Source organism: Chenopodium album, chromosome 6 (assembly GCF_948465745.1).
Source record: "Chenopodium album chromosome 6, dcCheAlbu1.1, whole genome shotgun sequence".
Classification (NCBI taxonomy): Eukaryota; Viridiplantae; Streptophyta; class Magnoliopsida; order Caryophyllales; family Amaranthaceae; genus Chenopodium; species Chenopodium album.
The window spans coordinates 59,973,230-60,045,318 of record NC_137839.1 but is presented as its reverse complement, the minus strand read 5'-3'; the positions used below and the strand labels follow the sequence as shown (position 1 = coordinate 60,045,318).

Sequence of the window (72,089 nt, the reverse complement as noted above, 5' to 3'; positions counted from 1 at the left end):
CAAGATGGCCAACCACTTCCAAAGGATGGCCAATGCGGCCGAGGCGGGTAGGTCTAGGGTACCCATTTATTTTGGTGGCGTAGTAACTCACATAGCGGTCAAACACCTTAACTTTGTCCCTAACAACGACGGTAAGGTAGCCGGCCCAACTATTATGGACCTACCCTATTTAGGTGGCCTTAATTGGATTAATGTCATGGGAGGTGAGACTTGGTGGGTGATTCAACGGGAATCGGGTAGAAGGGATAATGCTTTCACTTTGCCTAACCCCACCTTGACCAAATTTGAGAAGGGGGAGCCTTCTTATACTTTCGAGATTAACGGTCAAGGTGAGGTTCAACCACCTCACCCTTCACCTCAACCCCACCAATATCCCATAGACCATTCACCTCATCACCATTCACCACACTACCCACCACCTCCACCCTTTACATATGATATTCCCACTTCCTCAACCAACTACAACATTGACCCTAACGCCCTTTATGACTTCTCGGCTTTTAGGAGCCAATTAAATAGGATTGAGATGGGGCAAGGGAGAGTTGAGGGTATGGTTAGGGACTTGGACACTAGAGTAGGGTCTCTAGATAGACGGGTGGGGTATGTAGAGAGGAACCTCGGGAGGGGTTTATACCCCATGTATGATGATTATGCCCGTCGGGGGGCTATTCCCCTCGATTCACTTGTTCCCGATTGGTTCCAATATCCGCAAGGTGGATATACGAACCCAAGTGCCTATGGTACCTATGTAGACTACTCATCGGTCCATGGTTATGGGACCGATGTACCTTTTGGTGGGCTTGGGGGGAGTGTGGACCCTAACTACTTTGCAGGTGGTTAGGGTTATGGAGGTGGTGGCTCTAGCCATGGAGGAGCCGGTTCTAGCCACGGAGGGGGCTATTCGAGGATGGATGAGGATGAAGCGTAGGCTACACTCCCAAGTCAATGAGGGCATTGCTTGATTTGTCTTGGGGGGTGATCTTTCGCTTGGTAATTCTCTTCCTTTTCTCTTTTTATTTGCTTTCTAGTATAGTTTTTATTGCTTTCCTAGTGTAGTTTTTATTGCTTTCTTATATATGAAAAATACAAAAAAATTGAAAAATAAAAAAATACAAAAATACATTCCAATGAATTGTAATTCATGCTTCCCTGTGCCCCTTACTTGAGAAAATTTGTTTTGATTCTTGGTTATTGATAATGAGCATTGTGGATTTTTTGGTCATGATTTGAAGTTTAATTGCTTGGATTCCTAAACATGCGTCAATTTTGCCAACTATTTGTGAATATAGTGCTTGACTAGTTGATTTGGTTAGGAAATGTGTGATAGTTCCATAATTCCTGGTATGGCAATGAATTTGAGTATTGGTTTGCAACTATGAGTAGTGTTTCATGACTTATTATTATGCACATGAGGAGGACGAAGGCGTTCATTCTTTTAGGTAGCCTTCAGAGTATTTAGATACATTTGTTCCCTTCTTGCTACCCATGTTGTTGCTTGTGCCCTTTTATTGTTTATTTAGCCACATTACAAGCCTATATGAGCCCCATTGGTTACTAGTCCCAAGCTTGGCTTGGGGGAGCTATTAGTTGGTGAGGTGAGGGAGTTGTAGTGTGCACATTATTTGCACAATGTGGGAATAAAAGAAGAGTTGTTGTTCTTTGATTTTTGATTGGAAAATATTGATGTTGTGTTTCAAAGTTGAAATTTCCAATATGAGTTAAAAAGAAAAAAAGAGCAAAAGAAAAAAATTTAATGCTCAAATGTTCTATCTGAAGGTTGTTCAAGAAAAAAAAAAGAAAAAAAAATCAAGTTTGAAAAGAAAAAAAAAAGAATGAGTTCAAAGTTTGTTTTTCACTCAAGTTCTACATTATCATATTTTTATGAGTGAATTTTGTAAGTGTTGGGATTGTTTATGATGATTGGAGTTGTATTTGGTGGTTTTTGTTGGAGTTAGTTATGTTGATGGAGATGTATGATCATCATTAATTTTGATCATGGGTTTATTAGGATTTGGCTCCCTTAATGCATAGCTTTTCTCTCACATACTCCCAAATTTATCCTACCCTTTACCCTAGCCTTATATTACAAGCTTTAAAGACCTTCCGACCTTGTGCATAGAAATTATGTAAATGTGAAAGTGTTGTTTATCAATGCAAGTTATGACTTGACATATTTCGAGTCGACTAGTAGGTTGAGCGTTCATTGTTCTTATACACACGAGAGTGTGAGTTGGGAGGGCATTGTTCACATTAAAGGGGTTGGTTGGAGAGCGATCGAGTACATCTTTTACTCGCCACATAAACAAGAGTTGAGTGTGTGAGCACTAGTCTTGAATTCTATATGCTCTTGTGGTTTGCTCTATTTGACAATTGTTGGGGAGGAAGGGTGATTAGATGAATAAGATTGATTGATGTTGAAGCATGTTCATTAGATTTGCCTTGAATCGTTTATGCTTGATTTGATTATTGGGGTGAAGCATGTTTTATATGTTCATTGATGAGCTCTTTGCTTAGGGACAAGCAAAGGTTTGGCTTGGGGGAGTTTGATATGTCTATTTTATATAGTAATTTACCCCCGTCCCTTGGTCATAATTAGTAGTGTTTTTGGCTCTCTCGAGCCACTTTTATTACTAATTTGTGTTTTCTAGTGTTTTCGTAGTCTTTATTGAGTTTTGTAGGAAATTGCGCCTTTGGAGCATTTTCTCGGGTTTTTCATGGAGCGACTACGGGAATTAGAAGAGCACGACCATCTTTGAAGCCCAAGGCCGGTTAGAGTCATCGAGCCGGTGATTAAGGGCTCGGTAATTGAGATTCCGAGGTATTTGGACCGAGTATTCAAGACCCGAAGAGGAAATCCGGATTGGGCCGAGAAATCAAGCCCAATTGAAGTCCGAGCCTCAAAGTGAAGCAAGGGCCCGATCGAGCAAGGATTAGCACGATCGGGCGCGACATGCTTGGTGCTGGTGCGTGGCCTATAGCGCCCGATCGTGCGAGCCTCTAGCACGATCGGGCAACGCTGTTGAGAAGGAGCGCAAGGAAAAAGGCGGGCCCGATCGGGCGGCCCTTTGCCCGATCGGGCGCGTGTTTTCTCAAGACCTGATTAGTTAGTTTTAATTTTTGTTTTAGGGAACGTTTAAGTACGAGATTTGTACGTAATTTTTTATTACCTTCTTTCTTAAACTTTCTCTCTCTACTTAAAATATTTTCTCTCTCTTAAATTCTCTCTCAACTTTTGTTCTTAATTACTTCCATTAATCCAGTTTTCTTTTGGTAACAATTTCTTCTCTTTTAATTTCAGCTATTTTAATTACTTACTTCTTTGATTATGCTTTGTTTTATTTATTTGATTAGTTTAGCTATGATTATGTGTGAGTAGTTTCATTCTAGGGTTTATGGGGATCCATAATTAATATGAAGGGATAATTTGTTATTATTGATTATTGATATTGCATGATAATTTCTTATTGAATTGTTTTAATTCTTTGCAATTAGATTATGAATCGAGCAGATGTAATTTGATTGTGAATGTTTAGCAATATTTAATTGATGAATCGAGCAGATGTTAATTTAATATTAAAGGCTATTTTCAATAGGAACTTAGATCTAGTAAATTGCGAGAGCCTGTTAGATCTATGTTGATTAATAAATTGCGAGAGCCTGTTAATCATGTTATTTGTGCATTGTTAATTATTAATTACTTTGTTTTATCCCGGAATATTAATTATTGGTGAACCTGTGACCCTAGGCTTCCTTATTATTGTGTCTTTTCTCCATAAACTTATTCTTCGTAGTATAGAATTTATTCCCAAAAATATTGGTTACTTAGATAATTTAGATTATAATAAATAATTAGGAGTAAAAAGACTTGTTTCCCTGTGGAGTTCGACCCTACTTCCCTATCTACATTAGTTAGAGGATTTAGGTATTACTTTTGATTAGGGGATACGACTTTACCCTGTCAACGATAATAATTTATTATTTTGAATACTTATAATAATTATTAATATTAAAAATAATTTTAATATTTATTAATATTAATAATAACTAATATTTATTAATCATAATAATAATTAATAATAATAATATTTAATAATTCAAACTATTAAGAATTTATATTTAATAATATTGTTAATTAATAATTTCTAATAATTATAACAATTATTTCAAAAAAAAATAAAAATAATAACAATTAATAACAATTTCTTTTATAAACATTTGATATTAGAATCACAATCTGTAGAAACATTTTATGTGGGTATTGATTGTTAGTTCATTGAGTTGAATTATTTTTCAAATCTTTCCATACAATTTAAGAATTTAAAAAAAAAAAAAAGGAGGTTGTTTTCAAGTAGTACTTTGTATATCATTATTATTTTTAGGGTTAAAAATATATGATTAAGACAAATTTATAAGTAAAATCATTATTACTCATTAAATCATTTTATTTTAAAATTTTTGTGAAATAAATATAAGTAAACCGTTGTCTTTCATCTTTCTACTATTAACATATGTTAAATATGGTAAACATATATTTATGTTTTCACTCACCTAAATCAATGGTATATGCACTTAATAGTAATAGTAATAGTAATAGTAATAGTAATAGTAATAGTAATAGTAATAGTAATAATAATAGTAATAATAATAATAATAATAATAATAATAATAATAATAATAATAATAATAATAATAATAATAATAATAATAATAATAATAATAATAATAATAATAATAATAATAATAATAATAATAATGTTCGGGATATCGGCACAATGTTGTTCATGATACATTTGTTAATATACACATATATTTATTATCATCGGCACAATGTTGTTCGGGATACATTTGTTGATATTTGCTACAGATCTGGGATTTCAGCAAGAAAGGAGGTTGACATAGGATTGTTTGGATGGAATGACGGGGCCCTCAGACCTGCCGATGTGTTACTTTATTCATGGGATCGTGGTCGTGATGTATGTGTCGACTTCACAGGGTCTTCTCCTTTGACACAGACAGGGCTATCTGACTTTGTTCCGGGACGGGTTGTGGCTGATGCGGCTCATCGGAAGCGGGTTAAGTATGAAGCTCGTTGTCTGGCGATTGGATATGGTTTCATTCCCTTCTCCTTTTCTTCGCTTGGGGATTTAGAGAAGGAGGTTGTTGCGTTGCTGAAGCGGATTCAAAAGTTCTCGACGACGCAAGACATTTGGGCTCATGCTGCAGCTCATATATTCAATAGGGTAGGCTTTGCTATAACTAGAGGAGTCGGGGCCCAGATTGTATCTCGGCTTCCCACTAATTTATTGCAGGTTGTATGATTTTTTGTTTTTGAGATATAATAATAATAATAATAATAATAATAATAATAATAATAATAATAATAATAATAATAATAATAATAATAATAATAATAATAATAATAATAATAATAATAATAATAATAATAATAATAATAATAATAATAATAATAATGTTGAAATATGTTCTGCTCGGCTTTACTCTGCTCTGCCCAGAAGCTCAAAAGAACAAGGTCTTAGGCCTTGCAACTAGGGATGGCAATAGAACTGTATCCGACCCGGATCTGTGGATCCATATCCGTTTTCACGGATATGGATCTTGTGAAATTGGACCTGACGGATACGGGTCGGATACGGATCCTGTCCTGAAAAACGGATCTGGATATGGGTCTGACCCAAATACCCGTATCCAGATCCGTTTACCCGCGCGTTTTTATTTTTAAGAAAATCTATATCTATCTATACTTAGTATTTAAAAAACACAAACCACTATTTTTTTATATGACACATGGCATCACAAATCACTCAATACCCCATATGACACATGTCACCTCCCTTAATATTTATATTCAAGTAAGAAAATGAAGTGTTCCATTTCCACCATAATAAAATAAAGTTCAATTAATTAGTACTCATTACATAAACATATGAATTATAATAAAATAATCTTTTCATCTCCTAGACTTTAAATATAATTTAACTAATATATCTTTTCATATTTCACCATCTTCATGTATATATATCTATATAAATTCCTTCATCTTCTTTCACAGTTTTACCACCCTCGGTCTTTTTTTTTTCTTTAATTTTTAGAATAAAACAATTATTTTATATAATTAACCCAAGTAACAACCCGTGCATTGAACGGGCCAAAAAGCTAGTTATTTTTAAAATACAACCCAACGCATATCAGATATAATTTTGAGTTCCAAATTAGCCCAAAGAGTGAACCGGGTGGAACAAGAAGATATAATTTTGAGTTTCTGACTAATTCTACAAAACTCTATAATCTCACACTCTCTAACTCTAACGGCACCTTCAATCTGCAACTCGCAACTTCGCAAGTAACTTCATCAGCCTAATCTCTAGGGCGACCGTCAGTCAAACACTCCAGCAGTAGTTTAATTAATTTTCAAATGCTTTACTTTGATTAATTTTTTTCATGTAAATACTTAATAATTTGTTAGTATAAAGAGTGGATTTATATGTTTGCTGTTTATTTTGTCACTAGTTGCATGCTAAATAATTTATATGTTTGTTGTTCATTTAGTATAATGAGTGGATTTATATATTAATTTTCATGTTGTCGTTTTAGCTAATTGTAAGATTTGCAACTAGTTTGCAATTCTTTTGCATTTTAATTTTCATTTTGTCATTTAATTATTGTAAATTGTGGTTTGTTGTGTTGGTATGACTTATGTTGTGTAGGTACATGAACTTGCTTTAAAAAGTTTTGAAATTGATTGTAAATTGTTAATGAAAATTAGTTTAAATTATTATTCTTTTTAATATTTATTTCAGCCTTATGGAAATTGGAAAGTAGATCTTTTGCTAAAAAACAAGGTACGATGTGTTGAATCCGTTTTGGATCTGTTTTAGACCCAGATCTGTAGGATCCAACGGATATGGATATGGATCCTGCTTTTCCATACCCGAAGGATCCGGATCCAGGGTGCAAAAACGGATCTGCATCTGGATATGGATCCATTCGAATTCGGTCCAGATCCGACCCATTGCCATCCCTACTTGCAACACACTCGCCCGATCGGCCCATTAGTCTGCCCGGTCGGGCCCGCCATTCAGCTTCGCCCAACTAACTTCTTTAGAGGATTGAGCTTCTTTGGATCTTCGTTTTTTAACATGTGCTTTTATATGAGTTGGCCCAATTTGCTTTTTCTTGATATCCAAGTGTTGGACTTGTATTAAAATTAGTACTCCACATAAAACCGGACCTTTAATCTCCGAACCAATTTAATTGGCTCGACCTTGAAATTCAAATATCTGGTCATAAAATACGATTTGACTCCAATGTTTTTGTAGTAACTCAATAAGCTCGAGAATTATCATAATTGTGAAAATTCCTACAAAATAATATCAACTCTACAAAAACACTAGAAAACGCATATTAGTAATAAAAATAGCTCCGCAGAGCTCAAATAAGTACAAATATGATCATGGCACGGGGAATATATATATATAAGACTCATCAGTTTTATAAAAATTATTATGAGGGTTTTTAATTAAATAAAATTAGTTTATTATTCAAGAATATGAAATGGAATATTATAAGGTTCATGTTCATATAATTGGGGGTTTTAATTTAGTTGTTGTGATTATTAATGACCTTATATTGATTAAGGTTATATCTAATTGTAGGGTGTTTTTGACAAGAGTTCTTGAGGTTCCTTTTGTGTTTGCTAAGTGAAGATCAAGTTACATTTAGGTGGCTTGATACCTTTTGTTTTGAAAGAAGTCCTAAATATTAATTAAAGCCATGCGACATCTACAATTGCCAATTAACGATAATGAAAACGAATTTAACAAAATAAAACAAGAATTAATCGGGGAAGGGCTAAGAATCCAAATACATAGATATAACAATTCAGCACATTCTCAATTCGTTGTCTCATACAAATTTTTGAGTGGATCCGTCGTCGCTCCGCAATTTTGCGAGCGAGTAAATTCTTGTGCTGATTCTGTAACTCGAATATGAGCCATAATCAATTGTAGCCCCGCATAACTAGAGACCAAATTAAACACAAATAAAACTTTGTCTTTCGAAGGAGTCCGAATAACCTTGTCTTTTAAAGGAGATCGAAAAAATCTTGTTTTTCGAAGGAGATAAACCCTTGATTTCAAGTAAAACATTATTATAACCTAATAAAAAAAATCTTGGGGGGTGTGCACACTTAGGAGAGGAATTGAGTTTTTGAAAAGAGGAATTGATTTTAATAATCATGATTATTGAATTATTGAGTTATTGGAATTATTTTGATAATTTTGAGAATTGATTTTTGAAGTATGACTTTTGAATTATTGATTTAGTTATTGGAATTGGCTTTAAAAGCATTTTTGCTAATAAGTTGAGTTTACTTATCTTGTACTTGGATGTACTTGGCATATTTTGCTAACTCGTATTTGTTTTGGTTTTGGTTCGCTCTGTTTACCTTAATGGTAAGCAATGTTTTGACTATTTTCAAGTGGAGTCAATAAATGAGCATTTGGGAGTCCCAGGATATGCTTCACCTAGTTTTAGGAATATTGATTTTTGTCTTTTTTTTTTTTGTATTCATAATAATGATTACTATGTTCTAAGTATTAGTAGAGGAAGAGTTTGAGTTTTCGCTGCAAAGTTTTAGTTTTGGTTAGTAGTTTTGAGTAGCTTTGCTTAATCACGCGGGGGTAATACTCCTAAATCTATCTACGGTATAATTATACATATTATACTAGTATTTTCATATAGGAAGATTTGAGGGTGTTACAATTACAATGAAGGAGTAGTAAAGCAAGAAGAAAATGGAGTATGAAGAAGTTGGAGGATGAAGAAGATGGAGGAGGGAGAAGATGGAGTACAAAGAAGAAAAGGACGAGAAAAGGTACCAAAAAAATATCAAAATAATCATGAAATTCCTCTTACTTACCGAAATGCCATTTTGAGATACAACTTGTTTGCGTTACTAAACAAGTTTCCCACAATCATAAACTTAAACTCTAACACGATAACCAATAAGCTATTAGCTTATTAGAGCAACTCCAACAGGAAGCTAATTGTCAAATTAGTTTCCCATGCCACATAGGATTGCAAAGCTATTCTTCCTTCTAGCTAATTTATGCCACAATGATTTAGCTAATTAGCATATAGATTTTTCAGCTTTATTTTTTTTAAATAATTAGTATTTTATTAGAGACAAAAGCTAATTAGCTTAGCTAAGCTAATTTGCTTGGCATTAGCTTGGCCAAGCTAGTTATTAAACTATCCTCTTATGGTTTGGCTATTAGCTTGAAAATTATTAAAATTGCAAGCTAGTCCCTAAAAGCAACCATTGGAGTTGCTCTTACTTGACATTCTATCAAAATTACATATTAATCAAGATTTTTATTCTGAAAATAATGCAGTGACTCGGGGCATCACACGGGCTTAAAAACTAGTTTGATTTATAAATCATGTATCACACATGCACCATACTACTATTAAATGAATGGTAAAGTTGTCTTTTAAATTAACAAATTTAGTTGCTAATGGCTACATCCCCCTCTAGGTAAAACTACCTAAACCCCCCCCCCCTCACTAAATTACTATATAGCCCTTACCCTCCCCACTAGTAGACAAACTACAACCCCTCCCCACTAATTGCACAGTACATAAAAATAAAAAATAAAAAACAAAAAAAAAACCATTTCAAATATTTTCTCTCTCTACAACCTTCTTCTTCATCAATTTCTCTAAACTTTCTTTCTCATAAAAACCAAAAAAATTCGAACAATATCACTCTAAATTTACTCCAAAATACTACAAATGTCTAACATTCGTGAAGAAAATTTTCAATTGCAACAATATTTTGAGAAAGAGTGAGTAATTTAATCTAAGTACAAATTTTTGTGTATATATGAACCCTAATTTTTCAATTTTAATTTGCGATTATATGTTCTTAAACATAATCTGCAATGGTTACACTTATTTTTATGCAAAAACGAATAAAATCTACTATATTTTGTGCTATTTTCCATTTTTTTCAATTTTTAGTTTACAAATTTTGCGTTACATATGTAAAAATCATAAGGAATTATGAAATTGTTTGCCATTGAAAAATGAGTATAAAGTATAATTATGTTAATTTTCTGAATTAGTTGAGTTTCGTAGAATTACTAATAAGATTTAAATTATTTCATTTTGAAAATGACTTTTCGGTAAATGTTCATTTTCATTTTGATAGATGTTCATTATGATATTAGTATGTGTTCATTTACATTCTTACCTTAGATCTTCTAAGGCTCATTCTTAATTAAGAAAAAGATTACCAGAGTTTTGTTAATGATCTTTACATATTAATGAATGTTTACTGGTATTTAAACAAATGTTTATTTGAATGTAAATACGTACATGTTCATTATCGTATTGAAAATAAGCACATAGACTATAATAATACATGTTTAACTTCATATTAAATTATATGCTCATGAGCGTCATTTGAATATTATATTACATACATTTTAACTCTAATATTGATAGATGTCTATTCGAACCTTATATATAGATGTTCATTTGGATATATGTATATTCACACATATATTAATGTATGTTCATTCACATGTTAAAATATGTTCAAAAATAAATCACATATTGTTCATTCATCATAAACCTCTGATGATTATATTTTAAAATATAATTTAATCTTATGGTATTTTGTCATATTGAATTATTATTATTAATGGTCATTTACATTTATAGATATTCTTTTGATTTTTTTTTTTTTTATATATATGTTCTTTTTCATATTAATAAATGTTCATTTAAAAGTTAATAATACATGCTCATTTATCATTTAATAATTGTTCATTTATATTTTATACGTTTTCATTTTCATATTGAAATATTTTTATATATTTATAGTTTGTTCATTTCCAATTTGTAATTATTATTAATGCGTAAATGTTGAATTTTGAATCCTTAGATTTAATGTACTTTTGTTTGGAATGTGTTTATATAATATTTTTTTAAAAAAACTTGATCGATCTCTTACTGTATAGGATAATCAATTAAAGAAGTTGAAGGCGACAAATATCTTGTGCTCATATTATGCATTACATGGAAAACACACATATGTATATTAGAGGTGCAACAAGGAGGATATACATATATACACTTTATTATACCAAATGTAACAAAGAATGTTCATTTAACAAGACACATATGTACATTAGGTTCACTTTCATGTTTATGAAACAATTATTACATGTAATAGTATAGTTATTTATAGAAAAGTCTTAAAATTCAATTCAAAAAATATATTAATTTGAACAAAAACTCCTTGTTATAAAAATGAACATCTAATGATATATAAATGAACATTTACTAATACAAAAATGAACATGTTATAAAAATTTGCAGGAAATTCATAAATGAAAAGGAGCGGGGTCGGGACGCGCGTGGAGGGTGCGCGGAGGGTGGGGGGGCTGTAGGTGGTGTTCCCTATCGTGGGGTGTAGGTAAAAATTTGTATAACAAAAAAAGAATGACTTGTATTTAGCCCAAAAAGATCAACCAGGTATCTCCTAAAGGTTACCAAAAAAAACTGTACTAGATGTCAAACGGAAGAAGGTGAAGAACAGAAAATGGTGTTCAGAAACCCCGAGTTCTGGCGATTCTTCATCAAAGAAGCTTCCAATTCATCAATGGCGTTACTCAAGTTCTTCTGCATCGTCCATGTCACTCGTACCTACGTTCTCGATGTTGCCAGGGTACTCTCTCTCTCTCTTTCTTTCTTTCTCAATTACCAATTCAATCAAAACTTCTAATTAATCAACCCCAGTAATTCTATAACCAATATTATTTTTTCCAGATTCCTGGTGCAAGTATGCTTCCAACCTTTAATATTACTGGGAATAACTTAGCTCTAATCGATCGAATTTCGCCTCGATTTAGCAATGTTGCTGTTGGAGATGTTGTCGTTGTTTGTTCGCCTGAAAACCCTAGAAAAGTCATCACTAAACGATTGGTCGGAGTTGAGAATGATCGTGTTACGTATCTTGTTGATCCTAAGCACAATGATGAATCTAACACCGTTGTGGTATGCTTAAATTCTTTAATGGGTAACTAGTTTTTGGTATTTTACTTTCTGGCATTTTGTTTAGTTTTTCTTTGGATTAGTATCTGTGCGGCGAGTTTTATCCCTTTACTCAAATCAATTGTTAAATTAACCCCTTTTGCGTAGCAATTAAGACCCGTAGTTTTCATACATTGTGATATTAAGCTGATTTTCTGGTGAAGCTGTCACTGGATATATTCGATGATGCATCACTTGAGTCTAATTAAAGATTTTCCCGCTAGTTTGCCGTTCTCAGATATTACCAAAGAAGAATGTGGATTGAAAGCATATATACGACATTGTTGGTTTGGAGTAATTGTATTACAAAGCTGAAATTTACAAGAGAAATATTGTTGTAAGGGGGCACTTTAATTATCAAAATACCACTGAAGAGAGAATGACACCTTAAGAGGGTATAAAATCTTAAAAATGCTTCATAAAATGTACATCTTGTTGATGATTTGGTGGCTTAAAGTGATTAGGTGGGATTATGAAAATGCGTGGTGGTGTTTGAGCTCTTTTACCCATCTTACATGTATAGATTTTTTATGATACTTCCCATCAGATTCCGAGAATGTATCAAAAACTAATGTGGTACCGTGTTAATAATTCATTGAATTGTGTTTTGCCTAGAATTCTATGCCGATAAAATGCTATAGTGAATTTGTTGTCCCTTAGTGAAGCCCATAAATAATTTGTTCATATTGTTGCTATGAGTTTTGGGGCTTAGAATGTGTCATATGGATGTCTAGATTGACAGCTTGATGCAATGTTGAAACAATGGAATATTTTCTAACCATGCTAATTTACTTAATTGGGATATTCGTCAAGCTTGATTGATGAAGGTTTATATTTTAGATATATGTCAATGTTATACTATTGCAGACTCCCCTAGGTGGTTATCTGCCAAAAGAAATGTGTGTATCTTCTGTGCATAGTTAGACATCTTCAGAGGCTACAAGCTTCTAGAAGTTTGTGATCAGTTAACTCAATGATTAACATGGGAGAACCAAGGGAGTTTGTTACCCTTTATATCAAGAGAGTCCAATTCTGACCTACATATTGTGACTTCTTGTGCTATAAGCGTATAAGTAATGACAGTAATTACTGATCAATGTCCTACTATTAAATACTAATATATTTATTTATTTATTTTCCCCTGTTTTACATTTTTGCGTATTAGCTGTGGTATATGTCAAAATTTCCCACCTTGTAAAATTATGATTTTCCCATATTATGTAGGTGCCAAAGGGGCATCTATGGGTGCAAGGAGATAACATATATGATTCAAGAGATTCAAGACACTTTGGCCCCGTTCCTTATGGTCTTCTCTATGGAAAAGTATTTTGGAAAGTAAGTCATCAGATTAATATTTTCTTACACTTCTTTCAAGATAAAACTTGCTTTATCAGTTTCTAATAGAAAATTCTTGCTTTCACTGTTAGATAGCTCTTTTCTTGTTTACATATCAGAACTTTATGCTAGCAAATTATATTTTTATATTTCTGATATCAGAACTTTATGCTAGCAAATTATATATTTTATATTTCTGATTAGTGTTAAGTGGAAGGGTTGAAGAATCTTCATATTTGTGGTACATGGATAGCCTGATCATCAGTGTTACATAAATACAACCAGTAAGTTATCTGGACTTGACAAAAATTGTAGTGACTGGTGATGAGGGTTGAATTTGAGCTTATAGGATGACAAATTGCTACATACCCTCTAAAATGGTTCTTGACCATTAGATAGTAGGAGGCTATATTCTTTTAACTGTTAATTTTTAACACGGTTATGTCAATAATTACTCCCAAAATAATGATCATAAACATCGACTATAACTATGAGCTATTTTACTTTTCATTAATCTCTGAAGTCAATGAATTGTGAATCTTTCAACTAAATATAGACTTAGTTAAAGTCCGTTCTTTACTGACTTGGTGACTGGGGCTTTATTAATTCATGATGTGGTTTCGAACATGGATAATTGTAGGCATTTTTCATTATTTGCAGCTTGTATCTAAATTTATTTCTCTATTTTTTTGTTTATTTATATGTTGACTTGATTAGCAGTTCTTTGTGTTATCTGTGTTTATCTGATGTGTTTTAGATAATGCTTCTCACACAGCTTTATCATCTGTGTTTAAAACATGAATAATAATGCTTGAAACTGTTCTCTTTAGCTTATTATTTATCTAGGGTATAGTCATATACTCCCTCCGTTTCTTTTTACTCGCAACAAATACTATAAATAGCCGTTACACATTACTTGCAACAAACTATTTTCTTTCCTTTTATAGTATGTTTTTAAGTTTTTTTGTGTGATTTTACAAAATTACCCTTACTTTTGTTTTTAAACACCCTAATTAAACTACTGATTTTATCTCACCAACTTAAACTCTACATTAATTAACTTAACCATTTTCACCAAAATCATTCCCCTCCCAATTAAATTCATCATCACTTTCAATTGCCAACCACCACCAGTACCATCACTACCACCACCACCACCATACCCAGAATTTCTCTCTCTTTCTTCAACGATTTCCCCTCAATACGACCGCAACACCTCGCCGGAAGTCACGCCGCTGTCCCCTCGCTTGTCGCCGGTTCTGTTTTCTTTTCTTTTCTTCCCTGTCGCCGCCTTCCTCGTTGTGGGATTTGTGGGTTTTGTGGGTCGAAATTGGGGGTGGGTCGAAATCGTTGGTGGGTTTTGTGGGTCGAAATCGGTGGTGGGTTGTGGGCGAAAGGTGGTGGTGGGTCGAAATCTGGGTTGTGGGTGATATCGGGGTTCTGGGTTGTGGGCGAAATAGGTGGTGGTGGTACTTCTAGGTTGTGGGTTGTGGGTTGTGGGCGAAATAGGTTGTGGTGCTTCGAAATCGGGGTTGTGGGTCGAAATCATGGTGCTGGGTCGAAATCAGGGGCGGTGCTTGGTCGAAATCATGGTTCTGGGTCGAAATCGTGGTTGTGGGCGAAATCGGGGGTGGTGCTGGGTCGAAATCGCGCGTGGTTGTGGGCGAAGTATGGGGTGGTGCTGGGTCGAAGTCGTGGTGCTGATAGGTGGTGGTGGTGCTGCTGTTGGTGCTAGGTGGTGGTTTTTTTTTTTTTTTTTTTTTTTTTGGGTTGGATTAATACTGAACACATGCCCTTATTTTTTGTTAATTACACTAACCATCTTTTGCCTAGGAGTCCGCAAACTACTAGTTTGTTGCGAGTAAAAAGAAACGGAGGGAGTAAATGAAATTTTGGTTACATGCAAGAACTCCAACATTACAGAACATAAGCTAGTGGTTAGTGTTTGCAGGTGCTGCAGCAGCTTGGCTATAATGTCACATAGCATAAGTAGACATGGTTTTTTGATCAAACATAGTTTTTGAAGAAAATCAGAAGCCGACTTTTATCTATCAGTTGTTAGAGTGAACCGTATTCTTTTAATTTGTCAATTGTCATGCCATGTTATTGGAGTAATGATTTTAGTTTTCATCTGATTATTGACAAAACCTGAGCTTTTGACATTGAATGCCACTCTCTTTACTCAATGACCAGTATTTGGAAATACTTCTGTTGCTGGATCTTTTTATCTTTTATTTAGTACAACCTTTTCTCTGTTTCAAGTAAGAATATCTTTCTCCTAGCCACATTGCATCTCCAATTAGATAGATTTTCATGTATTCAGTTCCCATGTTGCAAGATCTGATAATGTCGTATTCATGCTAGCTTAAAGCTACTTTGTGGTCAGATTGATGTTATTGAATCTAGGTCTAAAGTAGATGGATGCTTCCCAAGTCTTCAGGGCAAAAGTTTGGGAGTCAAGTTTGAGCTGTTAGTGAGACTTAAGTCTGAGTTCTTAGTCAGAAATTTCAATCAAGCATATAAGTTTGGGAGTCAGGTTTGAGCTGTTAGTGAAACTTAAGTCTGAGCTATTTGTCCAATTTCAATCAAGAGCTGTTAATCAGGAATTCAAATCAAGAGCTGTTAGTCAGGAATTTCAATCAAACATGCAAATTTGAGAGACTGGCTTGTGTGTGTGTGTTAAGTTGTAGTTATATGTTCCTATATTGAGTTCTTTTGTTGGAAAAGCTTTCTTGTCTAAATTTGTTATCTGGACATTTTGTAGATTTGGCCGATGAAAGATTTTGGACCATTGTGATTGGTTCCTACAACCCAAAGAAAGGTATGCATAAGCATAATGCATTTAATATTCACTCTAACAATAGAAATTGTTCAGCCGAGTTTTTTTTAGTTGTTATTTTCCATTTCAATTTCCACTGTTAGATATGACAAACAGACTTGTTTACTTTAAAGATGCCAATGAGTAAAGGATGTTATCATATCTTAATCTGACTAAAAGACCTTTATATGACTGGAGTGATTCCTGTAAAGTAATTCTTGACTGGGTATGTTTGGGTACATGTTGAAGGGAGCTCAAATGAGCTTAGGCTGCCCTCTACAGCTCTACAATCCATTCCATTACATTCTCACATTGAAATATGCTTATTTCAAATGGAATAGTTTTTATTTAAACTAGGTATACTTAAAGAACACTGGACTTCTGTGTTTCTAAAATGCTCCTCTTTTTTCTGTTCCAGTTTCTGCTGAAGAAAATTGTCAACTTTTTGTTTACTGGATCTAACTCATGAGCTCTTTGACAAAACACAAGTATGCCTCATGGTCTGGCGGGGAAACTTGGCTGACAGTGATCGGCAATATGCACAGAATTTAGGACAGGATGTAAATGCATAAGTTGTTGCATTATTTTTTTACACAAAAAAAATTCGCTAATAATTTTTTAGTTGTAGTTGGTACAGTAGCAGGGCACAATTTTGAGATGCAGATATTTGTAAATGCCTTATCTTGTTGGTATTACTCTGTATTATTCTTGCTCAGTTCCCAGTGGTATTCGTTGCATGGGGAAGTTCTTTGTAGCACTAGTGCAATTAGTCATTTTGGTGAATGTGACCAACTTATGGTAGAGTACACCTGTTGGCCAGCTCCCTCCCTTGTCCATTGGTTTGACGATCTTATGGTAGAGTACCGGGTGCATCACTGAGGCTTACATCGCTGCTCATTGATCACATAAATTTCCGGTTGAGCAGTCTTCTACATAGAATGGCTCCTAAAGTTATTGTAAACAGCGGATGTCATTGTGAGAATTTCACACATTTTGACGCTTGATCATATTTCTCGAGATACGTAGTACTTTTTGTGGTAAATTCACATAGATTTAGGCATGTAAAACACAGTTTCAAATACCAAGTTATGTTGTGAATTTGCACTTTCATAAATACATTAATGATAATAGTAGTAAAATCATTACTTTTATTCCTTCATCTTCCAAATTAAGGGCTATATATAAGCATTAAATATATTCTTGGAAATTGTTTAAAATTAGGAATTCATGACAAAACATGCGTAAATCAGTGTTATTAGTGTTTATATTTTGACGATTTCTTAACTTTTTACGATTTTCAAGTGTAAATTTAATGCTTATATGTAGCTCTAAGGGCTATGTATAACATTTTCCTTTTATTTTTTCAAAATTATAATTGATGCTCATGAGCTAAAAGTGGACTCATCAGTGCGTGACTTGTTATACTGGGGTAACTGTCCAGAAGGTAAGTTCACAATTAAGTTGGCTTTAGCAATCATAAGGCGAGAGAATAGTGATCAGGAGGATGTCAGTTGGGGCTTGGTTTGGAGAGTGACGGTGCAGCAGCGGGTTCGTGTTTTTCTCTGGTTGACCATGCATAACAGGGTTATGTGCAATGTTAACAGATACAACATATCTCTGGTTGATGACCTAAGTGTACATTGTGTAATCATGGGGAGGAAACCACACTACATGTCCTAAGGGACAGTAAGGCCGCGAGAGAAGTGTGGAGGAATGAGGGAGGACCAGCAAACGCGAGCATTTTCAGAAGTGGAAATCTACAACAATGGATTGTGCGCAACATAAAGGTACAACAACAGAACTCTTAACCTCCAGAAATTTGGCCAACATATTTCACAACAAGGTGGAGTTGGTTCAGTTTCCGACCTTAGTCTTAAATGGTACTCCCTCCGTTCCACAATGATGTTGTTGTCTTGAATCTTTGACTTTTTTTAAAAAAAAAAGAGAGAATCTTCTAAATTTCTCTTAATACGTAAGAATAAATATAGTCATGTGGGATCTAGTTTGATTCGTCTTGGTGAGTAGATTATTAATATCCAACTTTTATAATTTTTGTTAGTTAAAGATATTTACGGTCAAAGTTGAATAAAAATTTGAATTAATTTACGAAAAGGGAACATTGTTTTTCTTATTTATGTTTGTTTTGGACCCTAGCACCTCATTTGCATTCAAAAAAAAAAAAATTTGATATTAAATTTTTTAAGTTTACTTATATATTTTTTTATTAATTAATAATCAAACTTTGCCAATCATCTATACTATATATTAAAAAAAGCAAGAATTGCACTCGTGTCAATTGGAAAATGAATAAGTCATGCCATCTTTGCTATCTAATAATGTTGTTTATTTATTCTTCTTAAATATACTTAATGTAGAGTGTAAACCTTGAGAGTGTTTTATTTGCAATTTTACAGTTGCTATCAAGTGGTACGGAGTACTCCTAACTATATATTAACTGAACACAAAATGTTTTCTAAGATTAAATCTTATCTACTACCTCCGTTTCTTATTAGTTGCAACTTTGGGGTATTATTTGTGAGATATAAAATATTCCAAAGTTGCAACTAATACGAAACGGAGGTAGTAAACAAAAAACATATACTTAATTATTATGTACATCAAAACATAAAATTAAAAGCGAAATTCATCTACATAAAAATATCAGAAAATACATGTTGATATATTTGATCAACAAAAAAAACATATCAAGGGGTATTTTGGACATGTTTTCTACTTTTAAGGGGGTTATATTGTACTTTTGCCATGACTGACATGGATACAATTCCATGTCATGAAACTCACTTAATGTTTACCTACTAAAAGAGTTAGCAAAATAAACGTTTGTTTTCTCTATTGAAGACTTGAAGTACTTTTTCCTCCTTCATCTTCCTTATAATTCTTTCCCAATTTCCACCATTTTCAGCTGCATATTTGGAAATCAAGCAAAGAAAACTATACTTCAATGGAGAAGATGGTCACCAATACCCTTTTGGGTTGACAATGCCCTTAGTTTAACCCTTTATTCATAGGGTTTTAGTTTAATTTGGCGGCGAAGCCGTCAATGGTGATGTCGTCGGTGGGTTATGGGTGGAATTGAGATGGTCTTCGTGGAGGTTCATGTTTGGTTAGGGTGGTGGTGGTGGACTGGTGGTTCTATGGCCACCATTGATGAATGAAGGAAAATTTGTGACGGAGTTATTTCATTGATGCCTCAGTTAAATGCCACACAATAATAATTGACAGCATATCCATGAGTTGGCAATTAATACTGTTTGACTTATTTACAAAAGAACCATTTGATAAACAAAAAGCGATTATCAAATATATCAAGTGGGGCGGCCTCAATATATATAGCACATGAAAACTATAATACAATAATATTTAAAGTATCGATCTAGGGCATCGCCTGGGCTAAACACTTGTTAGTATAATGAAAAGTATGATTGTAGTCACGAATTATTTATTTATTTTCAATTTCCTGCAGTTCAATTTTGAACTACCACCAATCTACCACATGCATTTTTATGCTACTGTGAAATTTGCTGGGCAAAGAAAAGAACGAAATACTCTAGCGTTTTCATATTGAACTTCTCAAGAATTTTTAGAATCTTGCATTAACTAAAAATTAAAATTGGATATCATAACAAACCTTCACTTAAAAGAAATGAGAAAAAATGGGAAAGTGAACTGTTACAAAGTATATCTTACAAAAATTATAATTATCTTTAATTTCACTATTTAAGGGGTTAGAACAATGTGACAATTCTTTATAGATGCATGTAAACTATGATTATACTCGCCATAGTGACAGATTTCACCGAGCTGAGCTACAAAATTTCCCATTTTTCTATGTCAGGAAAGAGGTTGGCTACCTTCCAGCGTCCTCCAACCATCCCTTTCAGGATTGGAAGAGGGGTGGATCTACTATGTACAGATAATTCAAAGAAAACAATTGAATTACAGGGGTATGACTCTGGTTGTCAAGTAAGCACCACACGATACGATAAACCAGTTTCTTGCAAAACTCAAAATGTCAAATTGCCCAACCTTTTGCATGATAATAGCAATATTCTGACCAAGAAATTTCATCCAGGTATGTTTCAGACCACTACATTAGATGGGACTTGCTTTAGAACCCTGTGACAGTAGGAAGTAAGTTATTTTGGATGTTTTTGCCAGATGAAGAAAAGACAACTTTAATGTTTTGGTGACAGCATAACCATCAAGGAAGGATGCAAGCAACTAAATATCTGACAGCAAACCTGATTTTGCAAGCTTGTTACAGCAGTCCAGCGTTGAGGATTATCTACTCCTGTTGACCCATCACTAATGAAGGTTACTATTGTTGATTCTTCGGCTCTATCGGCTACCCTAGAAGGTGGTAGCTCTCTCATGACCCACAATACAAAGGCTGCGGGTGTTGATGAACCTGCATGCAAGAGCTAACTGAAAATCATAATCTTCATCAAAATTTCTTATATGTCAATACTGGCAAGGACTACAAAAGCATTTGTCAGCAAGTAAACAGGGATATGAAAACAGTCAAACCAAATTACAATCAACATTTCCAATCGGAGTCTTTTAGAAAATGATCAACTACATTGAGATAAACTAACACAGAATGCAATCATTTAGATTTGAGATGGAGGAAATATATTATTAGAGGATAAACATTATTTTAAAAGCACTATAGCCAGAAGTTAGCATTCCTCTACATTACTAACAACTCCAAAACATGCTCTGTGAAAAGATCCTAAAAAGCAATCGAGGTATGAGCTCTTGGCAATCTTTCTATCGCCCCATTACAAAATTTTGTTATTTTCTCAAAATAGTTCAACTCCATAACTCTATTTATCAAGAACCTTCTTTCTACTTCATCATCTCATTTTGCTTTATTTTCTTATTTTACAGATGCTCAGATGCTCTGCACAGACTACTCAATTATCACTTGCCTGCAGGAGATGTGCATTCTATAAAGGCTGAATAGGGATAACATAGATAATGAAACAGAAAAGGAAAGATGTAGCAATGAGAATATTATATGTCAACGAAGAAAGAAGGCATTCCACTACATTGGACATGCTTTACAGCAAAACTTTGCCAGCAAAACTTTGCAAAAAAGTATCCATTTATATCACATGCTAAAAAAATCTCTAATCAATTTTTGTGTCTAAGGTATAATTGTGTACTTTGAACCAGGTGACCAGGTGTTGAAGAAACCAGTCCAGGGAATCTCAATTTAAGTCAGGTACCATAATAGTGGTGCTCACAGCACAACATTTTTACAAGTTTCCCTTAGAGTTCTAAGCCCATTACAGAATAGCTAATAGATGAATAATAACCATGATTGCCACTTCTATGTGTGTAAATGTGGGCTAAAAATTATGCAGAGACAAAGTAATGATTCAATGTTAAAAACAATGAAGTGATGAGAAAATTTTCAAGTACCTATAAAATAATACAACATCAATAAGATACCAGTACAATACACACTAATGTGCTCTTGGCGCCAACGATAAAGAACCTGTTGCAATAGCATTGCAGAACTTTTAGAGGTTAACATGCCACAAAAAATACAACCAGGAAATGGCAATCCATATCCAAGTAGGATATCTTATATGAATGAAAGCAAATATGAAATCCAAGATTCCAAGATAAATTAAAAAAAAAAAAAAAAAAAAAATTCAAGACATACCGGAACATCAGTAAGAAGAGCTATAAGAGCACTTGTTGTGAAACACACAAGAGAAACAACGGCAAGACCGGTGACCTGCACATTAGAAAGTGTAATCAAATGAAGATAAAGATGTGCACATCTATAATACTAACTTCTAAGGGATGCCATTCCAGCAATGCATCTCTGGTGCATAAAACCTATATATCTAGATGCTAGTGTAACATACCATTAATCACCATTGCAGATTTAAATATCAACATACGCACAAAATCAATAACTTTAAAATGTCTAAATGAAAATGTGTACCCCAGAGTATGTACTCCCATAGAAACTTTGAACCTTATGGGTACTTCCCTAAAGGCCTAAAGGTAAAAATTATTCTCTTATTTCTCCCTTAGCCTCAACACCTCTTACCCAAGCTAAAACTATGATAAACCATATATCTTTAACAAAACTAGCATTATTTAACCCTCATATTTTAACTCTTACACCAGAAAAATACAGAACACTTAGAAGGTTTCTGTGCTGTTTGATAAATTCAACAAGTCAGTATTTTAAAACAGCACATGGAAATTATACCCTGAACTTTCTATTCCCACTTTATGTTCCTTTATTCCCATAGAAAAGAGATTAAGACAGCACAAGGAAGACATACCTTCCACATCTCAGATGAAGCGCCTTCAGATCTTACCTTGCTCATTTTCAAATATATAAGAAGTCCTGAGCATGAAATTGAGATACTGAGTACAAGATATGAATAGAGACAATATATAACGAGAAAATTAAGAAAGAGGACATAGAGATGTATCACAAAATCAAAATAGTTCACAGAAATCGGAACATTCGGCAAACGAGTATCTTGAGGACAGCTTTGCGTCATCATAAATACATGGCAAGAGCTATGATCACTAAGACAGCATTTTCAAAAATTAATAACATTACAGATATATATTAAACACCATTTAAAAACATCCATTTCAAATAAAAACTATGCTGCGGTCAGATAAGCAAAAAATTGTTTTGCCAGACATTTGCTCCGTCTACAAACTACAGTGTCGAACAGCTATTAGGTGTCTTTAAGCTGTAGGATACCTTACAGCCTTTGCTTTTAGGGGCCGTTTGGTATGAGTATTGGAAATGAAGTGGAAAGGAAACAAATTAGGAGGAGGAAAGGAATCATATAACTGTTACCTTTTCATTTGTTTGGTTTAACCATGGATCAGACTCACTTAAACCTAACTCCCTTTATTTTTGTTTGAGGAAAGGGTAATTGTTACCTTAGATTTTAAAGAGGTAACAAATGGGTGGAAACCAATACCCTTAGGTAATGACAGATGTTAACCGATCCCTCTAACCAAACACTTGGCAACGGTAATGATTTAATTGAATCTATTTTCAACCCAAAAAATACTCATACCAAACATGCTCTTAGAGTCACAGATTTGACACCAGAAACAATGTAAGGTTTCCTACCTTACATTGAGATTAGAAATTACCTTTACAATGTTTCTTCATAATCCATATAGCAGATTACATACAATATATCCCATCTACAACTAATATAAAATTTTCAACCAACAATCCCTTTAGAATATAAATTAATTAATAAAAACAAAACAATTATCAAATACACAAATCAGAAAGTTTTATTTTTATAATTAAAGCTAGGAATTGAGATTAGAAATTTTGCTGTCCAAAACAACCAACCAAAGCAACCATGGCCAAGAGAAAAAATAGATCATAATGGACTTACTGCATCAATTAATTAGTGAAAAATATGTTGGTTTGTAGTTAATTTAATTATTGGCCTAGTACAAATAACAACATATGTCATCTAAAAAATAGATCACAATTATTTCAAATTGTTTCACGAAGAATACATGAGAACATACTTGGATAATTCTATGTCAATTCAACAGTACCAATTCAATGAAAACACATGGCAACCGCCAACTATTAAGATGAAGATGAGGCCTCAAGGAGAGTGATTCATAACACACTTCAAAGCCACAAGGCAGTTCCAATGACGTCTTGGTCATATTGTTTCATAAGCTATTAAGCTTAACTTCAGAATGAATGCACAAATATGATGACAAAAAGTCCTCCAAAGGCCTATGCAAGGGAAAGAGGATACACACAAAAACATATTACCTGCTTCCTTGTCTTTCAATTTCTAACTTCCAAGATATCCATTGCACTTCTATTTGGATTCAAACAAAATTTTATATAAAGATATTTTACGCTTCTTTCTCCAGCAAAACAACCGTTTTATCTCTCTCCATCACATCAATACACATAATTTTTTTTTATTAGAGCTTTACTTTTTCAAGGCTTTCAACTAAACCCGTGTGTGAAAGAATTGATGGGACAAAGGAAGTAACAACATATATTTAGTAGAAGAAAGTCAAGAGGACAAGTTGTCTTCATTCTTCAAACAACAAACAAAGACTATAAACAAAGAAAGACTTCTCTCCATATGATTATTGTTGATCTCACTTGAATTTTTTCATCTAACAGCTCTATGTAAATGATGTGCATGTGTATTGTGCATGGAGTTGTTTATCTTGCAATGTGGCAATGTCGGGCCAATTGGGAGGAAAGACTTAACATATTAATTTAGGGATATTAAAATTGTGTCTTCTAATAACCATCAAAACTACCAACACTCTTATACTGCTTCCATTTCTAAGATTTCTTAACAGTTTCTGTTTTTGTCCCTTTTTGAAATCTCACTTTATTCCCCTTACCCTTCAATATTTACACCTTCCCACCCACTCTTTAATTTACATTCTTACACTTTATTCCTTAATTATCCGTGTATTTCTTACATCTACTTTTACTTTTGCACACAAATTAATGTAATTGGAGAGTGTAGACCCAAAATTTACATTCTTACCTTCTTACACTTTATTCCTTAATTATCCGTGTATTTCTTACATCCACTTTTACTTTTGCACACAAATTAATGTAATTGGAGAGAGTGTAGACCCAATAAGTGGGTGTAAGAAATAGGCAAATGAGGTAAGAAAGAAGGTAGGTACAGCCGTACAGTAAGAATAAGTTGAAAGGAGTAAATATTGTTGGGTAAGAGGAATAGTATAGTAAAAGGAATATGTCAATATTAACATAAATGATAAAGTTAAAAACTTTATAAATCGGACAAAAATGAAAAATGTAAAGAACTCTCAAATACAAAGGAGGTGCACTTAGAGGAAAAAAAAAAGATAAACCCTAGTTACTCTCTCTCTCTCCCCACCCATCCTCTAGGGTTAAATATTTCCGACCTATTGTCCCATTTTCCTTGTTTTCCTTTAAATTTTCATCATTGATTTCAATAAATCTACACGAGTAGTGTAGATATACAGATCTCCATATGGTGGAGTTGTTGGTCGTAAGTGGAGTAGTTCGTTCCTATTAGGGAACTATTGGGGCTAAGGATTTATCAAATAAACCTATATTTTTCATCTTATAATTGATTCGTTGGTAAAGAATCGTGCAAGATTACAAAGGTTGCCAAGTTTCAAATACGTTCAAATGAATCAGATGAAATTCATCCTCTTGGCTACAAAGAATTGTTAAATCAGCTTCCCAAAAAGACTGTATATTCCAGCGATGTGTACGTGAGATGTACCATAGTGCAAGATCTATTAAACGATTGTGGATTAAACGATGAAAACTTTTGTTTGATTTCCTAGTATCCTTTCTAAGCATGAAATTATTTCAAAAGGTTGTAGAAGAGCATTGAAGGCACAAAGTCATAAACAACACTCAATACCTCTCCTTGACGTGTGTTATAAGCTTAAGCATCTTAAAGGAGCCTTTAAAATGCAATTATACTAAAAACGTGTCGATATTGAGGAGTTTATTCCAGTAGCATCTCTTTTTGAATTTAGAGGATGCCCAATCAATTGAGGAGAAGAGGAAGCCGCTTCTGGAGTATAATTAAAGAGAAATTTTGACAACAAAAATCTAGGGCCTTTTGAATTCACTTGAATGATAGCATATGTGATCTATATTATTTTGCTAAAGACATACAGAGGCAAGAGCAATGGTTCAGTCAAAGGATGATGGAGCCAGAGCTCATTCTCATTATGTAATTAAGGAAACAGCGGTACAAGAATATATGGAGTCAGCAGCTGCTTCAATTCTTTTGGTTATCAGAAGAGTTATTGACAGGGGCCTAACTAATTTAAGTCGGCATCAGGTTGATCTTTGCAGTACATGTCCAGGAAATCAAGGAAGTCTTGTTCAATATGTACTCTCCGAAGGCAGTTCGGTTAGAAGGGCTAAATGATCATTTATTCAAAAGCATCTGGATTATTGTGATATGCTCTAATATCGTCTCTGCAATTCAAGACTTCTTTGTTCATGGTTAGCTTATGACTCAGATTGATTGCCCATGTATTAGCTTGATTTCAAAGATGCCTAATGCTTGTCATGTCAAGGACTGATGTTCAATTGCTAGTATAAATGTTCAGTAAAAAAATATAAAAAATAAAAAAATAAAAAATAAAAAATAAAAACTCCAAAGTTCTCACAAATAAAATGCTGAGGGTATTGACTTCATTTAAAAAGGGAGCAATTATTGACAATATTTTACTCGGTCATGAGAGTCATAGCCCACAAGAGGAAGACCAACTTTACTAGATGTGTGCTTAAAATTGACTTGCAGAAAGCTTTTGATTCAATCATTCAATAGAATGACCATTCATCAAGTATTTGTAGACGCACTTTTCTGATCATGGCTTGCTTATTGAGTCTCTTACACATTCAATGTCTATGGGAATCTTACTGACCTCTTTATAGCAACGAAGACTTGAGGCAAGAGGACCCCATATCCCATTGTTATCAGTAGCACTGTCAAAACGGTTTGACAGTTCGAGGTCGGTTCGGTTTGAAATCGGTTCGGTATTAAATCGGGTCGGTTTGAAATCAGTTTAAGTGTCTCACGGATCGGTTTCAGTTCGGTTTAAATAGTTATCGGTTCGATTCGGTTTCGGTTTATTCTTGACCGGTTTTAATTCGGTTCGGGTTCTAAACGGTTCGGTGCAGCCAGGTTGCGGTTAGTTAACGGTTCGGTGTAAACGGTTTTTTACACCGGTTCAAACTGTTTCGGGTTGGAAACGGTTTCGAGTTAGAAACGGTTCGGTTCTTTTTCGGTTCAATTTTATTTTGATTCGCCTTTTATACGGTTTAACGTTATTCAGATCAGTTTTATTTCACGTTTACTAAATTATGGTTCGGAACGGTTTTTTTAATTAAAAAGTCGATTTTTGATCGGGTCGTTTGGATTCGGGCAGTTGAACGATTTTGGTTTGAAATTTCATAGTACTTGCTAACCTTTTGCTGGTTAACAAGTTTTATATCAAGCCGAGACTTCATCACTTCATATTAGGCATTAGGCATTATATATTATATACAAATTCTCATCGATTTTAAAAATACATATCATGTTATTTTCAAGTTTAGTCATATTGATCTTACTAGTTTATTACGAAGTAACGTAGATTATAAAAGTTTAGTGTATTAATGAATTATTATTGTTTTACTATCACGTTATTAGCTGCTTCTTATTCAATCATCTAATTGATGTGTCATAATCATGATTTGATGAGTTATTGTGACATCGAAATTACAGTTTGATTTATAGACGGTTCGGTTTGTAAGTGGTTCGGTTTATAAACGGTTCGGTGCAAACGGGTTCTAGTCTATTAACGGTTCGGTGTAAACGGTTTTTACCTCGGTTCAAACGGTTTTGGGTTAGAAACGGTTTCGGGTTATCAACGGTTCGGTTCAGTTTGATTTCAGTTCGGTTTAAAACTGGTTCGGTTTGTTAACGGGTTCGGTTCTTATACGGTTTGACATTACTCAGATCGGTTCGATTTCGGGTTTACTTAAATACGGTTCGGGTCGGTTTTCGATTTTACAAAATCGGTTTTTAATCGGTTCGGTTCTCATTTGGGTCGGTTGGTTTCGGGCAGTTAAACGGTTTCGGTTTGAAATTTGACAGCACTAGTTATCAGTCTATCACCATGGATTATTTAAATATACTCCCTCCGTAATTAATTGATTGCACCACTTCTCTGGACACGGAGTTTTAGGAGGAGGAATAGTAGAAAAGCATTAATTTAAGATTGAAGTGAGGTAGGTTAAAGAATAAAACAATCTGAAAATGCAAAGGTGGGTATAAGTGGAAGGAAAGAGAATATGAAAAACATTAAAATATGATATGAGGGGACACTAGTGAGGAGGAAAATAGTTAAATATTGTTAAAAGTTTCCAAAAAAGGAAACGGACCAACTATTAAAATATGGCTGCAAAAGGACAGTGGAGCAATTAATTAAATACGGAGGGAGTAGCTTTTAGTTCTATATCAACTACTTAAAAGTTTAGTTTCACCCTAAGTGCAAGAAGTTGAATCTCAATCATTTTTGTTTTTGCTGATGATTTATCAATGTAATCTAAAAGAGATTTGAAGTCTGTCAGACATTTGTATATAGCTTGTTATGAATTCACAAAGGCTTATGTATAGAAGGCTAATCAGAACAAATATTGCATATACTTTGCTGGAGTTAACTCTAAGTTACAGGATGCCATTCTCAATAATAGTCATTATTCTAAGGATGAACTCCCTTTCAAGTATGTAGGTGTTCATCTCAGCCTCTTGCTAAAATTGTGAACTGGTCAGCCATGTTGTTATCTAGTTATCTTATGAAAGAAGATTCTTGTTAATAAAATTAGTGATCTATATCATTCAGAATTTTTGGTGTCGGGGTTTTTTCATTCCTAAGAAATTTCTCAAGCATAGTCAATCTTCGCACAGAACTTTATCTTAGACATTCTGCTCTAACCTGGGATTTTATGTGTCTGCACTAGTTGGGACCTCACTTGAATCCTGCCCAGGAATCAAGCATCGATTTGTAAATTGTTTTGGAATTTGACTCAATCCAACCGGCTTATAATTTTTAGTAAGGGTGAAAGCCGAAAGGTGGCAGTGAAAGAGCCTTTGATGAAAGATTTGCAACTCAGCATCTCCCAAATGTATTTTAACTAATTATCTCTCTTTTTGGGAAAGCTTGTAACATGTGAGAGGCTGCTGAAATTTAGACTGATAATCAGTGCGGTCTTTGCTTGTAATAGGAAGAACATTAGGGCCATTTACTTTTCTATTGTGAGTAGGCTTGTATTTAATACTATAAAGGCAACTACTTATTGGCATAGGGAATTGCAGGTTTGCAATATGTTGTGACTCATTGCAAAGGTTATTTATCTCATCACTTACTCTACTATATAACTATCGTTGCAATTTACTATCATTAATAGAGGGAAATAAACCAAAGATTAAATATATGTACTTTGATTAGAGCTGGCAATCTTGACCTAGATCCGATGACCCGACCCGAATGACCCAACCCATGACCTAAAATTGACCCGAAATTCACTTGTAACCCGAAGTTGACCCGACCCGACCCATACCCGACCTGAATATCGAGTTGACCAAACACCCGAACTGACCCGACCCGAAATTGACCCAAAGTGTTTGACACAAACAAACCCAAAACCCGAAATTGACCCGAACAGACCTGATATCCAAAATATCCCGAACTAAAATTACTTTATAATTGAACAAAAAAATGTCTAATGCCAAATATAACTCATATCGTTCATCTTCAATCATAGCCAAGCTCATAAACCAAATTAATAGTTCTTATTATAACAATAACAAAATGCTACCTCCGTTTCATATTATCAACAACATTTTCCAAAATTGAATGCTATACTTTATGTGCAACAAACAAAAACTTTCCTCTTATAGTAAAATATTTTGTATAATATTACTATATTACCCTTACTTAAAATTTCCAAATCACAATTACAAGACTAAATGAGACTTGGTTAAATTACAAACACAAATTAATTAACCTCAAAGTAAATCAACCTCCCCTAACTACTACCATTCAACCACCGATTCAACTCATCATCTTCCAGACTTTCCCTTATTCATCTTTCTCTCTCCTCCACCAAACTTTCATCAACCACCACCACCACTGCTCCCTTTGGTCACCGCCACCAAACTTCTCCGACCACCACGAAACTCCTCTCTTTCTCTTCATTCACAATGGAGTGACAATTTCACTACTCGCACACATGACAGTGTATTTTCTTCTTCACCGGATGCTACTTTTCTCTTTTCCTTTTTTTTATATCTTCCATTAAAACTTGAGGATATGATTGTCAAAACCACTAAAGCTTGAGGATTTTATGGTCAAATTTGACTATGAAAACTCATGGTCAAATTTGACCAAATAAAGCCCTAAATGATGATTAGAAGGTAATAATCTACCATTTTTAAGCTTTGGCTTCATATTTTTTTTGGGTTGTTGGGTGGTTATTTCTCGTAAGAGGTGGGTTTTATGGTTGAGTTTTTCAAGGTTATGGGAGATGGTTTTGAGGTGCGTAAGTACAGTGATTTTGGGAGTGTAGACTAAGGTTTTCGGGGTATGTTGTTTCATGGTAGTTTACAAGGTTGAGTTGGGGGTCGCCAAGGGTGAAGGGGTGTTGGGGAAGGAGGCATGTTAGGTTCGGTGTTGGTGGTGGTGGTTTCATTGGGTGGATGTTGGTAGGGGTGGCAAACAAAGGTCGGGTCACTTTAGTGTTCGAGTCACTTCAGTTTTGGGTCAAAAACCTTCAACCTGAACCAAACCCGTTTAGTATTTCGGGTCAGAATGCTTGACCCGAACTTGATCTGTTCGGGTTCGGGTCAGTTTCGGGTCAACCTGATTTGGCCTGATTTTTCGACCAATTTCATTATTTATTAAAAAAAAATTATAAAAGGATGGTTTTGGTTTTATATAAATAGATTTACATTTACAAACTCATTACGAAGAATCTAAAATCGCAAATTAAACGGAATTCATAAGGTAGGATTAGAAATAAGAAGCAAGTATGTTTTTATTTTTCAACTACAGGTTCCATCCAAAGTCCAAACTCCCTGACTCTTGAGCACAAGAAGCATAAGAAATAACCCGAATCTTGTGCATGCACCATCCAATTAAATCACAAAGTTAAACGAAGTATATACATACATTCAGCATAAGGTGGGTAAAATTCCAATAATCTAAACTATTTTTAACCCCCAAACACAATTTTAGTGAAATTATTTCTGTAACAAAGAAATAAACCACACTCAAACAAAATTCCAACAAAATTAAATAAATAAATCAAAGTTACGAAATGAAATGGTGTTAGATCAATGATAAATTGAAGTTAGACCGACAATGTGGAAGTGGAGTAGATCGACAAGCTTCAATGGAGTTTAGAGTAGCTTCAAAGAGAAAAACAACAATGGAGAGGATTTTCAGGATTGAACAGAGAGAAAATTTAAGAAAGAGAGAAGGGCAGACAAAACGGCTGGGAGAAAGTGAGAAAAAAGATGTGATTATAAGGTTTTTGAGTTTATAAGGAGGCTCTTTTCAAATTTGGGCTGGCTGAAGGTTTCGTTTTTGGGTTGAAATTTTCAACCTTAACCTAACCCATTTAAGTTTTGTGTCGAGTTCGTGTCGACCTTATTTATGTTTTCTGGTCGAAAACTTCAACCCTAACCCGCTATTTTCGAGTCAGGTTCGGGTCGGGTTTTCTGATCAGTTTTTGCCAGCCTTAGATGTTGGTGGTGTTAGGTTGGTGTCGAAAAGAGTGTTGGTGGTGGTGGGGTGGGTGCTAGTGAGTTTACTTTTTCTCTCATCGAATTATCACATGCCCCTTTCTTTACTAATCTTTGCTAAAAAAAAAAATTGTCTTGGGAATTGTTGCAAGTCACTTTGTTGCACATAATGCGAAACGAAGGTAGTATAAAATCATTGATTTGAGCTTGATCCACATATGGAACCCAAACATGACCTTACGTGATTTTGACCTGACCCGAATATGACCCAAAATACTTACTCAAAATTGACCACACCCGAAATGATCATACCTGAACTCGACCCGATACTTGACCTGAATCATACCCAAAACCTGAAATGACCCGACCCGAATGTTAATCGACCTGAAATGACCCGACCCGAACGTCCCATTTGTCGGGTCTAACTTTGATGCTAGTTGTCTAGTAAGGTAGACTCCGGAAATTCGTGTAAAAAAGCTATGTTAAAAGCTATTTGTAATTTATAATCCCCCCCCAAAATACTACCTCCGTTAACAGTTATTTGCAACATATACTATAAATGGATGCTAACTATTATGTGCAACAAATGTTTTTTTTTTCCTTTTTAGGTAATCATTTCTCTCTATCTCTCTCCTCTCACATGCACCCAACTTTTTCTCTCTCCATTTTACTCTTACAAACAAATTTTGCCTAGTAGTCCGCAAACACCCCCTTTGTTGCAAATAATAGTTAACGGAGGAAGTAAAAGGAAAAAAAAACCAAAAAATATACATTCATTATGGACTCACTTCCTATGTTACGTTGACATGGGTACGGGTTTTTGATATTGGTACGGATTTAATTGTCCGACACGTCATTTTCAAAAAAAATTAGGACACGGGGACACCGTCTTAACTTTGGACTCGGGTACGAATACGAAAATATCTTTAATGGAAAAAAAAAATCAACAAGAAAAACGTTTTTATTTATTTTATATTTGGCAAATATCAAAAAAAATTTGAGTCAATATAAATTTTGATACTACCTCCGTTTCATATTATGTGCAATGATTTGACATAAAGTAGAGGAAAAATGTCTAATCGTTGCAAATAATATGAAACGGAGGTAGTACAAACTTTTAAATAACTAAGATAAATAATATAATATTTTAAACATTTTAAAATCGTATGAAAGCTTGTTTAGAAGCCAAACCAGATTTGTTATTAAAAAAAAATGAATACCACAACTTTTCTGTACCAATTTCTTGGGAAACCCCAAAGCCTTTTTTTTAAAAAAAAAAGAGGTATTGTACATCTCTTTCTTAGGAAATCAAAAGGCCTTTTTAAATAAAGTTATTCCTAAAAAAGTAAAAATAAAGGTAAAGAAATAATTAAAACCCTTCATCTTTCTTTAATGGCTGCTTACTTCGTTCTTCTCTCTAGAAGCTTCGTTTCTTCAATGGCTACTGTGACTCCATCTTCCTCCCTGCTTCAAGACAACATAGCCGTACTCGAGAGCTACACGACGAGTCCGGAACGGATTTCATACCCGAGTCCGTGTCGTAGGGTATGACGGCAAAAATGCCGTGTCCGAGTAACATAACTCAATTCACAATGTTCAATTTTGTCAAACCTATCATCATTTACTCAAAACAGCATTTTTCACTTTGCAAATCATTGGTACTTTCTATATATCTCTAAGTCAATACTCTAAACTAGCATCACAAAGCTTATCAATCAACATCATCATAACATGACATTAGAGAATCAAGAAAGGGTAACACGGTATTGAGCATGAATTTTCTATCATAATTTCTTGAAAAGGACATCTTATCCTCCTACATATATGCTCTTTTTTTTCCTTTTCTTATCATATCTCAAATATGAAAGTGAGAGCAATAGCAGAAGTACATAACCTATGCATAAGGTATTCTGAGCAAGCAATCAGAGAGCACTTACCGTAACATGCCAATGCCCCTCCCAACAAAAATATGCCGACTGCAAAAATATCCACATAGACCTGCACAGTGTTTCTGAAGTCATTCTCTACCACAGCGTCATCAACAAGGTTGCATTTACACAAACAAGAGATTATCATGAAATTAGAGAACACCAGCAAAATAGACTTCCATTTTCACTCATTACATAAAAAAGAAATCCATCAAAATCTTTTTACTAATTTCCGGAAATATATAAGATTTGCAATAACTAGTTGAAATTTATCAATATCTTTGTTCCTACATAGAATTTTCTGTAATTGCTCATTCTTCAAATCAACAACTTGGAAAAAGGACTGAACAGGTTAAAATCAATTCAGACAAAAAAATTGATTGGAAGGAATCTAAAACCAGATTAGACATCAACAATATCTGTCAATTCAATCATATTTAAATTGACTCGATTACCCAACAGAATTTTGCACATCCCACCAAGGACCCATACCAAAATCATATAATGCACAGAAGAGCCATAACTGAAGGCAACCTGAAATAAGTTATGAAAAATGAAATTCGAAATGAAAGGTTTGCAATTGGCACAGAAGAAAGAATATAATTCTAGAACAGAAGGAGAAGCTAAGAAAAGGAAAATTGCTGGGAATTGAAAGGCATATCCAAATGTCTGAGTTTGGTAAACAATCAACCTGAAAAGATACTAACCCAACTCCACATGGACCTAACCTACACCTTTAACCAACTTCAATACTCCCTTTGCGCTTTTTGTTACACCCTGACCGGCACATAGTTTTAAGCAATTTAATTGTTATAAATAAAATAAGAGGTAATTGGGGTAGTTGGAGTATTAAAAAATTGTAAGAGAAAGATAGTGTGATAAATAATTTATTAAAAAGTAATGAATGTGAGATGAAAGAAAGAATTAATAGTAATGGATTTGGGTGGGGACCGTGAGAGAAGAGAGATATAATATTAAAATGTATCTTTCCGCATTTGACAAGTGTCACACTTAAAAAAACACGGAGGGAGTACACGAATACTATCTGAAAGTAATATGAACCTATTCAAATTTCTCATGGCCCTATATAGAGTAGACAGGCCTCGAATACCAACGGTTGGCTAAGTCTTGAACCTTCCCGCCAACCGTTCACTTTCTCAGTAGCAAAAGCACTTCTCTTTGCGGGTTTGTAATGGAAAGGGAGCCATACCTACAGCAAATTTATGTCCACAAAGCTACAGCTTTTTTTATCAGCTGAATACTGAATTCATATCTGTTAATATGTTTAACAGAGAGAATTCTGAGGAAACATTTACCAGATGGACACATTAAGTTCATTTGACCATGTCAATGACACATAATTCTGGTAGCTACTCCTTCCATCCCAAAAAGGTTTACATACTTTGCTGGGAACATAGTTTAAGGAGAATAATTATTGTGAGGTAGTGGGAAATCAATTATCAAGGATTAAGAGAGAAAATCAAACAATTTATGGCTATGTTCAGTCAAGCTTATTTAAGCAAATATTAGCTTATTTCATAAATGATCAAATATTTTGTTTGAGATTACTTATCAATATATATCTTAAACTCTGTTATTAAAAAAATTATGGAAATTTTATATTTGGAAACTACACATTCATACGAATTTGATGACATCGCATTTGATATTTTATTTTACGATTACTTTACAAATAAAGCCAAAGTTTTGTCAAATCAGGAAATCAGATCAGAATGATTCAGATCAGATTAGATCATGCACATCATAGTAGGTAAAGTTATTATTTAGGTGTGTGAGAAAATATAGGTGTGGATAGGCGATAATGAGTACGGAATAACCTTTTTAATAATGTTGTCTTACTCCTTAATACATGTAAAGTAACAAAGTGTGTAAAGACTGTAAACTAATTGTTACAATCCAAAAGAAAAAGTGTGTTTTGTGGAACATAAGATGAAGTCCATGTAGAATTTAGTAGATAGTAGATACAGTTAGCATGTTAATCCAGATATGCTAATTTTTGAAGTGCCCACCAAATTAATTTTTTTATATTAGTATGTTGGAAATTCCGGAATAATGTAAAAGCATTGTATTTCCAGGTTGATCATTACTTCAAAGACCAAAGACAGCAAGCAAGTTCAATCGTTGCAGATTTCATATCAAAATTCCAATCATTTAGTGAAAAATGAAACTGAATGAAGGAGATCAATTACTAAAAAGAAATACACAAATGGCCCTATATGTCATTTTACCAAATTCAAAAGCTAGTCACTACTGATGAGGCCTAAATATTAAACTTGTATTGGCTTCATACATCAAGATTTTTTTAACAAGGGAAAAGATGCGCTATCGTAAATATTTTGATGCACAAATTTTTTTTAAAATAGCCGGTTTACAACATATTAGTGAATGGTGGCAAAATTGGAAAGTTAGGTCTGCTGCTATACATTCACACGTGCCAACTCCTTTGATTTTTTGATTTCGAAACCTTTTTTTCTAGATCATTTTTTTTTTTGTATCTCTGTACTTTCCTTTTTCCTCTATCTAGTACCAATTTACCACCTTCTTTCACTTTCATCACAACTTTCTCTTCCTTTTTAAATTATTTCACACAATTTTCTTTCTAAATATTGATCTTTTAAATCATAGATTATGCTCCGTTTGTGTTAATTTCAATAATTTTTGTTCATAATTATCTAAGATGGTAGCAGCAAAAGATTCGAAGAAGAAGAAATCTACATTGGTTTACGTTGTTCATCATCCAGTTGAAGATCTTACTTAGCAAATTTTGGCATTTGATCCACTCATTTATGTAAATAACTGCTTCTCTTCCTAGATTTTTTTTTCTTCATTTGGTTTCTTTTAGTCTCTCTCCCCTCGGGGTAACTTTTGTTTATTTAAGGGTAACGTTTACGTGTTTAAGGTAAGTTTTTGGAATCTAAGGGTAATTTTTATAATTTTAAAGGTAACTTTTGTGCGTTTAAGGGTAACTTTTAGGAATCTAAGGGTAACTTTGTATATTTAAGGGTAACTTTTGTGTGTTTAAGGGTAACTTTTTGGAATCTAAGGGTAACTTTCTGTATATTTAAAAGTAACTTTTCTAAGTAAAAAAGTACTTTCTTTTTGTTTTAATTCCATTTTTTTAAAAAAAAAAAAGAAAAAATAAACTAAAATTAATGTCAGAAATCAAACTAGATTTTATTGATTTCAAGTTCATTTTGATTTTTATTTTTTAATAATTGGAGCTCGAACATGTCATTGGCCTCATTGCTACTATAGAATACCTTGTATCAAATTCTTACAATTCGAATTCAAAAATTGAATGCATGCGTTGGTGTTTGAGGATTTGAGCTTTTGTTTGCCATTGTTGTTTGAGGGTTTTTTTTTCCTCCTCCATTGTTTGCTGGGCTTTTAAGATTTTTGAGATTTTGTTCATGTACTATTCACAAGAAACACTAATGTGCACTGGGTGCATGTAAAAGGATTGATTTTGATGTTAACGTGATAGATTCAGATGAAAAAAGGATAGATAGGAAGGTTATAATATCTTTATTTATGAGAGAGTGAGGGACAGCTCAAGTATTTAGAGCTTTCCTCCCGGTTCCATGAGATTTTGGGATCGATTCTCACCATCGCCCTTGTGGCTCTCTAAACACCCAAAAAAAAAAAAATATATATATATATATATATATATATATATAGGGGAGGGATCCGGTGAGAATAGGTTCATATGTGAGAATTCATACTTATATGAGAACTGATTTTAAATTTAGAACATGTGAGTAAAAGTTTAGAACATACGAGTAAAAATTTAGAACATGCGTCTGAAATTAAAATTTAGAACATCTGAGTAATAATTTAGAACATCTAAGTGAGTAATATGTTTAGAACATTTGATTTAAGAATTAGAACAAGTGATTAAAAATTTATAAAATCTGCTTTATGAAATTTTAAACATATGAGTAAAATTTAGAACATTTGATTTAAGATTATGAACATGTGAATAAAAATTTAGAACAAACAAATATAGAATATAGAAAGTGTGAGTAAAAAATTTAGAACATATGAGTAAAAATATAGAACATACGCTTTAAAATCTGGAACATATAATTAAAAATCTTAGAACACACATTTTAAAATTTAGAACATATAAGTTAAAATTTTGTAACAAGTTATTTAAAGTTTATGATATTAAACTTAACTAATTTATGGTTTAGAACATGTGAATACTAAATTAGAACATTTGATTTAATTTAGAACACCTAAGGAAAAGTTTAGAACATCATATTTAAAATTTAGAACATACAAGTAAAAATTTAGAACATAAAGAGTGTTCTCACATAAAAAAAAATTCTCACATAAGAAAAATTCTCACGAGAGCCTCCCCCTATATATATATATATATATATATATATATATATATATATATATATATATATATATATATATATATATATATCTTTATTTGTACTACAACAACAACACAGCCTTAGTCCTAAAATGATTTGGGGTCGGCTAACATGAATCGTCATAAGAAATGATACGATATAAAGAAAAAGACATAACAAAATAATCATTTGGACCATATTATTTGTAAAGCAACATAATATAGTTTAAAGCGTTCAAATATAGCTTAACTTCACACAGGAAAGACTGTCAATATACCCATTACATTTTCTACAAGTTGCACAAGATAGACATGGGTTTCACCCAAATTTCCTCTAACTAGGCTACTCAACCTCCACATACACAATTACAAGATTGCACACATAAAACACCAATCAAAAGAAAAGGTACTCAAAAACTCATACCCGAGCAACAGTTGATGAATCAATCGGATTCCTTCCCATCCCAATCCAAATTAGCACGGCAAAGGCAGTCATTAGAACAAGAACTACAACCATAGTCTGGAATAGAAATAAAAATTGTAAAAGAAAGCTCAATAAACATATGGCCTGTAAGCTTGCTTAAATAATTATTCATAATATGCTTTAGGTTAACGCAATGTAAAATATATAAACAACCTTATTGTAATATTATCAATGACATACCAAAATAACAAATCTTTGGCGGCTTCCAACATGAAGTGATGGAACAGGTAGACAATTTTTGTTACCATCAATGTTTGATAAAGGTGGCTTACTGTTGGTCTTATCCAACAAAGCTTCACAAGAACTACTGTCTCCATCATCCTCTTCATCATCAGCCTGGTGGCAAAGATCCACCCTAAAATAAAGCCAGCAAGAGAGCACACAATAATTTATTAACAGCACATTAGTGTAGAACTTAAAAAACAAAGAAGGCAACAATCATGTCAACCTATTCTAACATGATGTATTAAATGAAAAAAATTTCCACAAAGTACAGTAAAGTAATGCCAGTATTAGCAACAACAATAGCAATAATTGACATACCAGTATGACAGAAGCAGAAGAAATGCTGCAAATAAAAGGATCTTAGGGAAGGCTGCATAAGAAAACAAAATATAGTTAGAAAAAATTAACAAAGTCAGATGCTATATCAGAGTCAATTCATAACAAGCTTGATATCTACCCATGAACACAAAGCCGCAGGAGCTTGACCAGCAAGACCATCCTTTGCAAGTAGCGATGAGAGTTAATACAAAGAAAACAACATACCCTGCAACAAAAGATAGATCCTTTTTTTTGTAAATCTGGTTCTCATAAAAGATACAGTTTTGAACAAAGCGGATTTTTTAAATACATACGAAACCTTACATATAAGCACTAAATATATGACAAAATTGAACTCAATAATCAATACTAGCAGTTGACATTTCATGAAACAAACAAAAAAAAAAAAACACTGTTGAGAACCTTATATTGATACATAAATCTTCTCAATCTAACTTTATACCACTAATTAAAAAATGGAATCTAAAATAAGATAAGAAATCCTTAACACCAGCGCATACAGACATATAGTCGATTAGGGGCCTACTGGTTTTCAGGTTGACTGGTCTTAGGGCTTAAGTTGATCAAACCTCATGAATTATTTTAAAATTACAAAAGAACAGGTCACACCATCCCATTCATCAAAAACAATAAGGAAATCAGGGAATTATCTATGGATATTGTAAGAACCAATCCAATGAACACCAAGCTATATTATTTATTTTTTCCTTTTTTTTTTTTTTTTGTTATATATGTAGTATCAATGTTCTTTTCCAAAATATGAAGTGTGCAAGAAAGGGAAGGCAAACTATGGTCAGATCCATCTTAAAAGTAAATAGCCACCCTACAAGCCAAGATTTTTGACATCTTTTTAAATCCCAATGTACACTTCCCACTATATCAAGCTATAAGTTTATAAGACTTTGGCAAAGCTATTTTAATAGTTTAGTTGGTGTGCAGACTAGGAACCTACTAGACACATTGGAATCCTTGCAAAAGTTACAATCTTGGTAAAAAAGAGTTAACATCACACGATGTAATAGATGTTGAACCATGAAACAAAAAACAAGATTTAGCACTAACATGAGACTTGGCTAAGAAAAGGTCAATATTATTTACAAAATGCCTGTAAAAGTTCAGAAGAAACTTGTGCATGGTGATTGGGAACTTCATATGTGCCAGCATTACCAGAATAATCATATATTCACAATTAAGGAAAAAAAGAAACAAGACAACAGAAACAACAGAAGATAACAAAAGGCATAGTCCCTAATAGATAGCAGCATGAAGTCAAACTATTTTTTCAAGCATCAGCAAGGAATAAAAAAGATACTCATCTCAAAAAAACAATCTTTCTCATATATCACTAAAAGCAGCAAATAAGCAAGTTCCATAAAGGACATCAACTATCTTACCCAAATTGCAAAGACCAATCATGAGATGAAAGACCTGCAATACAAAGAAACTTGATTCAGTTTAAGTCAGCCAGAAGAACAAGCACAAAGAAAAGATACATTCTAATGGATATTTGGTTAGTGCTCATTTTTTGTAATCAGAAGTATTAAAACTATATCCCTTCAAAAAAAAAAAAAGTAATAAAACTATATCTAGTTCTCCCTATATGAATTCGAGTTACAACAAATCTATAGAACAGACAAAATGAGGCGATAAGTCAACACAACTATACAACTAGCCAACTAAGAATTCTCGGATGTACTAGCAGTGGAATTGCTTCAAGAGCTTGTTGAATTATTTTATAGATTTGGCCATTTCACCGATTCGTATTAAATAACGAGATAATGATGATCAATTACTCTTTGTGCTTTCAAGAACGTTTTTTAAAACTCTTTGACCCCCGGCAGTCAAAGGCAAATCCATAAAAGATAAAATCAGTAAATGGAAATTTACCATATAAGACCAAAAGCTAAAAACTTGCCATTACGACCACTTTAGCCGTTGAAGCCTCATGATTATTTCAATAAATAAATGTATTTGGCTTAGTTGTTAAGGCCAAGAGATGGATAGCACCACATCAATTGGAAGCAATAGTAGCTAATGAGATAAGCCAGGAGCCTTTGATATCAGAAAGTTCAGTAATAGTGACTAGCATAATTTAATACCCAACCCTAGTAGCCTAATCATCACAATAGTAAGGCCAAAGCACTAGAACTCTAGACGCATAGAAAATAAACAAACCAAAGCTACAAATAAGCCAAGTTCAAAGCAACGTTAAGAATGTGGAAAGACAATCTAATATGATTGCAAAACTTACCTTTTGCCGGGTCCAACCAAGTTGCGCACTTCTAGAGTGGATCCTCACCAACTAAAAGCATAAAAAAGCAAAAAGAACATAGATGTTAAATAGCTAGGTTGGCATCATAAAGAAAAAAGGTAAGATGTTTACTAATGATACTAGTCGAAGCAAAGCTCAAATTAGAATGAGGACAAAGGTAATTTAACAAGATATTTTTTAATCAACTAGGTCTGCTATGTTTTCTTTACAAAGTTTAGCAGTAAAAAAATAGGGTTAAGTTCAGGAAATAAAAGTTGTTATAGGCCAATAAACAGCACAAGGTATTATCCAAAATATTATTACCATCAACACCTCACCATTGTGAGGGTTCTTTCATGTCTCCTAGCTCTACCATCATCCATCATGCATGAAAGCCGGAGAGGAGGCAAACAGAGATAGGGCAGTGAGATACTCAAACACACACATGAAATCAACCATAAAAACAGCAAGCGTTAGAATTGTAAGAGCTTCCAGAATCTCTCCTGTGCACTGTCACCTTAAGGTTGTTTAAAGATCCATGTTCTAAACTTCTAATCAACACATTGCTGTACAAACCAACTTGCTATGACCCATTTTATAGATTTGGCCTCCCTATGTTTGACTGCTGATAATTTAAAATCCTAAGAAAAATACTATGAATAAAGGGATAGGCAAACACAAGGGAACCACACAGTACATGAGCCAAAAATATTGAATCAACATGGTGTATAATCGTATCAAGAGATGGCAAAATTACACTCATTAAACTTAAGGGCAAATGCAACCACTGCACCAATTATATCTCAAGAATTAAAATGACAACTTGGTCACTAAAGACAACCAAATGATATACCGGTGGCTGGAGTGGGTACAACTAATGAAACTATGAAAGTACTCCATAGTATATATAATACTATAGAAAGCCGAAAGCAATTGATCTATACTCTCTATCTGCCTATCTATTCCAGCCAAATTACTTTGATAAATCATTTATTTTACTTTACATTTCTCATACCAATCACATTGGCTTCACTCACAAAGGAAGCCAAGGATCAATCTGATATTACAATCTCTACAGAAAGAACACATCTCTACATGTTTCCTCAAAACACAAAAGGCATCATTCACCAAACGCTTACTATTTCTTCTACTCCCCTAAACTCACTCTCATAATGCTGCACTCGAAATCTCGAATTTATCAATCAAATTCAAACACCATTCATCACGGATTTTCCAATTATCAACAACACAAGGTCCAGTATGTATGACTGCAAATAAAAACTCAAACACCCAAAAGCACTACCGACTCATTCCCCTCATTTTAATACCCACATTCAAAACAAAAATCCACCAAATCACCCAACTAAAATAAAAAACAACCACATTTCACAAAAACAACAAGCACCCAAAAACAAAAATTACACAACATAACGAATTAATTAATACAAAGTACTTTTTTATAATTTAATATTTAATAGAATTAAGAACAGAAATTACCTGAAAAAATGCAATCACAGCAATAGCCGCATCAACACAAGCAAGGGTAGCATAAACAACAACAATTAAAGGTGGAAAGCAAGTGTAATCTCTCAATTCCAACATTCTTGCTCCCCCTTTTTCTCCCACTATATATATTCGAACCAAATCACTCAAATTATAAAATAAAAAAATAAAAAAAAAACACCCAAAAATACAAAATTAAAAAAAAAAAATACCCTTTTATATACCCTTAATTCCTCTACTTTTTCTGAGAATTTGAGATGAAAAAAGGGTGAAATTGAATAGCTTTTTGGGACCGGGGGATATACGGTAAGAAGGATTGAAAAAGATATCTTTTGACAGTATCTTTCATGACAGATCCGCAACCCAATTAACTCCACTACAAACAACAAAAATTACAAAAATGAAAAAGTATAAATAAAAAAATTGAGCTGGGTTTTATTCGAGAGTGGAGATTTGTAAAATTGTTTGGATTATAATTTATGATGATGGTAAGAAATTAATTAATTTGTTTTTTTCAAATTTAGAGTTTCTAGATACTACATTGAAGATTCCTCAGTTGATTCCTTGTGGTATTTTTTATCTTTTGGATTTTGGATTCTACAAAAAGCCTAAAATGATTTCTACTTTTTAATTTACTACGTATAATAATGATGAAGTGGGATTTTGATTTAAATTTTCTACCACTAACTATTTGGTAATCCTACCCCAAATTGATTAACACAAAACTAATCATCTTTTAGAGTTAATAGCTCGCATGTGAGTATGGTTGTCAAAAGCTAACACGACATGATACCCGACTCAAATTAAGTTGATACAGATCAAGAATTCTTGACCTGGTTACAAATTTGGGTTAGTACGAAGCCAACACAAAATTAAATGGGTCAAATTAGGGTTGAAATTTTCAACTCGAAACCTACCGATATAACCTGATTATATAAATGGGTTGAACAACAACCCGCTAATGCGAACCTGATATGCTAAGCCTATTAATTTATTAGTAAACAAAAATCGAATTTTTTTTATTCAAAACTTTAAATTTTGTAAACTACCTTGGCACCATTTATAAATTTTGAAAACTTTTGGCAGCTAATTTGACGGACACAAAAATTTCAACTTTTTAAATTGAAATTTGGCGGTTAATTCGGGATAATTTTTATGTATAGTTGTGTTCCTAAACTACTATCTTTAAACTCTTGTAGTATCTTTAATTTAATGAATAAATGATGTATTTCTTTTTACTTTTTAAAATGAATATTAATTAGTTTTTTACATACTATGGCCTATGGGTCTGTTCACTTCAACTTAATTTCAGTTCAGTTCAGCTCCAATCAGTTCAGTTCGGTTTCTAATTTCCTTATCTCATAAAATATTTATTTCAGTTCAGTTCAGTAAATGTGAACAGGTCCTATGTGGGTAAAAGATTACCCGAGTGACCCTAAGCGGGTTAGGTTTGGATCAAGGGTTTTCAATCAATCAATAGGTTAATACTAAAACAGACACCGGGAGTGACACGTGTCACAACCAGATGCTGTTTTTTCCACTCCCCTTCCTTTTTAACCTTTTTTTTTGTTAATATTTGATCATATATGTAGGCGTTGTTCGAAGTGCGTCTACGTTTAAGCATGTGTGAATATGCTTGGAACTCATAGGAAGTGGGAATTGACATAATACGATTAGGGACAAGGAAAGTAGGGAGCCGCCAACAATTTTTAAAGGAACTTGTAAACCGTTCACGGATCATTTAAGGCAACCACGATTAATGGACAACGAAAGGCAACAACGATTGACCCGTGAAGGTTACACCCCATTCATAATCCATGAGATTATTAACTCTATATGGTTCAGAACCACGAAATTAAAGGAGGATCGGGGATGATGGTACGAAGGGAGTCATGGAGTCACATTCTCCCATATTGGCCTCTACTTGATTCTTATAGTGAAAAGTGATTCATGCGATCTCAAAGGCATGCAAACAAAGATTCAATTTGCTCCAAACTATTATTAGGCTAAATTGGTTTAATATTAATGTAACACTTTATTCTAAAATATTAGTGATCACTTGAATTAATAACAAGATTAAAAAGGAACCTAAACCGGTCGTCCAAATTATTTCATCTCTCGAATCTCGACTGAGAGGCTAAAGTCGTATTACCTAATCAAAAGTAATTCCTAAATCCACTAACTAATGTAGATAGGGAAGTAGGGTCGAATCCAAAGAGAAACAAGTCTTTTTATTCCTAATTAATTAAAGTAATCTAAATTATCAAGTAACCAAAATGTTATAATCAAAAGGAACTAAACTACGAAGATTAATAATAAGGAGAAAACAATGAATTAAAAGGCCTAGGGCATAGGTTCACCAATAAATAATATTCCAGGATAAAACATAATAATCAATTATCAATGCATAAATTAATCACATTATAAAGGGCTTTCGCTACGTATTACAATCACACAATTAATTTACCGGTATTAAATCTCATCTCTCGAATCTCGACTTAACCATTTATAAATTAACCTGCCTATTGAAACTAGACCTAAACATCAATTCTCATCTTTCGAATCTCGAATCAATATTGTCAAACTCATGCATAAAAGATCAGGCCTAATCTAGTCACAGAGCATTAAATCAATCAATAGGAAAATAATCTAGCATTGATAATCAACAACAATAAATTACCCCTTCATATTATTTATGGATCGCCATAAACCCTAGAAAGAAAACTACTCACACATAATTAAATATAAACTAAACAAAGTAATTAAAGGAGACATGATCAAAGAAAGAGAATAAATTACTGAAATTAAACCAAGAGTTATAGAGAGAGAAATAAGAGAGATATAATTCTAAGAGTTTAATTAAGAGGAGAGAGGGAGAAAAGTTAGAAAGAGAAAGAGAAAAGAAAAAAAAACTAAACTAAAACTAATCTAAAACTAATGACAAGAAAACTACTTTCCTACGTAAATACTACTACCTCCTTTTATAAGAAAAAAGGAAGTTTATTAATGTCAACTTCTATTCCCACCTAAACTCCTCAAACAAAACAAAACTCCACTTAATAAAAACTAAGTCCACCGACTTACTTTGTAACCCAAAACAAAATCTCAAACTAAGATATCAGCAGCCCAAAAACATTAATATCTCGCCCGACAGGCTTTGATCCATTTGATCGGGCCCGCCAGCTTCACGCCCCATATCTCATGTTAGCTTGTATTTGTATTCTTTGGCCCAATGTCTTTCCTTGGTTGGTCCGCAATACTTGATTGATTAGCTTCTAAAAACTTGGACCTCTTTACTAATCGAGCCCTTAATCACCAAACTAAATTACTTTAGTTCGGCCTTGAGCTTAATTTATACGGTCATAAAATACGATCTAACTCCAATGTTTTCGTAGTGGCTTGATAAGCTCGGGAATTATAAAAAATCTGCAATTTCCTACAAAATAATACCAACTCTACAAAAACACTAGAAAACGTATATTAGTAATAAAAATAGCTCCGTAGAGCTGAAATAAGCACAAATATGACCATGGGACGGGGAATAAAAATATATATAAAATAGACTCATCAGAATCCACCGGATGACGTTTCACTAAAATACTTTTCATGCTTGAGGAAAGTCGACTGATGAGTTTGGTAGCTTTCCAAGCCTGAAGAAACCTACCAGATGATACTTTCCATGCTTGAGGAAAGTCGACATATGAATTTGGCGTTTTTCTATGCTTGAAGAAATCCACCGAATAATACTTTCCATGCTTAAGGAAAGCCGACTTGACGGTTTTCTATACTTGAAGAAAAAATCCACCGATAATACTTTCCATGGTTGAGGAAATCCAACTTGGCGATTTTCTATACTTGAAGAAAAATCCACCGATAATGCTTTCCATACTTGAGGAAAGCCGACAACTGATATAATCGCTGACTTCTTTGCTTTGAGAGGTGACAATGATCGACAATTTTCCATGCTTGAGGAAAAAACTTGTCGAATGAAATTTGCAAGTGTATGATGGTTCGATCATCCTCGAACATGGGCCGCAGATGATTTACCTTCAAGTCGACTATCTGACCACATTAAGTGTTTAAAATATCGAAAATGTGACCCTAATGCTTATTAGGGGTAAATTGCTAATTTTTGTACCTTTTAAATACCAATTAGAATTTTCTGCGTAATTCCGGTGAGAAAATAACTGTCCAAAAGCTGCGGAAAATCGTTCAAATTTAGTCAAAGATACCCAAAAATATTCTCCAGAAGCTTCCAAATGCGTGCAGGATACACAACCATGCACCGTGTCTCGTGAGGTTATGCCGTGACACGGTGGCCAATTCCCGCTAGACGGTAAATAATACTGTGACGCGGGATCTGGTCTTTGCTAAACAAGTCAAAGCGTCTCGAAAACAGCATCGGGCCACATCACGAACACCGTTACGCTGTAACTGCTTTTGTGGCACAGAGAACAGAGCCGCGTAACGGCTACTTTTTTTCTTTAAATTCCAGCTGCTCTCCGCCATTTCATTTTATTTTTGTTGCTGCTTTTCACATTTTGCCTCCTCACATTTTGTCTTCTCTCTCTTTTTATTTATTTATTTATTTATATTTAGAGATTACCGCGTCACGGCTCAGTAGCACCGGTGCATGATTGTTTTCACCGTGTCGCAGCACAAGTCTTTGTGACACGGCTGTCTTATTTCGCCATTTTTTTGCCACTGCTGCTGTCAGAATGTCGTCGTTGCTGTCAGAGGGTCACCGCGACACGACCAGAGTCATCGTGTCACGGCGTGGTTAACCGTGCCGCAGTGGTTGCACTGCTGCCTTCTGCGGTTTTTCGAGCTTTTGGAGCTCAATTCTTCACCAAATTCTCTCAAATTTTTTGCTATCTTCCTCATTTTGAATTCTTACAAGGATCCATGTAAGTTTTCTTTGCTTTTTGTCTCAAATTTTGCCGTGGATGCCATTTTTGCTTGAAGCCCTGAAAAATCAAGTTGGGGGTTTTTTTGATTTTGAGCTTCTATGTCAAAATTCTTGCCATGAATAAGCTTATATATGAATGTATGTTTGTTTGTGAGCAATTTGAGACCAAGTTTGTGTGATTTGGTGAAGAAACAAGCAAATCACCATTTTTTGTACTACTTGTGTGAAATGGTGTTCTTGTTGTTCATGTTATTTCTTTGCACTTGAAATGGTGACATATTGGTTGTAGATCTTGTAAAATATGCCATGATGTACCGATCTATTATTTTTGTGCAATTTCGAAACATGCTTTGTTTTGTGTATGCACTATATTGTCATGGAGAACATAATATCATGCAATTAGGAGAACTGTAGTATTAGTTCGTCATGGAGAAACTAAGTACTAGATATAATTCTATTATTTTGCTAATTTTTAGCCTTGAGGTAAAAATTTTGCGTATAATAGAAAATGCAACTTGAGGTAGCCGTTAAGCCATTTTTAAATAAATAACTAAATAACTTAGGAAATGATGCTAAGTATTTAGATTTTTATTTTTGTTTGAATGTAATAGCATGCCTAGACAACGGGATCGCGATCTTTCTACTCGTGGCCGGCGTCAGACTTTTCGAGAGGAAATTCCCACAGTTCCCGAGGGCATGAACAACGATGCCTTAGAGACTGAGCCTCGCCCTTTACGGGTAGGTGTAGGTGGATACCACCTCCGTGGACACCAAAGGAGTTGGTTTTCTGTCGTCAGAACCATATTTCTCACAGTCCACTTACCGGCGTAGTCGATGGCAAGCTTCGCCATCATGGATCGGAGATTTGATTCCTCGGCTATACAGGATTATTACGGGGGATCTTGTCACTAACGCCTTGTGGGAGTCTGCTGGTTTAGGAGATTTCTATTAAGCGGTCGTAGGATTTCGCAGCCCCTGGGGTTATGGTTCGACAGTTGTTCGTGCGTTGTTATAGTATTTTTGGGATACTACCAACACTTTTTCACTTTGCTTGGGGGGAGATGACAGTGATCCCTCTGGATTTTAGCATGATCAGGCGGCTTATGCTTCACCGAGCGGGCTGTACGGCAGATTCCTAACCTCACTGGGGGGGGGGGCGGCTGAGGTAGCAGATTTGTTAGGTCCAGTCGTTCAGCATATCAAGACTCGGCGGTGCCTTGAGGTGGTCCTAAGAGTGGGCGATCAGAGTTGGCTTCTGTTCTTTCCCACGGCTTTGACATGGTTGAGACAACACCTGAGCAGCGAGTGCAGATATTTATCTTAGTTCTCATTTCCGGGACTCTTTCTCATGATAGGAGTTCACGTGCGCTCGTTTGCTACCTACCTTATCTGGTCAGGATTGTCGAGATAGGATCCTATAGTTGGGCTAGCATTGGATATGCTGATGTACTCTCGTCGCTGCGTCATGGCTGCATGCAGCTAAATGACCAGGCCCCTGTTGCTGTCTACGGTTTATAGAGAGTCGTAGAGGTGACGATATTTCTTCTTCTTGTCTTGTTTTAACAAGTTTGACTCATGTGCTTAGAGATTACTTTCGTTGCAGCTGTGGTTCTAAGAGTACTTTTCGGGATTGTCCCCTCGACGGCGTCGCGGAGCGGTCCATGATTTCCCTATTAGAGCCAGCTGGTGTGACCGAGGCGAGTCACGAGTGGAGTCCGTATCTACGCTGCGCGGACTACTGCGTCGAGGCACCTCTTCTGTTGGTGTAAGAATTGATTTTGCAGCATGTTATCCTCTAATTTGATGTTATGTTTTGGCATTCATTATAACTTTTTATGCTTTTTAGGTTGTTGTTGAGATCCAGTATCGGCCTTGGGCTGGGATGACTGATCTTCCCGAGGCCTTGGAGCTTTCGGCGTGCCGTACTGGTTTTGTTGGTACATCACGCTTTGTTTGGTATCTTGGGGAGCGCGTTGTTCGTCAGCACAGTGCTGATCGCTTTGTGGTGCCTTTGCCTCCACCGGAGTCGATGCTGGATTCACGTTTTCTTGGGGCGTTTCTGAACAGGGGGAGCACTATACATTTCCTTGGCAGGAGCTCGTGCGTATGGAGGGCGATTATTCACATGACTTGCTTTCTTCCTTGGCTCCTCCACCTTGTCTTCCCGAGGTATGATTTCCTTTGAGAATTTTGTTGCTAGTCTCTGTTCAAACCGTCGAATAACCAAATAACCTGATTATTCGATCATGTTTTTAGACGACTGCTCGTCGTAGTGGAAGGTTGAGGTCCTGCCTTAATTTGTCCGTTACCCGGGGTCGATCGGTATTACTAAGGATCATATTGCTGACGCACCAAAGGGTTTTAGACAGGCACAAAAGTCTTTGCCTGATGTGTTTGAGCCGGTAAGCTTTTAACATATTATTCATCCTTTTTAAATACTGCTTGTTGCCGATTTTTTTTTCAGCCTACGCACTCGGACATTATGGGGTTTATGAAGCCGGTTGACGCTATGAAGTACTGCATCATCAAGCTTCGACGTGATGCGAGTTGTCGGGGCGGTTCTGGCGATGTTCTCGAGGTATATTCGCTTGTTTTCCCAGATTTACCATTTGTTCTATCTTGCACTATTGACATCTTTTCATTTTGTGTCTTTTAGGAGCGACGGAGGTCTCGCTTGCGCTTGAGACATAGAGACTCGGACGAGTGGGAGCCTAGTCATCTCAGACGATCTCCTGGGGTTTGTCGGCATTCTCAGTCTCAGTGGCAGCAGCCTTCGACTTCTCAGCCATTTCAGGGGTTTCAGACTCAGCGTCAGCCTCAGCCTACTCAGCCGTTTCAGGAGGCTTAGTGGCAGCAGCCTCAATCTTCTCAGCCATTCTAGCACTTTCAGGGTCAATGGCAGCGGCCTTCCTCTTCCCTGCCATTCCAGCCTTCACAGCCTGAGTTTAGGCCAGTCATTACTCTCGTGGACCAAGGTTTATACTCAATTCCATTGTCTGGGGCGCTGCCTCCACTGGTGCAAGGCTTATTTTCAGTTCCATTGTCTGGGACGATGCCTCCACCGGCGCTTCCTACCTCTTGGAGTCAGCCTACGCCGTTTACCAGCTGGACAGGTCCTGCTTTGAGTTTGTCTTCTACTGGAGCTATAGGGACTAGTAGGGATACTACTCCTCGTACCCGGATGATGGAGGGACTCTTTGGTCCGTCGTTCCCGTATTCGCCGGCTCGAGATGACACTAATCCCAGTGCTTCTAGTTCTGGAGAGTTTTGACCGAGGGTTTTTATTATGTACTTTGATTGATGACACTGGACATTATTTATGTATCATGACTCACTTTGTATATTTTATTCACACTTTATGCATTTGACATTATTAGTGTGCGTATTAGTATGTGCTTGAGACTCATTGTGTGTGATTGTGTATTTATTAATGACGCAAAAAAAAATCGTAAGTGGAGGGTACTGACCTTCCCCAAAAGAAAAAGAAAATGAAAATAAAGATAAAATGGGACAAATTTTGCAATTTCCCCACACGAAAAATAAAATAAAATAAAGATGGGACAAATTTTACAATTTCCCCAAAATAAAAAGAAAATAAAAATAAAAATAAAAATGGGATAAGTTTTACAACTTCCCCAAAAATAAAATAAAAAAGAAAAAGAAAAATGGGACAAGTTTTACAACCTCCCCAAAAAGAGAAATAAAATAAAATAAAACATAAAGATAAAATAAAACATAAAAAATAAAATAAAGGGAGAATTTTATTAGAAATAAAACTCTCGAAAAAAAAGATTGGAAGATAGACGGTGAAGGAAAAACAATAAAAATCCGGATAAAAATAGGTAAAGGATAAAAATATGAAAATGCGTGGGCACCGCGACACGACAGTATATACCGTGTCACGGCAAAGTATGTCGTGTCGCGGCACATATTCCCGTGACACGGAGGAATTTCCCGTGTCACGGTGCACATATTCTGCAATGGTGTACTTTGCGCGCATAGAAAGATAGATTTTGAGTGTTTCTGAGCGTTTTGGCTATAAAAAAAGACCAGTTTATTCGTGATATGCATAATTACGAAACATAAAATAATTAGAATTTCATATTTCAATAATAATGTCTCAGAATTTTGATAATACATTGTGTGACTGGTCCTATTATTTGACCAATGCAGACAAAAGAGAGCTGGAATTGTTTCATGTCAGAGGCTTATTAGCCTTAAGGCATGTAGCAATTGAACATGATTTTCTGAGGGCAGCTTTAGATTATTGGAGTCCAGAAACTCATTGTTTCAAATTTGATTATGATGAAATTTGTCCCCTGCCGGAGGAATTCGGTGCCATTTTGGTTTTCCTGCTAGAAATCTCATTGCAATGCCTACCTTACGGGAATATTATTACCAAGATTTTGAACGTCATCCGAATCTGACAGATTCAGATTTAAATAAAATTGTGTGTGGTAATGAAGTAGAACTAGAAAAGTTTGCAAATTTATATTTCAATCGTCCTGTCTCTGAGTCTTATCATGTATACCGTAGAAGGGCTTATATTTTTTTGCATGTTTAGCAAGCTTTTATTTGCAAACGGTAGGGTAGGACATGCTTGTTTAGCGTCTGTGCTTGAACATGTTGAATCTGGAAGATCTCCTATGCCTACTTGCCTTGGATAAACTTTGCGTGGCCTTGACGAAGCAAAAGCTGACCGGAAATCCATCAAGAAGGGCTCTTTAGTACTGTTGCAGGTAAAAACGCGCCCTGATTAGCCCCAGTGACACATAGCAAGCACCGTGTCACAGTGCATTCTGCACTCTTTTTTTTTTTTTGCAGATTTGGTTGATGGAGCGTTTAGAACTCTTTGAAGCCCCCGAAGATATTGAAAAATGTGGTCCCAACGATCTAGTCCGTAGGAAGAAGAATTACTCTGCAAACATGTCGTATGATGATTGGAAGGTCTTCTTTGCAAAGAGAGAATTTTCCATTCGGTGGGTGGTGCCTTGGTGGAGACTTACTAGGATGGTTGGCACGAATGATACTCTGTATTGTCGCATTCCTAGTATTTTAAAGTTGACTTTTTATTGTCCTTTCCGATTGATGTGACAATATGGACTTGAACAATTAGTTCCACGCTATAATGGTAGTCCTCGTGAAGTATCATTGCATGAAAATAATGTTTAGAAGTACGAGACTTATTGGATTGGAAGGCCTTTGTGGACCATTTCTGCAAGTAACCAAGCTCCTCCTCCCTTGTCTAGTGCATACAAGGCATGGTTGAATCCTCGAAGTAGAAGGGATCAAGTCGGATCACGCAACTTTGATGTGAAAAGACGTCTTGGAAGTAAGAAGGCACCTCCTAAAGATTGTCTAGGTCCGAGCTAGAACACAAGGAATTGAGTTTAAGACTCCTATCATGCCTAAAAAGAAGAATTATGTGAAAGGAAAGGGTAAAGAAAAGATGGTTTATAGAGAGAAGCAACCTAAGAATTCTAAGAAAGGTGAAAGGGGTGAAAGTTCAACTAGAGGTGTGACGGTTCGGGCTACAAAAGACACATTAATGGTGAAGGCCGACCTACTTGAAAAAGAGAAGGAGGTTCCTAAGGTGAAGAAGGATTAGATCAATATTTCTTTGCTTATATGATTTCAATTTTAAATTTTTAATAAGGCGCATGATGCCAATAATTGTAGTCACATTTATTTCAATAATAATAGCATATTTATATTCACCTTAAATAAAAATTACAATGAAATTTATTTATTTATTTTTTTATTTATTATCCGAATCAAGAAGTCGGACGCAATGGAAGAATAATAACAATCGTCGAATAAAATATTCGTAAAACAATAAAATAACAAAATATGCAAAGTCCAAGGTCTGCCGCGCCACGGAAAAATATCCCGCGTCACGTTGTTAAATACCGTGACACGGGGCTTAGTCAGCTGCATTTTATATGTCTAAATTCCACCATGCCACGGTGTGAGCTGCTGTGACACGGTGTTTGCTGTCGTGGCACGGTAATACCTGGCGTTGCACGACATATTTTTTTTGCTAATTTGCCGTGCCACGGTGGAATTTGCCGTGTCGCGGTAGAAGCTGACGTGGCGCGGTGGATGCTGACGTAGCGCAGTAGCTGCTGCTCTGGGATTTTCTTGATTTTAGCTTTATTTTGCTGCCTTGTGTGTTGTACTTGGTCGAAGAAGGAAGGATTTTATTTTTTAAACTTGCCGGGCCCCCTTGAGGGGTTGCTACGTATCCTTAAAAAGGAATCAGGCCAAACGTAGCTATATCGGGTCATGAACCCATGCAACTAGGCATAAACTTTCTTGAGTTGATCCAAGTTAGTTAAATTATGGAAACCATTACCGTCCATGTCCACCAATTGTGCCGCTCCGCCAGACAAAATGGATTTAACAATGTACGGACCTGACCAGTTTGGTTTAAATTTTCCTCTTGGATCCAACACATTTTTGCGAAGTGCCTTAAGCACCAAGTCACCTTCCTTGATGTTCATAGTCTTGACTTTTTTATTGAAATGTCGTGCCATACACTGTTGGTAGGTTTGGACATGATGCAAAGCTGCCAAGCGTTTTCGTCAAGTAAGACTAGTTCATCATATCTTGCTCTAACCCAGTCGAGTTCATCTAGTTGGCTTTCCAACGCGATTCGAAGAGAAGGGATTTTGAGCTCTATTTGTTGTACAGCTTCAACTCCATAGACCAAAGAGAAAGGGGTAGTGTAGGTGTCGCTCGAAGTGCGCCTATGTTAAAGCATGTGTGAATATGCTTGGCACTCATAGGAAGTGGGAATTGACATAATACGATTAGGGACAAGAAAAGTAGGGAGCCGCCAACAAGTTTTTTTAGGAACTTGTAAACCGTTCACGGATCATAAAAGGCAACCACGATTAAGGGACAACGATAGGCAACAACGATTGACCCGTGAAGGTTACACCCCATTCTTAATCCATGAGATTACTAACTCCATATGGTTCGGAACCACGAAAGGAGGATCGGGGATGATGGTACGAAGTTAGTCATGGAGTCACATTCACCTGTATTGGCCTCTACTCGATTCTTATAGTGAAAAGTGAGTCATGCGATCTCAAAGGCATACAAACAAAGATATTCAATTCGCTCCAAATTATTATTAAGCTAAATTGGTTGAATATTAATGCAACATATAATTCTAAAATATTTGTGATCACTTGATTAAACAACAATATTAAAAAGGAACTTAAACCGATTGTCCAAATTATCTTATAAGGCGTGATTTTCAATTACATATTCCCTTTAAACATGCAATATAGTGATCAATAAATAATAATAGAATAAACATTAATATTGGAAGCAATTTAACAATAATAGCGTTAGTCAAATCAAATATAAAATAACCCTAATCACGATACTAGCAATATAAAAATAAAATAAGTAATTAAATTATTTAATTACTCACATTCCGCGCGTTCCTTTAAATTGCTACATCATGAATAAATTGTTAGTAACTTCAATAAAAAATAGAAATTAAATTAAATTAAATTAAATAAAAAGTAGAGTTGATTTGGTCCAAACCCTCAGTTATTTATACATTTCACGCCTTGGTTTAAGTACAGAACCTCGGGTCAAGTATGGACTCCTTGGAGCGCTTAGGGGAATTATTATGGAAGAATAAGGAGGCTAGAAATTAGGTTAAAGAGGGAGAAGAGAATGTGTAGGCGTCTCTCGAAGTGCGCCTACGTTAAAAGGCATGTGTGAATATGCTTGGCACTCATAGGAAGTGGGAATTGACATAATACGATTAGGGACAAGGAAAGTAGGGAGCCGCCAACAAGTTTTTAAGGAACTTGTAAACCGTTCACGGATCATAAAAGGCAACCACGAATAAGGGACAACGATAGACAACAACGATTGACCCGTGAAGGTTACACCCCATTCATAATCCATGAGATTACTAACTCCATATGGTTCGGAACCACGAAAGGAGGATCGGGGATGATGGTACGAAGTGAGTCATGGAGTCACATTCGCCCGTATTGGCCTCTACTCGATTCTTATATTGAAAAGCATTCCTGTGATCTCAAAGGCATACAAACAATAATTCAATTCGCTCCAAACTATTATTTAACTAAATTGGTTTAAGATTAATGCACACACAATTCTAAAATATTGGTGATCACTTCAATTAATAATAAGATTAAAAGGATCCTAAATCGGTTGTCCAAATTATCTTATTAGGCGTGATTTTCAATTACATATTCCCTTTAAACATGCAATATGGTGATCAATAAATATAATAACATTAATATTAAAACCAATTTAATCACAATTCCAACAACATAAAATCGTTAGAAAAATAATAATAATAAAAGGAGCATGATCCTTACTTTGATTCTGTTTGTTCGCAACTACAAAATAATAAAAGAGTTAGTAACTTCAAGGAAATAATAAAACAATAACTAAATTAAATTAAATAAAATAAAGTTGATTTTGGGACCAAACCCTCAAACAGTTCTACCTTTCACGCCTTGGCTTAAGGACAGAACCTCGAGTAAAATATGGACTCCTTTGAGTGCTTGAAGAAGGAATTTTGAAGTGAAAAGGGTAGGCTAGTGTTTAGGTTAATAGCATAGAAGAGAGAAAATAAAAATAATAAAATTCTCAGTGCCCCGTACATCAGAAATGAGGGGGGTATTTATAGGGAAAATGTGCTGAGGGAGCACACGGAACCCTAAAATGATAAAAACCCTAAAAAAGTATCCCGTGACACGGTCAGAGTGTACCGTGACACGGTCAGACTGTACCGTCAGATGGTACACTTTCCCGTGACACGGTACACTTTTGGAGTGACGCGGGAAATTTTCAGAAAACGGGATGAAAAACGCGTTAAGGGTTTACGCGGAAAGGACACGGAATGTCACGTGTCACGGCAGACCTCCCGTGTCACGGGAAGTCCCACCGTCAGACGGGAAGGGTTCCCGTGACACGGTGGCAGTCTGCCGTGGCGCGGGAAATTCCTGTCCATTTTCCGTTTAAATTCATTTTTAACCCTAATTTCTTTCGGCTTTTTTAAGTGCCGATTGATAATTTCGGGCCTTTTTCTGACTTTTTATTATTCGGGCTAAAATAAGAAAATAAATAAATAAAAATAAATAAAGGGTTTGGGCCAAAAATAAATAATAAAACAATAAAATAAAAAAAAGGTTTGGGCTAGAATTAATTAATAAGTTTGGCTGAAATTAAAACTATGCTTTTACCAAACATCAAGACTAATCCATGGACTGTTCAAAAATATGAATTTAATAAATACGATTTTTTAAGCACTCTCGGGATTAAATACTAAACCCGACCAATAGTGGCGGTGAAAGGTTGTTCATCATCGGGTTTGGTTTTGGGGAGACATTTTTAGGTGTCTACAGAATGATTTTTGGTTTAAGGTGATAGAGAATGATTATTGGTGCCCCGAACTGAAGAAAGGGGGGTCCTATTTATAGGCAAAATGAGCAGAGGGAACACACGAAACCCTAAAAAGATAAAAACCCTACAAAATAACACCGCGACACGGCAGAGAACACCGTGACATGGTGCCAAGCACCGTCCATACGGGGGAAAATCCCGTGACGCGGTGGACAACTGGAGTGACGCTGGAAATATTTGACCTACGGGAAGTGAAAACGCGTGAAAGATTTACGCGGAAAAGACACGAGAAAATTCCGTGACACGGCACACGTACCGTGACACGGAAGTGTCCACCGTGGCACAGTACAGTAAACCGTGTCATGGTATGGGAAAACGCGGAAGTTACAAGGAAAAAGCACCGTGACACGGTGGGAAATACCGTGTCACGACAACAGGTACCGTGCCACGGTGGAATTTTGCGCGAAAGAGCTTAAAAATGGCACCGTGACACGATGTACAGTACCGTGTCACGGCACAAGGCACCGTCAGACGGGGGAAGGCACCGTCAGACGGGGCAAACTCCCGTGACACGGTGCTTTTGCACTGTGCGCGGTGATTCTAGTTTTTTACCCGTTTTTAAAATCGTCATAACTTTTGATCCGTAACTCGGAATAAGGCATATAATATATCATTGGAAAGCTTATCAAGTCTAATTTCCAAAAAAATTAGAATCCGATCAAAATGATTTTTATATTTTAATATATGGCTGTTTTAGTGGAAGGGTATCGGTTTTAGGCCGAGTTTAGTGTTTTGCTCATATCTTTTTCGTTATAGCTCGGAATTGGGCTTATGATATATGGTTGGAAAGCTTATTTAAAGGCCTATCCAACAAAATAATAATTGGATCAAAATTGTATATCCATAAAATCAGTTTCTTTCGGTTTTGCGATGTGGACACGAAAAGTGGAAAATAGGTTATGGTTTAGGGAAATGAGCTAGAAATTGGATTGGTTCATGAAATATATTGGATAGAACATGAATTTAAGTACTCCAAAGATTAAATACTCAACCCGACCAATAATGGCGGTGAAAGGCGTTCATCAATGGGTTTGGTTTTGGGGAGACATTTTTAGGTGTCTACAGGTAGCCCCCGTTGATGTACGAACAGAGGTTCGATAACCCCAAAGGGCAAAATGTAGCTTACTTGGCCAATACTTGTAATTTTCCGTCATCTTTTCGATGATAGTTTTCAACCACACCATTTGTTTGTGTTCTGTAGGGTGATGATCTGTGATTCTTGATATGATATTTCCTTAATAGTTCTGCGCACTCGGCTTGGAAATGCGTTCCCTTATCGCTGATCATCTCATGAGGTACCCCATAGCGGCATATGATATTTTTCTTAATGAATTGAGCTACATGTTTAGCTGTGAGCTTAGCATTTGAGGCAGCTTCGACCCATTTGGTGAAGTAATCAATCGCCACAAGGATGAACTCATGTCCCCCTTGCCCTGGTGGCGTTATCTTTCCAATGATGTCGATACCTCAAGTAGAGAAAGGCCATGGCAAAGTATATGTGTAGAGAAGCGAAGGTGTAATGTGCTGCAAATTTGCGTAGACTTGACACTTCATACATTTCTTGACATATTCGTGACATTCTCTCTCCATGGTAGTCCAATAATAACCTTATCATTGAATCTTTTAGACTAACATTTTAGCATTCATATGCGTTCCACATATTCCGGCATGAAGGTTTTCCATGGTTCTGTATGCTTCTTTCTTCGCTATGCATAAGAGATTTCTCCCTTGGGCGGTCCTTTTGTGGAGTTCTCCCCTGACGAGCACATACTGTGAGGCTAGGAGCCTCAAAGCACGACGTGCCCTTTTATCAGTGTTGGGAGGATATTCTCCCTTTGTCACATAATTAAGGATATCTGTATACCATGACTCTTCATCTTCTTCTTGTGATTCTTGTTCATCATCAAGTGCATGAACATAAGCTGGCTCATATCTTCTTTCTATGGTCAATGGCATTCTGATTGTGTTTATTGGAATTCGTACCATTAATGCTAATTTAGCCAGCGCGTCGGCAGACTAATTTTCTTCTCTAGGCAAGTACGTACATTCCACTTCATCTAGTTGCTCCGTGAGAGTTTCCAGATGAGCTTGATACGTAGCGAGACTTTCACTTCTCACTTTCCATCTTTTGGAGATATGGTTGATGATTAGTGACAAGTCGCCGTAGATTCTGAGCTTTTTAATTCCAAGGGCCACAGCTGTTTCCAATCCCAAGATGCATGCTTCATATTCTGCAACATTGTTGGTGACATCAAAGTCGAGCTTCATGGAAATCAGGATGTGTTCTTCGTTGGGTGATACGAGTAAGACTCCTACACCACAACCCTTTTGGTTCGAAGCTCCATCGAAATAGAGCATCCAGCTATCATCTTCGGTCATGAGTAGATCTTCAACAGGGAAATCATACTCTTCTTCTTCTTTTTTCTCAACTTCTTATAGTGGGAAATCTGCTAGGAAGTCAGAAACCGCAGAACCTTTGATAGCCTTTTGTGGTACGAATTTTAAGTCAAACTGAGCAAGGTTGACTATCCACCTCGATAAACTACCATCGAGTGTTGCTTTTTCGAACAAATACTTGAGAGGATCCATCTTGGATACAACATGCACTGTATGAGTGAGCATGTAATGTCTTAACTTTGCGTGGCCCACAAGAGTGCAAGACACAACTTCTCAAGTGGTGTGTACCTGGTCTCATAACCTTGAAGCTTTTTACTCAAGTAGTAGATTGAATTCTCCTTAGTTCCGATCTCCTATGCTAGCATTGCCCCTATCGTTTCTCTTGTGACCGTAAGGTAGAGTCGAAGAGGAAAGTCATGCATTGCTGGTGCTAGCACGGGTGGGTTTGCCAAGTATTCCTTGATCTTGTCAAAAGCTTTTTGGCAGTCATTATCCCATGTAACTAGAATGTTCTTCTTGAGCTTATTGAATATAGGTTCACATATAGCAGTGAGTTTGGATATGAACCTACTTATATATTGCAATCTTCCGATAAAACCCCAAATCTCCTTCTCAGTCTTGGGTGGTGGCATGGCCATGATTGCTTTGACTTTTGTGGGATCAATTTCAATTCCTCGGGAACTAATCACATAGCCAAGTAGCTTGCCTGATGTAACTCCGAACGCACATTTTGCTGGATTCAACCTCATATTATATTTGCAGAGTCTTTCAAAGAATTTACGAAGTGCAATGATGTGGCCTGGCCGATCTTTTGATTTGACGATCATATCATCAACATACACCTCCACCTCTTTATGCATCATATCATGTAACAATGCTGTGGCAGCTCTTTAACCCGAATGGCATTACCGTATAACAATATGTACCCCATTGTGTGATGAATGTGGTTTTCTCCGTGTCTTCCTCGGCCATTAATACTTGATTGTATCCAGTGTAGCCGTCCATGAATGATAGGAGTGCATGGTTTGCTGTGTTATCTACCAGAATGTCAATGTGAGGTAGAGGGAGCCCATCTTTCGGGATTGCCTTGTTAAGATCCCTGTAATCAACACACATTCTGACCCTTCCATCTTTCTTCGGAACTGGAACCACATTAGCTATCCATTCCGGATACTTAGATACTTTGATGAAACCTACAGCCAATTACTTTCTAATTTCTTCCTTGAATTTGAGAGCCACATTTGGTTTCATACGACGCAACTTTTGTTTAATAGGCTTCATACCTGGAATGAGTGGTATTGTATCCTAAGCTATATCCCTGTTAATTCCTGGCATATCTTAGTATGACCAAGCAAATACATCAACAAATTCACTAAGCAAGTTAATTAGCTCTTTGCTTTCGTCTTGACTTAGTGTTAATCCAATTTTAACTTCTTTGATAGTCGTGTCATTGGAAATATTAACTGTTTCTGTATCTTCGATGATTGCTATTTTATTTTCACATTCTTCCATTGCTTTTATTATTTCTTTGTCATTTTTATCATTAGCAAAGCAATATTGATCAGGGTTAGGGGAATGACACGTATCGTAAGCAAAGGTACTCATTTCATTGAATTCATTGGTCACTACATCAAGGAGGGCAAGGTCAGCTGCGACCTCGCCGGAATTATTTTGGATAGAGAGGGGAGACTCGACAACAGACTCAACATTAGGGGGAACTACATTAGACTCAATAGCAGAAAGGGGGTCGGCCTCAAATCCTAAAGACTCGTCTACGGACTCGGACCTAGACGACTCCGATTCATCAAATATAGGACCTTCGCCAGCGGTCACTTCTAACTTCTCTCCATTTGGCGTAGTGATCTTCACCGTCTTGCGCCATCCCTTTAAAACACCATCAGCCGGGACAATAAACTCAGAGGGGTCAAAATCTTTGCTAGATATGACAGCTTGAATGAGTTCAGAATCGTCATTGCAGACAGGCTTGGGTTCACTCTCTTCTAGTCCAAAAAGAAGATTAATGTTCATATCATTAGAACTTGGACTAGCTGGTTTCTCAGCTGTGAAGAACTCATCATCGCTTTCGTTGACGAAGTCACAATCAAGGAACATCTCAAAAGTTGGCTCACGCTTCCCATCGTGGACGAAAGGCTCAGGGAACTCATAGCATGGGAAGTTTTCCCCTTCTTTGATGTACTGGCTATTGAGAGTGAAGGGATATGGATCCATGGCCATTTCTGTCTTCATGGTTCGAGCCATTGTTGCGAGCCTTCATCTTCAAGAGAGCCTGTTTCATATCTTCTTTTGTTGGCTTTAATCTCAAGCCAAAGGTATCTTCCTTGGGTGCACCAGGATGGCCCCAAAGTTCAGCTATTTTCTTTTTTAGTCCAAGGGTCATTCCAGGGAAATGCCCTTGCTTCTTCATAATGGCATTAACATTGGTGTTCACATAAGGATCAAAGTCGAGGTGACACTTCTCCTCTTCTTCGATCATGAGAACATCATCTAGTGAAAACCCTCAGAGATCCTCATCTTCCTCATCATGTTCGACATGGACAATGGGAGTATCAATAACTTGAATGCGCATGGGGGAGGCATCAATAGTAATTGGAACCCCTCCAACTATAGCTTTCACCTTTTGGTGCAACGACGACGGATTAGTCTATAGATTATGAAGCCAAGGACGTCCTAACAGCAAATTGAAAGAAGCCTTAATGTTCACCACCTGAAACTTGGTGCGACGTTCAATGGCTCTAGTAGTTATATTTAGAATGATAGTACCCACGGCTTGACGGCGAGTATTATCGTAAGCACGAATCCGTTGAGTAGAGGGAATTAATACTTCATTTTTTATGTCCAACTTCTTTGCAGTGCGGAGTGGGCATACATTGATTGCTGAGCCATTATCAACCAGGATCATAGGAACATTCATCTGCCTACACACCACAGTGAGGTGTAAGGCCTTGTTATGTTGGTCCCCTTTCGGGGGCAGATCCTTATAAGAGAAGGAAATTAGATTACTGGTACTTGGCAATTCAGTAGTGAGAAAGCTGACTAGTCCTTGAGGAGTCATATCACTATTAACTCCTATTTTCACCAGAGCATTCATCACAGCCTTTCGATGCTCCTAAGAGGTGGCCAAAAGATTCCATACATTCATTTCCACCTTAGTCTTTTGTAATTGTTTGATCACATCATTGTTCACAGGGTCGATGGGATCAACTATTGGTTGTGATTGCGGTGGAGGTGGAGGTGGACTAGGCTATTGCATCCGTCTATTTCTGGTGAGAACCTTGACCTCAAGGTCTCCCCAAACATCTTCACTAGTACCAAGAGATAAGAACAAGCTATATCTTTGAGATAGATGTCTTCATCGTCACTATCCAAATTCCATTCACTTCTTCACGACTTGAAACAAAGACAACTTCTGGTAGAGGTTCATTCATAGGTCGAATGAGTAGTGACGGATCAAAGGAGACTTCATCTCCCATGATAGCCAAAGCATCAGAAAGGGGACCTGTTTGAATATTGGGCTTCTTTCCCTCTGGAGGGACAGGAAGTTGATTAGCATCAATCAGGTCTTATATTGCATTCTTTAACCTCCAACACTTCTCAATAGTATGACCTTTGCCTTGATGAAACTTGCAATGAGCATTGGGGTCATAGCTAGCAGTTCTGTTCTCTGACCGAGGTTATGGAAAGGGACCAATTGGCATAATCAATCCTTAACTATGCAAGCGATCAAAAGCAGCATCGTAGCTCATTCCCAAAGGCGTGTAAACCCTCCTTTGCCTTTGGAATCTATGAGTGGGAGCATTAAGAGCTAACACATCATTGACGTTGACGTTGTTGGTAGCATTATTGGGCTTGGAAGACGAAGAAGATGGAGTGTCGTTCTTTTTTTTCCAAGTGTTATTGTTGTTGTTGTTGCTACCATCAGTCTTCATCAATTCATCCTCGATATTGATCTTAATATCGTACATAGCTTCGAAGGTGTTCAAAGACAAAAACTTCAAGTGCTGCTTGTACTTATGAGTCAGATTTGCAATAAATAGGCGAACCATCTCCTTCTCCTTGGGAGGATCCACCAAGAGTGCAGTTGTTTCTCTCCACCTGCTTAGATAAGTAGTGAAGCCTTCATTCTCCTTCTGTTTGAGAATGGAGAGTTCACGTTCAGAAGTCTTGGCTTGGATGTTACACTTGTAACGGTTCATGAATCTTTTAGTAACATCCTCCCAAGTAGGGTTGTACAGAGAGCGGTTTAGACCGCACCAAACTGCAAACCAAACCACAATTTTGCGGTTTGGTGCGGTTTGCGGTTTGAAAATTGCGGTGCGGTTTTTTTAAATGACCAAACCACGGTTTGCGGTTTAGTGCGGTTTCCAAAATTATTGAGACCAAACCGCACTTTAATGCGGTTTGCGGTTTTTATATTAAATGCGGTTTGCAATTTTTATTTTAAATTTTCATTAAAATTATATAATAGAACTAAAATATATGAGCTAATTTTTGACTATTAATTAATTAAAGGTTAATAAAAAGAGTTTAATATTTAAATTATCAAATAGTAATTATAATATAAAATAAAAGTTTTGTTTTAAAAAGAATAATTATAATTTTTATAAAATACGGTTAAACCGCAAACCGCACCGCACCAAACCGCATCTTGCGGTGCGGTTTGGTGCGGTTTTTTTAAAAGTGCGATTTGGTGCGGTTTGAAAAAATTACAAACCACACTTTGTTGGTTTGGTGCGGTTTATGATCCAAACCGCACCAAACCGCACCGCGAACACCTCTACTCCCAAGTTGCAACATGCTTAGATTCCAGAGAGTAGAACCATTGTTGACAGGCATGCTCCAAGGAAAGAGGGAACACAGTAGGGAAGAGTGTCACATCTAATCCCTTGAGAGCCATGATCGCAGAAAAAGCCTTCAAGTGGAACATCGGATTATCAATAGGCTTGAACTTGGGAATCTCAGCAGTGGAAAATTTCTCAGGAAGCTTGTCCCTTATGGACGAAGAGGTGACAGGTTGCTCCACATAGGTGAACTCTTCAGAGATCTTACTCATTTGTTCTTTGATCTTGTCCATTGCAGCCACAATAACATTGTTTTGATTGTCTTGTTCTACCGTGTTGACTCTGGTAGTGAGCGCTTGCATCATGGTAGACAACCTTTCGATGGACCTGTTAATGTTATCAATATCCTCCTTAGAAGCCATTGGCTGAAAGTAGACTGGAGACAGACTTTGTGGAGATGATTGTGGTGGTTTCCTTGAACGCCTCTTTGGTATAAGAGGTTGTTGAGGTATTGACTTGAACCATAACAATCTACCCCTGCTTCTTGACCAAGTGCTGTGACATCGAAATAAACACACCTTTAATGACTAGACTTAACCTTGACCCATCCGGAAAAGAAAAGGCAAGAATTTTTTTTTTTATTTTTTTTTAAAAAAATGTATGGGAGGATGCCATCCGACTTACTCTGAAAAAAATGAAACAAAAAAAACCGACAAAACACCATCCTAAAGTACGATCATAAAATGGTGCACGACTCAAGGTGAAATAATGTGTGAACTTGACACGACCTATGAGTGATTAAGTGAGGTTATGGAAGCGTGTTATGACCGTACAACTAGACATAACATCAAACCAGACATACGAACTACATAAGCACGCACAAAGACCAAAAATAGACTAACTGGACCAACCTCTTGGGCACCGTGTCACGGTGTTGACTGTCGTGACACGGTACAGTGCAACATCATGCGGCACAGTGCACCGTGTCACGGCGCTGTACACCGTGGCGGGGCAGAGATGCTGTGACACGGTGCATAGTTCTAGGCTAAATTTTGTGTAATTTCCAGGTTTTAATCAATTTTAAGTCCGTACTAATTACTATGTGGAAATAAAAAACCTCGGTCATAGGTTTAAAAAAATGAGCAAACACAACAAATAAACCACGTAGCATTTAGTCACGATGATGTAAAAAGAGTTCGCAACCTAAGGTCAAGATCTATATTCAACTATCGGTCAAGCTTTGGGTGTCAAAAGGGTACCATGGTTAAGAGTTTGGACGCATTAGCAAGGCATCCTCCCTTTAGGGTGTATACCAACGGGCGGCTTCGCAAGTTCATGACGAAATCGAACTCGACTCCATGGTTTGGGTGGATTTAATAACTCGTATGAACCCTTATTGCCATGAGCGTTTTTGGGTTGATAGAGCTTAAATCCCTCGGGGCTAAGACGTATGTAGAACATACACGTTTTTTTAGAAAAACCAAAGGAAGTTGATTGTGAGAAGAGAAAATAAGCCACTGGACAGATTTAAGGACTGCCGTGACACGACAAAATGTACCGTGTCACGGTGCTGCACACCGAGTGACGGTGTACGGCGCCGTGACACGGCAACATCTGCCGTGGCGCGACAGTCTGAAAATCTGACTGGTGCCCTGTTTTCCTTCGTTCGCAATCAAGTTATTCAATTTTTCCTACGGGACATACCTAAATGCGACGTTAAAACGTCTATGCTTATGAAAAACAGAAAAATAATCACAGGAATATTTTTCAAGAATCTTTCAAGCCTCATCCACTCATCTTAATTAAATACTGATCACTCAAATCAATAAATAACCAAGAATCTTCCCTAGTGGAGTCGCCAAATTGTAGGCGTCGTTCGAAGTGCGCCTACATTTGTGCATGTGTGAATATTCTTGGAACTCATAGGAAGTGGGAATTGACATAATACGATTAATGACAAGGAAAGTAGGGAGCCGCCAACAAGTTTTTAAAGAACTTGTAAACCGTTCACGGAACATTTAAGGCAACCACGATTAAGGGACAATGAAAGGCAACAACGATTGACCCGTGAAGGTTACACCCCATTCATAATTCATGAGATTACTAACTCCATATGGTTCGGAACCACGAAAGGAGGATTGGGGATGATGGTACGAAGTGAGTCATGGAGTCACATTCGCCCGTATTGGCCTCTACTTGATTCTTATAGTGAAAAGTGATTCCTGCGATTGACAGGCTAAAGTCGTATCACCTAATCTAAAATAATTCCTAAATCCTCTAACTAATGTAGATAGGGAAGTAGGGTCGAATCCACAGAGAAACGAGTCTTTCTATTCCTAATTAACTAATATAATCTAGATTATAAAGTAACCAAAATATAATAATCAGAGGAAACTAAACCGCGAAGATTAAGAATAAGGAGAAAACAATGAATAAAAGGCCTAGGTTATAGGTTCACCAATAAATAATATTCCAGGGTAAAACATAATAATCAATCATTAATGCATACATTAATCAGATCAGAAAGGGCTTTCGCTACGTATTACAATCACACAATAAATCTCATCTCTCGAATCTCGACTGAACCATTTATAAATTAACCTGCCTATTGAAACTAGACCTAAACATTAATTCTCATATGTCGAATCTCAAATCAATATTGTCAAACTCATGCATAAAAGATCTGCGCAAATCTAGTCACAAAGCATTAAATCAATCAATAGAACATTAATCTAGCATTGACAATTAACAACAATAAATTACTCCTTCATATTATTTATGGATCCCTACAAACCCTAGAAATACAAACTACTCACACATAATAAAAACTAAATTAATCAAAGCAATAAAACAAGACATGATCAAAGGAATAACATTAAAAACTAAGATTAAGAGAAGAAAAATCGTTACCAAAGAAATCTGGAATTAAGAATAGAATTAAGAACAAAGTATATGAAAGAGAAACTAATATAAGAGCTAAGTAGAGAGAGAAAATCTAAGAAAGAATTAAGAAAGAGTAAAAGAAGATCCTAAACTCGCTTAACGGAAAAGTATTTATACTAAGCAAGAATCCTAAACTAAAAAAAACTTAAATGTCGAATAATTAACCCCTAAAAATAACACGCGCCCGATCGGGCGAGGCACCGCCCGATCGGGCGCGCCTTTTTCCTCTCAAGTATGAATCTCGCGCCCGGTCGGGCGTGAGATCGGGCGCCATCCTTTTCTTTCCTCGCCCGGCCGAGCGCGCCTTCGGGCGCCAGCCTCTTTGGCCGGGCGGCTCTCTTGGGCCACTATTTGGACTTCGATTGGGCTTCAATTCTTTGGGCCAATCTGGATTTCCTCTTCGGGTCTTGAATACTTGGTCCAAATTTATTTGAACTTTGCAAGTTTTATTTTTTCACACTTTTTTTTGCTTTGAATTTTTGTTGTTTTTTTTTTAAAATCAATGTGTGCAATATCGGATCATGCGGTCCATCACTCACTTAACATTCATTTTTCTCAAGCACGATACTAAGCATTCGATGAGAGATGTAATTCGAGACGTGTTCATATCATAGACATTGGAACACTTGCCCTTAGACATTGCTTTTATTTATTTATTTATTTATTTATTTATTTTTAACTTTGCTTTGTTTTTTTATTATCTGAACTTTCTTTTTGAATGTTACACAAATTACACACCTGCCCATCCCAGGGTTAGGTGAATGTGTGTTGAAGAAATGAAGGTCAAACGTCAAACGAGGCTCAAAGTGGTTGACGAATGAATGGATATGTAATTGAATGGTTAATAGGGAATGACATGGTTGCAAAGGTGCCTCAAGTCATTTGTGTACCTTGTGTTTAGTTTGACAATTGATTTTTTTAAAAAGAAAGACGTGATCGATATATAAAGGAATAACGCTTATTTTATTGATTGGAATAAACACAATGATCAAATAAGAGAAATGGGAATATATGCTAGACTTGAATGGGGAAAGGGGAAAAAAATTATGAAATCTTTCACGAAGGGCTCGCCGTGCGCCCGTCTTCATTGCTGTTTATCATCTCTTGCCGCCTAGAGGGACAGGAAGTTTGTTGACATCAACAAGATCTTGAATAACGTCCTTCAAATTCCAACATTGCTCGGTAGAGTGACCCCTTCCTTGATGGTACTTCCAATGGGCATTGGGATTCCACTTGGCGCTCCTTTCTTCAGGTTTTAGCTCTGGAAATGGCCCAATAGGTGAGATCAAGCCTTGAACGTAAAGGCGATAAAAGGTTGCATCATAAGTCATTCCTAAAGGAGTGTAAGTTCTCTTTTTCTTGGGCAATGGAGCATCAAGAGCTAACACTTCATTTAGATCGACTTAGCTTATACTATTGGTAGTATTTTCGTTCGTAGAAGACGAAGAAGAAGGAAGGTCGTTCTTCTTGTTTTTCCAAGTGTTATTATTGTTACTACCAGCAGTCTTTATAAGCCCGTCCTCGATATTGATGCCAATTCCGTATACAGCTTCGAAAGTGTTAACTGGAAGAAATTTGAGATGTTCCCTATACTTGTGAGTCAAATTTTAGATGAAGAGGTGAAACATCTCTCTTTCTTTAGGAGGATCTACCAAGAGTAAATCTGTTTCCCTCCACCTATTCAGATAAGCGGTGAAGCCTTTATTCTCTTTCTATTTGAGAATGGAGAGCTCAAGTTCAGAAGTTTTGATTTGAATGTTACACTTGTAACAATTCATGAAACTGTCGGTGACATCTTGCCAAGTCGTTGTACGCTTGGCATCTAGGGAATAAAACCATTGTTGGCAAGCATGATCTAAGGAGAGAGGGAACACCGTAGGGAAGAGTGTTACGTCCTATCCCTTGAAAGCCATGGTTGCAGAGAACACCTTCAAATGGAATATTGGATTGTCATTAGGATTGAACTTTGGAATATTAGCAGTGGAGAAATTTTCAGGGAGCCTCTCCTTCATATCCAAAGGAGTGGAAGGCTGTTCCACATAAGTAAAATCCTCAGAGATCTTAATCATATTTGTCAAGGGTAGAAACAGTGACCTTGTTTTGTTCCATGGCAGTGACCCTAGTGGTAAGGGTTTGCATCATGGCAGACAGTGCCTCGATGGATTTGTTGATGTTATAAATATCTTCCTTAGTGGCCATTGGAACAAAGTAAAAGTAGTTTGCAGGTGAACACCTCTTAGATCTAAGATATTGTTGCGGTGATGACTCAACCGTATTAATCTACCCCTGCTCCTTGACTAAGTATAAAAATAAAACAATTCACTTATTTGTTTGACTCATTGCTCAAGACAGGAAAGGAAGGGGAAAAAATAGACATTTGAAAACATGGGAGAAAAAACTCCACTCATTTTTTATTATGACAAAAAAGGGTGCATGAACCTAGTATACGATCATAAACGACATGGTACACGACTCGAGTCGGAAAATAAAGAAAGTGTGTGGACTATACTTGACTCGTGAGTGATTAAGTGATGTTATAAGACCTGTAATATGATCGCATTGCTAGATGTAAACAGTAACCAAAATGACTGACGCAAGGACCAAATTAGCCCGGAAGACTAAAAAAAAGCTAACTGGACTTATTCCCTGGGCATCGTGACACGACAAACTGTACGATGTCGCGGTGATCAGTTCCAGGTGTTTTTTGTGTGTTTTATTCCAATTTTTTTTCTTTATTTTTTAGTGGGCGCTAATTATTAAGTGATTACGGTCCATTGGAATTAGTTAGTCATAAAATAAACCACCATAGACAAAGAAAACTCGTGAATGTTAAGATCAAAATGATCACACATCATAGGGCACGTAGGCACAATGATGCAAAGAAGAGTTCGCAACCTAAGGTCAAAATTTATGTTCCACTATTGTCAAGTTTATTTGGTGTCAAAAGGGTACCATGGTTAGGAGTTTGGACGCGTTAGCACGACAACCTCCCTTGAGGGTGTATGCCGGCTCTGCAAGTTCGTGATTAAATCGAACTTGACTCCATGGTTCGGGTAAATTTAATAACTCGGATGAACACTTATTGCCATGAGTGTTTTTGGGTTGATAGAGCTTAAATTTCCCGGGGCTAAGAAGTATGCAGAAAACACACGTTTTTTTTCAGAAAAATCGAAGAAAGCTAATAACGAGAAAAAGAACAAAACCATAGGAAGAATTTTACTGGCACCGTGTTACGATGGAAATTGTCGCAACATAGTATAAAATGCCGCCACACGGTGGAAAATACCATGAAACGGTACAGTACATCGCGAAAAGGTGTTTTGTACCGTGTCACAACACATTTTCTATTACACGGTGCTTGTAAAATTCAAGCAGTGCCTCGTTTTCTTCGATCGTGATCGGGTTATCCAATTTTTCCTACGGGCAAACCTAAAATAAGACATTAAAACGTCTATGTATATGCAAAAAATTCCAATTTAATCACAGGAATACGATTCAAGAATCTTTTAATTCTCATCCACTCATCTTAATTAAATACCGATCACTCAAATCGATAAATAACCAAGAATCCTCCCTAGTGGAGTCGCCAAATTGTAGGCATCGTTTGAAGTGCGCCTACGTAAGTATGTTGTGAATATGCTTATAACTCATAGGGAGTAGGAATTGACATATACGATTAGGGACAAATAAAGTAGGGAGTCGCCAACAAGTTTTTAAGGAACTTGTAAACCGTTCACGAATCATAGAAGACAACCACGATAAAGTGACAACGAAAGGCAACAACAATTGACCCATGAAGGTTACACCCCATTCATAATTCATGAGATTACTAACTCCATATGGTTCGAAACCACAAAAGGAGGATCGGGGATGATGGTACGAAGTGAGTCATGGAGTCACATTCGCCTGTATTGGCCTCTACTCGATTCTCATAGCGAAAAGTATTCCTGCAATCTCAAAGGCATGTAAACAAAGATTCAATTTGCTCCAAACTATAATTATGCTAAATTGGTTAAATATTAATGCACACATAATTCTAAAATATTTGTGATCACTTGATTTAATAACAAGATTAAAAGTATCCTAAACTAATATAAGAAAAAGGCCTGTTTCTGACCGAAAAGTTTCGTCACTGAAGCTTGAAATTCCGTCGGAAATAACCTTTACGAAGGAATTCCGTCGTTACATTCCGTCAGAAAACCTTCGGTAGGAAAAAGTTGATTTTTCGAGGAAAATTCTGTCAGAAAGGATTATTCCGACGGATTTTCTAACTGATCCGTTTCTGTCGGAAATTATTTTGACTTTCATATATAATCTGTCGCAATTTTGCAACGGAAAAATCCGTCGTCGAAATTACCACGACGGAAAAATTCTTCGTAATAAACGCTGTTCCGATCGAATTAAATCCGTCGCAGAGCCATCACATTGCGACCGAATTAAAATCCGTCACAAGTTTACGACGGAATTTTCGATCGCTAACTAACCACGGATTTTAATTTCGTCGCAGTATGATGACTCTGCGACGGATTCTTTGCCCTGTTTTTTCGTTGCAAAACTTTGTTCTTACGGAATTTAAGCTTAATTTTTCCGTCGGAAAAAACAGTCCAGCTCAACAAATTCTAATTATTTTTAATAAAAAATAAGCATCATCCAAAACCTATTTTCCTACACCTAATACATGTGATAATTAAAATCGTAATCAAATTACGGAAATATTAATATATATATTTCCACAAAAGCTATTCTAAAGTAGAATATATCCAAAAGCTACATAATATATAGTAAGTTCTACAAAAGCGGGAACATAATCAAAAGCTACATCATCCAAATTAAGTACATGTCCATACTACATAA

General features: G+C 35.9%; 2 protein-coding genes across 3 annotated transcripts; one reads left to right on the top strand and one right to left on the bottom strand.

Annotated features, from left to right (window-relative positions):
• Positions 1-11,553: 11,553 nt before the first annotated feature.
• Positions 11,554-16,988, top strand: LOC145634950 (mitochondrial ATP-independent inner membrane protease subunit 1b-like). The gene is made up of 5 exons (XM_081686269.1): positions 11,554-11,755; positions 11,857-12,084; positions 13,345-13,455; positions 16,220-16,276; positions 16,692-16,988. Exons 1-4 carry the CDS (start codon positions 11,630-11,632, stop codon positions 16,250-16,252), a joined length of 498 nt encoding a protein of 165 aa, XP_081542395.1. The 5' UTR covers positions 11,554-11,629; the 3' UTR covers positions 16,253-16,276; positions 16,692-16,988.
• Positions 16,989-19,977: 2,989 nt separating this feature from the next.
• On the bottom strand, positions 19,978-43,319 carry LOC145636131 (tobamovirus multiplication protein 1-like). Of its 2 annotated transcripts, none has more exons than XM_081687592.1 (14): positions 42,720-43,319; positions 41,547-41,591; positions 41,223-41,273; positions 40,366-40,399; positions 39,090-39,176; positions 38,951-39,002; positions 38,588-38,762; positions 38,348-38,443; positions 33,549-33,609; positions 22,606-22,670; positions 21,969-22,043; positions 21,722-21,797; positions 20,536-20,702; positions 19,978-20,410 (listed from the first exon to the last, which is right to left on the bottom strand). In XM_081687592.1, exons 2-14 carry the CDS (start codon positions 41,547-41,549, stop codon positions 20,387-20,389), a joined length of 966 nt encoding a protein of 321 aa, XP_081543718.1. In that variant the 5' UTR covers positions 41,550-41,591; positions 42,720-43,319; the 3' UTR covers positions 19,978-20,386. The 2 variants fall into 2 exon arrangements, with proteins under 2 accessions (XP_081543718.1, XP_081543717.1); XM_081687591.1 differs by lacking the exon at positions 41,547-41,591 and having other exon boundaries at positions 42,720-42,847; positions 42,938-43,319.
• Positions 43,320-72,089: the final 28,770 nt, after the last annotated feature.

What these genes read in the sequence shown, in the direction of transcription:
- LOC145634950 (XM_081686269.1), top strand. Translation starts at nt 11,630, where the DNA reads ATGGTGTTCAGAAACCCCGAGTTCTGGCGATTCTTCATCAAAGAAGCT. An exon ending in ACGTTCTCGATGTTGCCAGG is followed by an intron (nt 11,756 to 11,856) that starts GTACTCTCTCTC and finishes TATTTTTTCCAG; the next exon opens with ATTCCTGGTGCAAGTATGCT. An exon ending in ATGAATCTAACACCGTTGTG is followed by an intron (nt 12,085 to 13,344) that starts GTATGCTTAAAT and finishes CATATTATGTAG; the next exon opens with GTGCCAAAGGGGCATCTATG.
- LOC145636131 (XM_081687591.1), bottom strand. Translation starts at nt 42,824, where the DNA reads ATGTTGGAATTGAGAGATTACACTTGCTTTCCACCTTTAATTGTTGTT. An exon ending in GATGTTGTATTATTTTATAG is followed by an intron (nt 20,703 to 21,721) that starts GTACTTGAAAAT and finishes TCTTGCATGCAG; the next exon opens with GTTCATCAACACCCGCAGCC. An exon ending in TAACAAGCTTGCAAAATCAG is followed by an intron (nt 20,411 to 20,535) that starts GTTTGCTGTCAG and finishes CTACTGTCACAG; the next exon opens with GGTTCTAAAGCAAGTCCCAT.